The 72,089-nt window shown below is 42.7% G+C and overlaps 1 protein-coding gene across 1 annotated transcript; it reads right to left on the reverse strand.

The window, feature by feature from the left end:
- Window positions 1-4,326: 4,326 nt before the first annotated feature.
- On the reverse strand, window positions 4,327-33,828 carry LOC142075035 (myotubularin-related protein 12-like). The gene is given in 11 exon segments (XM_075136032.1): window positions 4,327-4,902; window positions 6,613-6,774; window positions 7,707-7,789; window positions 7,792-7,870; window positions 8,623-8,795; window positions 9,580-9,650; window positions 11,318-11,396; window positions 28,498-28,622; window positions 30,829-30,935; window positions 32,662-32,737; window positions 33,803-33,828. Coding segments are annotated over 11 exon segments (1,557 nt in total).
- Between the last annotated feature and the right edge of the window lie 38,261 nt (window positions 33,829-72,089).

Raw genomic sequence — 72,089 nt, forward strand, 5'->3', positions numbered from 1 at the left:
GTGAGACCTAGGCATGACGTAAATGGTATGGAATAAGGGGTGGATACTGTCCTGGTTTTGGCTGGGATAGAGTTAAATTTCTTCCTAGTGCTGTGTTTTGGATTTAGGATGAGAAGAATGTTGTTAACACACTGATGTTTTCAGTTGTTGCTAAGTACCCTCCTAGTCAAGGACTCTTCAGAGGCTGGGAGGAAGCATAGCTGGGATAGGTTGGACAGCTGGCCCAGCTGTCCAACAGGGTATTCCATACCATGTGACGTCTTGCTCAGTATATGAATGGTAGGCGTGATCCAGGAAGTAGCGATCACTACTTGGTTATTGGTCAGCGCGGGTGGTGAGCAATTGCATTGTGCATCACTCATTTTGTATATTCTATCATTATCATTATTATTTTCCCTTTTTCTGTTCTATTAAACTGTCTTTATCTCAACCCACGAGTTTTTCTCACTCTTACCCTTCCGATTCTCTCCCCATCTCACTACGCTGGGGGGAGAGTGAGCGAACAGCTGCGTGGTATTTGGCTGCCTGCCAGGTTAAACCACAACACGTCATCCACCGTTGGTGCTTCTTCCTCTTTCCAGGACAGTACTGCCAATGACCTGGCATACGACGCTGGTGTGCTCCATACCAACTTCTGCCACGTGGGTCGGGTGCACTGTACTTCATCTGGATCTTTGGGTACTTGCTCGTTGTCCAGGTCACTATAAACCACCTCCAGCACGCCTAGTTCTCTCAGGTACTGGATACCTCTCTCCATAGTGGTCCATTTGCCTAGGCGATATATAACATCTTCCTTGAAGGGATACCTTTCCTTCACGCCTGACAGCAGTCACCTCCAGAGGCTGAGGGCCTGTGTCCCTTTTCCAATTGCTTTGTCAATGCCCCCTTCCCTAGAAAGGGATCCCAGCTGTTTGGCTTCCCTACCCTCTAATTCCAGGCTACTGGCCCCATTATCCCAGCATCGGAGCAGCCAGGTGACGATGTGCTCGCCTGGACGACAGCTGAAATCTTTCTGCATATCTCGCAACTCATTCAGGGATAGGGATCGGGTGGTTTCCATCTCGTTTATGAGTTCTTCCTCTTCCTCCTCCTCTCCTCGTGATGGCCCTGCTTTTCCATCATCCCTTTCTAAATGACTTGACTTTCGCCTCCAAGATTTACTCTTATGTACAGGGGCGACTGATAAAAGCATGGGTTGGTCCTCTGGTTCAGCTGTAGTACCTGTTGCAGGGGTTGGAGTAGCCGCAGTGCCCGTCGCAGGGGTTGGAGTACCTGAAGCACCTGTCATTTTGTCATCAGATCCGGAGACCTTCTCTCCCCCTTGAGGGTTCTGAATAGTGTTGAACAGGGCTCGGTAGGCATGGGCCAGGCCCCAGCACATCGCAGTGATCTGGGTCTCTCTGGAATTGCCAGGGTGACAGCATGCTTTCTGCAAATATTTTAGTAGTTTTTCAGGATTCTGCACTTGTTCAGGGGTGAAGTTCCAAAACATTGGAGGTGACCACTGTCCTAGGCACTTGCCCATACTATCCCACACACCCTGCCACTCATAACTATCCAGCCTCGGGGCAGATCTCTGGGTGGTATTCTTAAATAGTTGTTTAACCTTAAACAAGACCTGAAACACATTCAGGAGACATAGCAATAGGAACACGCTGGTTTGAACATGCCAAGGATATACAGTAGCTGTTGAGGATTTTGAAATCAGCCTGGAGGAGAAGGGGAAGGTGAAGGAAGCTGTCTCCCCCATAAATTGGCTCTCCGAGGAGAAGGGGTAAAAAGTGTAATTATTAATAGTTTCCAAAAGATAGCTCCCAAAGAACAGGAATGATGGTAGTGCTGAGTACAGTCTCCTGATCAATAATTTTATCATACCATAAGCCAGTGTTACACAGTATAGCAAAGCAATGACCTTAATCCATTTCCCAGAGATGATAAACCCCACATAAATACTGACAATCAGCAGTATAGACAGCCAGTAAGGTGCTACATACCACAACTCCAAGAACAGATCCAACAACTCTGAGAGCAAATAAACCAACATTGTGAACAGCGGCTACTACACTGATATAATGAATGCTTATAACAATTTGTTTTAACCCGTTCGGGTCAGATGTGTCGTTATCTCAACCCTTTGTGCCCACGTTGGGCGCCAAAAAGGACTGTTGTGGTTTAACCTGGCAGGCAGCTAAACACCACACAGCCACTTGCTCACTCCCCTCCACCACAGTGGGATGGGGGGAGAATCGGGAGGAAAAAAAAGTAAAACTCGTAGATTGAGATAAAGACAGTTTAATAGAACAGAAAAATAAATAAATAAATAAATAAATAAATAATAATAATGATAGAATATACAAAATGAGTGATGCACAATGCAATTGCTCACCACCCGCGCTGACCGATAACCAAGTAGCGATCGCTACTTCCTGGAACACGCCTACCATTCATATACTGAGCATGATGTCACATGGTATGGAATACCCTGTTGGCCAGCTGGGCTGGCTGTCCTGGCTATGTTCCCTCCCATCTTGTGCACCTGGCAGAGCATGGGAGCTGTCCTTGGACTAGGAGGGCACTTAGCAACAAGTGAAAACATCAGTGTGTTATCAACATTCTCCTCATACTAAATCCAAAACACAGCACTAGGAAGAAACTTAACTCTATCCCAGCCAAAACCAGGACAGTATCACAGAAGAAAGTATAAGTACTAGTGCATTTTTAAATAAAATGCTACAAACTGAAGTATTGTCTTCGCACTACTAAGACTTAAGGCAATCAAGAGTCAAGAAGCTTCAGTTTGGTATAGAGTTGCATTAAGCTCTCCCCCTTGCCCCATTAATACATTTATTTTAACATATTAATTTATTTTGAGATCTGCTTATAAATTTTTGCTATACATATTAACTACAATTCAGTGTGAAGTGACCCATTTTAATATACCTGACTACACTGAGCTGATCCAATTTAAGCAATAGTTTCTCCACCATCTGAATTTTCCAGCATGGATTTCTAAATTGGTATGATAATATAGTAAATATTCAATTTCCACCCTCTCTCTGTAACCTATCTTATGACTTGCATCCATTCTTGCGGTATTCTAGAGTTTAAGGGTTCAAAATAGATTTGACATTCAAATAATGTTTAACTTTACAAAGGACAATTATTTGCAGTCAGAATACTTTATATATAAACATACACACAGTAGATCAAAGTCAACAAGCATTTTTTTTATGTCTTTTTTCACTGAGGTACTGTTATAACATCCAGCAACAGGATACAAGTGTTCATATGATATGAACGCCACATTCATAAGCTGTACCACAAACTCAAGACAAGTGGCAACAGACTGCAAATCCAGTTTCACTGTAGGATTACAGAAAAAAGAGTCTTCCCTTCTATGTGGAGGGTTTCAGTGCAAGCTACAGAAAGCTTCAAAGGCAACTGGCATAAATGGGGAAGTCGGAATGAAAATCTCACTCTATTAAAAGGAGAAAAAAAATACTCATGGCAAATTAGAGTCTCAGTCAGGCCATTTCTTACAATTAACAGCAAACGTTTGGGACTTAATATTCCAAGGCAGCAAGGGCATATAGCACAGCAGCCACACAATAAGACTTGAAATGTGTAGTTAAGCTCTTGCATCTGATCCTTAAGCTAAGCACATGCACAGGCTTAAAGCAGCCAAGCTGCTATTATAATACCACACAAGGTGAAGTTTTGCAAGCCAAAAGATGAACACTGTCAGAAAAGATGAGTTTGACAAGCACATAACTTCAGTTGATGCCACAGTAGACAGAAAACCCCCGGTGACCACAAGTTTATTCCTCAGCTGTAAAAAGCTTATTTTTAAATGCACATTTAGTTGCACCTTCCCCTGTTTATTTTACATGGCGGGGGGGGGGGAATGCAGATGCATTAACAGTTCCTAGTCACAATACTTCCAATCCTAGTATTAACATAAGGGGAAGAGGGTTTATGTTAAAATAGCGATTGTTGCTGTATGTATTTAGTATTCCACTTTCACATCAGAAAATAATATTTTTTTTTTAACAAAGTTTCCATATGACTACTGCAGTCTAGACTTCCGTTTTTATTACACCTATGCTAAAAATGTGTTTCTGCAATAAATACTGTTGAGTGAAATGGAAGTTCAAAATATGCTCAGTTAATCATGGCAAATAGTTCTTTCCAACCAAGTTTTTTTTTAACCTCACAAACCCATTAAACAGGCTGCAGATACTTGAGCGAGTTTCTTATATTAGGATACAGCACAACATTTAAAACTCAGCTTAGCCACATACAATTCATACTTTAATTTATATACACTTATGACATATCACCACTTAGATCAACAAATTCATCATCCCTCTTGACCAAGTCATCTTCATCTTCCAAGTCTTTCCAGGTGCTAGTGGGTAAAGCTGGTTTGATAGACTGTCTCTGAGGTAAAGCAAATGGAAACAAGGATGACAAACGGGCAGAATTTCTCAGCATTGGAACAGCATGTACATCTCTGGAAATAGCTTGACTACGTTCTTCCTCCATTTTCACCTGCAAGCTTTGCACTTCCTCCATCAAGTCCAAAATCCTGGCAGCTGTGGCTATTGTACCACCACCATGAAGCTGGGCCTCAGGAATCCATCGAAAATACCATTGTGCCCAGACTTTGATTTCAGGGCCATCGATGCGAGGTAACAGAAGACCGTGATAGTCAACAGGTTTACTATGACAGCTATCATAAAATTCCCTGAAGCTATTAGGAGGTTCATCCGAATAATTTATGAACTTGCCAATTCTTTTACCCAGAATGTTTTTAATTAAATGATCTGTTTCCTCCCTGAAAAATCCTCTCTTCAGGGAAGATTTTGTTTGTGTCAATGGCAAAGAAAGTTGCCGTTGATGCTTTAAGAAGAAAGAAAAGAAAAATATACTGAGATAAATATTGTTGGGACTTTAGAAAACAACTTAAAAGAAGAAAACCAAACATAACTTGTATTCAGAAAATACAAGCAAAGTCACTTAAACACAGCCACTACTTTGCTATATAGTCTAAAACTGTTACTCTTCAATGGCTAATACACCAAATACTTCACACAGCATAATTAGTATTCCAAGATACCTTCCCTGCACTGTAACTATAACAATGAAGTAACAACAAATAAAGCATTTTTCTTTGAAAAAGGAGAATTCTTTGCATGCATTCAAGTATTACAGACTTCCATGTTTAGTTTAAGCTAGCCACACAAATCAAGGAGCACTTGATTTAGAAGTTTTTATCCAATGGTTCCTCATTGCTTTCTACCACATAAGAGTTCCCTGATTAATGCTGTAGATCATACTGACAGTATCTCACCTGAGAATGCTTTGTACAGAACAGAATTTAACCAACAAAACAGGGAGATTACAATCATAGAATAGTTTGGATTGGAAGGGACCTTTAAAAATCATCTAGTCCAACCCCCCTGCCATGGGCAGGGACATCTTCAAATGGATCAGGTTGCTCAGAGCCCCGTCCAACCTGACCCTGAATGTTTCCAGGGATGGGGGAAAATGGAAAAAGGCTACCCCAAACAAGACTTTTATTACTGAATTTGTGCTACTTTCCAGTAATGAGGTGGTCCACTCATAATCCTCCATACCCTGGACAGTGGTCTTTTTTTTTTTTTTTTTTTTGTTGGTTCCCTCTCCACCCACCCCTCAGTACAGGAAAGACATGGACCTGTTGGAGCGGGTCCAGAGGAGGGCCACAAAAATGATCAGGGGGATGGAACGCCTCTCCTATGAAGAAAGGCTGAGAGAGTTGGGGTTATTCAGCTTGGAGAAGAGAAGGCTTCGGGGAGACCTTATGGCAGCCTTTCAGTACTTAAAGGGGGCTTATAAGAAAGATGGGGACAGACTTTTTAGCAGGGCCTGTTGCGACAGGACAAGGGGGAATGGTTTTAAACTAAAAGAGGGTAGATTCAGACTAGATGTAAGGAAGAAATTTTTTACAATGAGGGTGGTGAAACACTGGAACAGGTTGCCCAGAGAGGTGGTAGATGCCCCATCCCTGGAAACATTCAAGGTCAGGTTGGACGGGGCTCTGAGCAACCTGATCTAGTTGAAGATGTCCCTGCTCATTGCAGCAGGGGTTGGACTAGATGACCTTTAAAGGTCCCTTCCAACCCAAACCATTCAATGATTCTGATTCGAAAATGCATGCACACACCCCAATTACACTCAATACAAAATTAGGGAGGCAATTATACGCCTGCTATGTATTTCAGTTAGGTACTCCGTAGAACAACAAAATAAGCTCATTTCAAACATGTCAGTGCAACTCACCTGTATGGTAAGTCCCATGAGGAAGTTATCACTACACTTGCACAAAAGTACGAAGAAAAAAAAACCCAAAAAACTTAAGTTCACAGCTACGCACAGTAACTGTAAAACAGTGATTTATAACTGAGGTGGGTGTAAACTGCATTCTTAAGACCCAGGTGAGTCTGAGGTATACATGTATTTTGTCAAACTGCACCAATGCTTCCACTGTAAGCACATTTGAAGTATGACTGAGTTGTGCAAAATATATTTATCATTTCAAAAATACAAGTTAAGCAACACATATCTTACTTTGAATCGTGCAGTTTTCTGTTGACTTTTATCTGGTTTTGGCTTCTCTGCATAAAGAGGGTTGTTCAGGAAATCCTGGGCCTTGGGGTCAAACTGCACAGACCAGTCCCACACAGTAAGAAATCTGAAAGGACCGCTTTGTGTCTTGAGGCTTTCACCAGTCTGCCAAAACAAACAGGTCACAATTAAGACTGCTAGAAAGGAATTTTGACCAAGTCAAGGTGAAATTAAGAAACTGGCTTTTCATAGAAGAGGCCGCAGAGTTGCAACGATACTCATGATTTCTATGTATTCAATAGCTGAACAACATTATTAGATGCAAGCGAGTACAGACATGAAGGCTATCTATATAGTACTCTCTGTAACTTCAGACTATTTTATTTCAATGGTGCAATTAGCACCAAGAATGCCTTTCACAGTTGAAAATGAGATTAAATAATCTGAGGAAAAAAACAAAGTTTTGAAAATTGGGTAGTAGACACACACTTGAATTCTTCAAACGCAGGGGGCAGGATTGTGGAATAAACCTCTCCAAACTTCAAAAGTTAACTGCAGCTATGCAGTGCTACCAGTTTAAATTTTATGATCAGCACTTTATTTATATGCAAGACCATGATCTTCACTTTTTTTTTAGTCTCTGTGCAGTCTTGCAGAGGATACTCCCATTGCTTCCAGCTTCTTAGGCTAGAGAAAAGCATGAACCAAATGTAAATCAACATTCAGGAAATGTTGATTTTGGAATAAACAGAATATACTATACAAGAATTTTGTAGATAACTTATTATGCAGGACAGCAGAATATTCTTAAGTTAAGGAGTTCCATTTTCATTGAAGAGCAATAAACACGAACCTATAGCCACACATTAGAAGTAATATATTCCTGAGTTATTTTCCTTTTGTCATCAAAACCTCCGAAGTCCTGAACTTGACTCCTTATACCCAAAGTTGCACTTATTCACCCTTCAAGGCATCGTCCTTCAAATAAGCATGGAAAAACGTGCTGCTAGGGCATTTTTTTTTTTTTTGAGTGTTCCTTACTTGTTGGTCAAACCTGTTCTCCAACACGTTGCATCTACAAAATAATAAACCCTTACCATATTAGTGTCTTTTTGATGTTGCGAGTTGAAGAAGAAAGTGCTAAAAATAGGCACATAGAGGCTGTCTGACAAGACAGTTAAGTTTCTGTGAACTCAAATGCTGAAGGATACTGTTGTACCAACTGCCAAACACAATTTAGCAACAGCAGAAAAACAGGAGCCTAAATAAATAAAATATAGCATCAGTTTCAGAAAAAAATATGTTCCGCGATGCCGACTATTTATTTTATAGTATTTAGCATCTCCAAATACAAATCTTAAGGACAGCAAATCTGGTGAACTACAGAACTGCTACATATAACTTTGGCTGAACTCTGAAGTATCATCTGAGCTACCCTTGGCCAATTGTTGACAGAAGAGATGAACACTTTCTAACCTGAATTTGCACACATTAACTTGCAGTGAAAGTTGCTGCTATGCAGCTTTTTAAAGTTGGCAAAGCAAAACTAGTTTATAGCAATTCTTGATCAGAACTAATCAGTTTACACTTATGATTTCCATTCTGCATAGCAATGTGTTCCCAAAATACAAACAAAATTGGAGAAGTGAGACTGCAACATTTAGCAAGACAGTATAAAGTTAAACTCTAGATGTGACAAGAATATGCAATTCACTTGAGTTATTTTTATGGACACTACCATTTAACACAGTTTAAAAGGATACAAGATACATATCTTTCAAAAGACTCCAAGATTGAATGGGAAATTTTACATCTATTCTTTTTAGTTATAAAGACATTGCTGAACTCTAAACAGCAAAAATAGTGACACTGTACAAAACATCAACCCATAAAACAAAACAAAATTAAAGATCTTCAGAGTAATTAGAATTTCTGGACTGACATCTAAATTGCTCCTTATGCTGAGTAAGATTTTAAATAGTATGTAAGGAAAGCAATAAAAATCAATCATACCTCCTCTCTGTCATTTTTATGTAAGTGGTTACAACGATCCAAAAAGCTATGTCCTCCAATTACCCACTCCTTCTGAATAAGGCTCTGAAACCCTGACTTTGTTCTGCTGTATGAATCCATCATCACTTGAACAAGACTGGAGATTACACAGCACAGATCAGTAGCACTCTCTTCTACAGAAGAGAACAGAAACCACATTGTCTAAGCCATTCCTAAAACTTTGGGTAAGAAAGCAAAGTATTGCTAGCTTCATATAAACAAAATTGTATTTCAAGCTCAGAGAAGCTCACAATTTCTTACAAGTGTTACACCATCAGAGAGAACTTAATCCATGTTTCTGATACTTCTTTTTGTGAAAACTTCAGGTTTCTTGTATGCTTATACTAGGATAACACTTTGGCAACAAAACTGCAAAAAGCAAACTTTTACTATGACAACTTTGATACCTACGCCCTTCAGTCTCCCACAGTCTGCCCCTCCTGCCTCATGCTACCAGGCCAGTTAACCACCCTTACCCTTCCTATCCTGCATGCATCTTTTCACAAGGTGTGAAACTGCCTCCTCATGCAACATGCATTCTTCACCCTTCAGGTGCCTTCTAGAAAAATCTCCTCCCCATGCTAAGTTTCTCAAATGGCAGTGTGTGTGAGGAAAAAGAAAAAAAAACAAACCTAAATCACCTAAATCAATTCAAAAATAGCTTAATGGTTAACATTAAGTTTGGTTTTCCATGTGATTACTTAATCTAGGAAAATAAACTGCTCTGTGTGTACAATAAGCATATTCTTTCATGTATTTTTAATAAAGAGACTTCATAGTATTCAGTGTGTATCTAGAACATTAAAAAATATCCTTTCAGAAAGTTTTCATGCTCCATGTTCTGCAGCTTAAGCTACATCTAAAGAAATTAAGAAAAAAATAAATTAAAAAAAAAGGATAATCTCATGAAATTCTTACCTATAAGGAGAACATTTGTATGCTGTCTTTCCAGACACTCAGCAATTTCTATTGCTTTCTTCAAGACTCGCCTGTTGTGGTACAGGAAAAGATAAGTGAACATTTTCATAGCATTTTTACAGTTAAGTTTCTTACATTAGTATCCCCTAAAATGGGTTAGAACTTCAGACTATTAAAACTTGCCTAGTCCTTTAAAACAACAAAAATCATGCTCAACTTCTGTAAAATGAAGAACTGTTTAGCTTCAAGAGCAAACTTTCAAGAGGTATCTTTATTTGGCCATTAGTCATGCATTTCCATTTGTTATCTTCGTACATTTGTAATACAATACTTTATTCTGGATCAATACCAGCCATCAGACACACTAAAGTATTACAGTTGCTAAGAGCCAGATCTTTATCCTGGAAAGAGTCAACATCACCACACTTATGTTCTAATCTACTACATGGTATATTTCTCCCATAATCTGGTTTTGAGAGGCAGAGGAAAGGATCAGCAATCAGATCTTGTAAACATGCAAACAAAATTTATTTAGAGATTATCATTACACAAGGAAGACTGAGTGGAATTAAAGATCACAAACCCAGATGTAACACTGTTGGTTTCCAGACCTAACTCTACATAAAGTTTGTATTTTCAGCAAAAGTTTGCATACAAACTAGGATTCTTGCAACTGCTTAGGTCACTAATAGAAGCTGACAGTTTATTTCTAAGTGTGGAGTTGTCAGATTCTTTGTTCTAGCATCTAGAATAGCTGAGAAGGCATTCCCACTGACTGCAAGAGCCAAGAACAGGCTGATCCAGGAAGCAACTGGATCCAAGCATGGAAGTGACCAGTCTCAAAACAACGTAAGGCTAGGAACTTGGGTTGGCATTTACTTTAAACTACTTGTAATCTTGGTTATGTCAATGCATTTCTCAACATATGATCTTCACTAGAACCTCTCATTCAACATACATTTAAATTCTGGAATAAGGAATGAATAACTATCAATATTAATTGATTGTTATTCAGACTAGAAAAAATTGAAGTTGACTGCAGAAAACTGCAGCAGCACTTCATGGTAACAAGCTGATCACGGAATAAACTGGCAGACAACAGAGCTAGCACAAAGTAACACTGAAAACAAATAAAACCCCTCAACATTCCACTATAACAAGCCTTAAGTTAGCCAACACCATTCCATCACTTACTCACTGTGGACTACTGGGATAAGAAAATAAGAACTCGAGGAACAATCAGGAGAGGAAGGGCACAAAACTGAGAACAACTGTCATTTTCTAAGTCTTTGGTAGGCTAACATCTCGAATACTGCAGTTCATCCCATCCTAAAGGATACTGCAGAAGTACAGAGAAGAACAGCAAGGCTAGTCAGAGACACGGAATAGGTTTCATGCAAGAAACAAAGAAGATTCTTCAGTTTGGAAAGAAGGTGACTAAGTGTAGGAGGGAAATTACTGGATCTATAGTTTTAAGAGGTTTGCTGGAAGAGTTGTAGTTGGAATGATCTGCTGCTGCTCACATCCTTTAATGCGGGAGGCTTAACACAATTCTGCATTGTAAAAATACTGCCCCAAGTTGTAGAAATAAGAGATACAAATGGGACCATAAGTCTGTCAATTTTCTTTCCTACCGGAGGTGAAGAATGTCTTCATATTTCAAGAAACTAGCTAGAAAACCCACTACAAATGCATTTAACAGCAATTTGAAACCCAGAAAGTTACAGATATAGCAAACCTGATTATCTCTAGCCAGTTCATGCTCTCCAGTAATGAAAACCATTTCACATCAGTTGCCCAGAAGTCTGTACTATTATCTGCAAAAAAAAAAAAACAACCCAAAAACACCAAACCCAACAAAACCAAAAATTGGTTTACTCACATATATATAGTGCTAATTACCAGTCATCCATTGTATTACCCTTCAGTTATCAAGGGTTATAAAACAGCCGATACCAAGGAGTCAGTAAATCCTAATCACTGTTAAAGTCAACAACCTATAACTAAACGAGGAAGTAAAGTAGTCCTACAAACACCAGTAAAGTTTTGTAGCACCATAGACTTTTAGAAAAAGTATGCTGTAGGTTCATAGCAACCAAACCAAGTAAAAAAATCTGCTGACAAAATGAGAAAGTGTGGTGTATGATTGCACGGACTCTCACATAAGCATGCGCAGAATCATTTATTGTTACAATACAGGAGAATATATCCTTTACCATAACGGGGAGGTCCCGCTGTCTCCCCCAATCATCACCCAATTCGTATCCCTTATTAACTAAGAAAAACAGTCTCTCTTCCTTTTGGCAATGATCCACACGACCGCTCTCAGATCCGCTTATTCTCACGGTTAACCAGTTACATAATTCTCTTGATGTTTTCAGTTTCCTTACAGAGGAGACAACTAAGCCAGGTGTTCAGGTCTTATCTCAGGCGTATGTGTGCGTCTGCTAGTTCTCAGCGCACAGGCTGAATTCCTGTCTTATCTTGGCCGAAACTCCCAACTCCGCAATTCTTCTCCACATCTCCCCCTTTTTTGTTTATCACCACCCCATTGGTAAGTAGGGTCACCATGACGCGAGCTTCTATTTTGCGCACGTTGCGGATCGCAGACCGAAGGACCTGCAGGAACACTAGGAACAAAATAAACATTCCTGCCCCTATGCCAATAAACACCCACATGCGTAGATTGAGGCCATTAAACCAATTTTTTGGATTTATCCAAGACAAGTCTTGCTGTAACCTGTCAAACACACTTTGGCTAGTCAATTCCTGTAATCTGTGAATCTGATCCTGCAGCTGATCGTGTAAAGATTGAATATTTCGCTGCAATGACAAATCGAATGCTCCCATCAAATGTCGCTTAATAAAAGTCCAATCATGTTGTGATGAATTCCATGGTAAGGGGGTTACACATAAAGATTTGTGTACGTGTTTCCAATTACACGGCAGACTAACTCTCGTTTTTAACGCTTCCTGCCGATCCCCCAACCACATCACAGTAGCCTCTAGGGCTTGTAGCCAAGATAATACCTCCTCATCAACTTTCTCTTGGATTTGGAATTCTTTAGTAACATTGGTTAATGCCTCACTTACCTCATGTGCAGTTTTTACAGATTGTGTCAAGGAAGCGATAGCTGCAGTGGCACTTGCTAAAATAACAACAGCAGAAATAATTGCAAAAATTAACCAACCTAAGAATCGTTTTGCTCTTTTCTTAGACTTATCTATATCTTCTACTAGAATTCTAAGAAATCTACCCAAACCATCCTCCCCTTCCCACTGTCTGGTTAAATTAACTGGTATCCATAGTTCTGCCCGACGTCGAAGGGGAAAAATATAAGCAGTTTCATTAAAATCATGTTTAGATATACAACTTCTAAAAGAAGGAGAATAAAGCTGAATACAAAAGGAGTGATTACATCGAGTAATGTTTACACGCGAAGTCATAGCAAAAAGATAAGGATGAGTAGTACATATCGTCACGTTAATTTCATGTATTATACTCAGATTAGCTTGTGTTTTGTTGACAATCCATACTTGAGACAGTTGCCTCATAAAAAAGGGCAAAGCTAAACGCCACACATTCGGTTGTGGAGGGGAAAATGAACCATTATACTCCATCTGCAGGATGGGTCCTGCGGACCCACCATTGTGCCAGACTATTGAATGATTGGCTTTCTGAAAAGGCAAAACAGATTGATTCAAAGATGGATCCCAAAATGACCCATAAGGGCCCCAATCTATAATACGACCAACGGTTAAATTTTGTTCTCGAGGCCGTTCTCCCAAGCATGGCTTCCAGCCAAATTGTGTGATCGATGAGAGTTTGTGCAGAATGCATTGCGGAAAATCAGGAACAAAGTCACCAATTAACATATCATTATCAATAGTATTTTTCGATGCCAACCCAGGAATGGTGACCACTGTAAGGTTCGCCCGTTTTCCATGTGACACTGCTACTAAGTGTTGCTGTTTTTCAATGATCACACAATACTCTGACTTATTATCTACGGTAAGACATAATGGAGGAAAATCAGAAACAAACATTGTGTCATTAGCATAATATGTATCATTTTTCCCATCTAGAGATGGGGGAACCCAAATGCCACCTGACCATAAAGTATCACTATTGCTAATCGGTAACGATGCGTCCCACCATGTCAAAGGTTGGAAAAAAGGAGGGTCCACCACATGTGCCCAATAAACGTGAGCTTCCACAGGCTGAAACATCATGGTAGTGCCAATTCCCCATAGCATTATCGTGGGACAAGATTGAACAGAAAACAGCACTGTAGACCATATTACTGATGTTGACCTGATTGCATTACCGAACCGTCGTAGGAGCAGCATCCTCTCGTTGTTTTTCCTCGGGTCCTTTTTCTGGGCCATCTGCCAACACTTGCGCTGGCTTGACATTCTTCGCAGGGACCCAATATGGGCCTGTAGGAAGAGAAACACAAGCGTATCCCCGTCCCCAGGTAAGCAAGGGAACCGGACCTTTCCATAGACCAGATTCTAAGTGTTTATAAAATACCTTCGGATACACTTCAGTAACCTCTCCTGTTCGAAAATGCCGGTCAGCAGCCGAATGATATTGCTGCTTTGACCCTGACAAATTTAAAAAATTTAATACATAAGTGGCTTTATCTAACATCTCCTGAGGCGTAGTTCCCAGCGGATTCCCCCTTTTTTGTTTTTCAAGAATCAGCTTTAAGGAAGAGTGAGCACGTTCCACAATTGCTTGACCTGTGGGGGAATGCGGAATACCTGTAACATGATACACGCCCCATGCCTGTAGGAATAATAACAACATAGGCAGGTCCATTATCTGTTTTGAGTTTACGGGGGACCCCCAATACTGCAAAGCATCGAAGAAGATGTTTGATAACATCATGAACACGTTCACCCGTATGAGCCGTTGCGACCAAAAACCCAGAAAAGGTATCAACAGACACATGAACAAAGCGCAAACGACCAAAGGAGGAAACATGAGTAACATCCATCTGCCATAGTTCATTGGAAGTCAGTCCCCTGGGATTCACAGCAGATAATACTGGCATTGGCGTGAGCCGCTGACAATCTGGGCAAGCACGAACGATGTCCTGGGCCTGTTCAGCTGTAAGAGAAAACTGCTTCTGTAAGGAGCGAGCATTCTGATGAAAAAATTCATGGGATAATTTTGCTTGTTCCAAACGGTGAGGTAGGACTGCCATCAGAGTGAGTGCATCCGCAGTAGCATTACCGGAAATGAGCGGTCCTGGTAAATTAGTATGAGATCGGATATGCATAAAAAAATATGGAAATCGTCTAACACGCAGCAGCTGTGCTAACTGTATTAGCAAAGAAAATAGCTGCTTATTATCTACTTCTCGAATAAATGCAGTCTCTATGCGCTGTACTATGCCTGTGACATAAGCTGAGTCTGCCACTACATTAAGTGGTATTTGAGAAAACAATTCAAAAGCACGAACAGCAGCTGCTAATTCAACTACCTGCGTAGATCCGGGTAGACAAGTGACATCCGAAGACCAGGAGGCCTGATCTGCTTCCTCCACTTGGTGTTCAGACGTTTTCCGTCCTCCCGGCGTCTTCCACACCACTACAGCTTTACCTGTTTTTCCAGATCCATCAATGAAAACAGTTTGCGCCTGTGGAATAGGCACAGAACTTAATAGTATGTGTGGCTGTAGTGGTAGAGACTGCAAGGAATTCAAAAGTCGATGGCGTGGTAAGTTGTGTTCTATGGAATTAACGTAATCCGCCATTGCAATCTGAAAACTCAGGCTGTTTTGTAATAATGTCCAAAATTCATCTCCTGTGAAAGGCAAACGCATAGCATCTGGATCTCGACCTGTCAATTGTTGACATCGTAGTCGACCTTGTGATATCAAACGAGAGATCATTTCAATTGCAGTGGTCAATGTCTTACTAAAGGAGTGAGGTAAAAACAGCCATTCCAGAATGCATAAGGCATCCTTTTCAGTTTGTACCCTAGCATCCCATTGTCCCAGTAAGGCAAACGGCTGAAGAGAGTGGTAAATAAGGAACAATCGAACTGGCAACGATAGCCGGATTCGATGTGCGAAGGTATCATTAATTTTATCCATTACCTGTTGCAATGCTTCTTGGCCTGGTTCCGAAAGAGATCTGGGGGATGCCAAATCAGGATCCCCTTTCAGCAACGAGAACAAGGGTGACAGTTCATGGGTGGTAATTCCCAATAGAGGTCGCACCCAATTGATTGTGCCCAACAACTTCTGTAGATCGTTCAGAGTACTTACAGTAGTAGCAAGCCGCAAGGCTTGTGGACACACATGTGACTCGAAGAGTTTCCAGCCTAGGTATTTCCAAGGAGAAACTGACTGTACCTTCTCTGCTGCTATCTGAAATCCATATCGATGCAATCCTGTGGACAAACACTCAAAAATTTGAGAGAGAGATGATTCTGTCTCAGCTGCCAACAAGATATCATCCATATAATGATACAATACAATATTTTTATACCGTTGACGAATTGACAAAAGTGCCTCTCCCACCACTATTTGACAAATGGTAGGACTATTCTTCATGCCTTGAGGTAAAACAACCCAATGGAACCGTTGCATAGGTCGATCATTGTTAATTGTAGGAACAGAAAAAGCAAACCGAATACAATCCTCTGGGTGTAGATAAATTGTAAAAAAGCAGTCTTTGAGATCAATAACTTTTAAATGCCAATCAACAGGGATCATGGTAGGATTTGGGGTCCCGGGCTGTAAGGCCCCCATGGATACCATAACGGCATTAATAGCTCGCAAATCCTGTAACAATCTCCATTTTCCTGATCTTTTAGGTATGACAAAAATAGGCATGTTCCAAGGACTGGTGGATGGCACTATGTGTCCTAATTGTAATTGCTTCTGTACAAATTCCCAAGCTTTTTCTAGCCGCTCACCTTTCAAAGGCCACTGATCAACCCACACTGGCTTGTCTGTAAGCCAAGTCAGTTTCAGGCGCGGCTGTACTTCAGTGGCCTTCATTAAAAATGTGTCATAAGTGCTACATTCCATTGTTGCAACAGATCACGTCCCCATAAGGTACATGGGACATTTAAAACATAGGGTTTCAGCATGGCATGTTTATTTTCCGGACCTTCCACCAGTAAAGAATGCAAGCTCTGCCATGGTATTTGGGTACCACCAACTCCGGTAACGGCAGCAAAAACTTGTACTAATGGCCAATCAGAGGGCCATTCAGATCTCTGAATTATCAAGACATCCGCCCCTGTATCCACCAGTCCAGTAAAAGCACGGCCATTTACTTTACACATCAACATAGGCTGACCCATAGTTATCTTTTGAGTCCAGAATATTTGAGGCAAACCTGTGCTTCCAAATCCTGCTGACCCCCTCTGCTGGCCTAATATAGGATCTCCCTTCTCCCTTTGAACATTAGGTAACAAAATTAGCTGAGCAATGCGCTCCCCTGCGGGAATAGTACACGGAGGAGTAGGAGTCCAAGCCATAATTTTAATTTCCCCAGTATAATCAGTATCAATCACCCCAGGAAGGACAAAAAGTCCTGCCTTGGAGGTTGAGGAACGTCCTATCAATAAGGCACAAAACCCTGCTGGTAAAGGACCATACACTCCGGTGGGGAGTATGTTAACAGATTGATCTCGTATTACTGTTGATTGGCTGGTGGCCAGATCCAACCCGGCGCTTCCGAACGTAGCTGGCTTAAGGGCATGGACGGTTGGCAATTGTTCACATTTACTTCGTGCGAATTCACCCCCCAGGTTGAGGCTTGAGCCACCGGCCCTGAAATCGGGGTCCTGTTGAAGGTTCTCGGGGCACCGGACCTCGCGCCCCTCCTCCCGTTTTCCCGCATCAGTCCTGGGAGCAGGTTACCATCCTTATCAAATTTGGATCGACATTAGTTACCCCAGTGATATCCCTTCTGACAACGAGGACACAGCTGAGCGGGACCTTTAATTTGGCCCTTTGTTCCTCGTCTTGCTCTGGGGCAATCTTTTTTAATATGACCTTCCTGGCCACATACAAAACACTTAGTCGCTGCTTGAGCCACCGTTAGTTGTTGAGCCAACGCCGCTGCCAATATCTCCACTTTAAACTGTTCTGACCCCACATTTTGACAAGCTCTGATCAAATCAGTTCAAGTCTTTGCCCGATTCCGAATGGGATCTATAGCTTTTCTACAATCAGAATTAGCATTCTCAATTGCAAGCTGAAAAAGCAACAACTCGGCGGCTTCAGGAGACTCTATCTGACGTTGTATAGCAGTTTGTAATCGATCTAAAAATTGCACATAGGGTTCTTGCGCCCCTTGCCGGATCGTAGCAAATGATGATTCCGGCTTGCCAGAATCCGGCACTCGCCTTAATGCTTTCATAGCCAAATCAACCGCCTGTGTAAGCAGTTCACGGGGCAAGGCGGCTTGTGCAGCAGGTGACGCCCAATTCCCTTCACCTAACATTTCATCTCGCCCATAGGGTAGTTGCAAATTGTCCAAATTGTCCTTTACCTTCGCAATTACAAGTTCACGATACTCAAAAAACCACACAGAATACTGCACCGCTGACAAAACAAGGTGTAATATAGACTTCCAATCTAAAGGAGTCATCGTATACGATTCCCCTATTGCTTCCAATAAGTTTATAGTAAATGAAGCCTGTAACCCGTACTCCTTTATCGATTTGTGCACCTCCTTAATCACCTCATATGGTAAATGAGCATACTCTGGCGCTCTGCCAGGTCGATAAATTACAGGCATTGCCTGGAGAAGCGTTACATCCCCCTTTTTTAATGCCTCCGTATGACATTCATCAAAGGACAGCCTTACCGTACATAAAGGCTGATATGTGGGGGGGGTGCGCGGATCCCCGCAGAGGATCTCCACGGGGGGGAGGCGCAAATGGTGGTGGTTTCATGACGGACAACCGAGAAAGTGTCTTTTGTCTCTGTCGCTGTAAAATTTCATCTGCCATTGGCGCAGATGCACCCATTGCTTTAACTGGCGTGAGTGGAGGTGTGGTGGTGCATTCATACCCCCCTTCTTCCCTGGGCCACTTGTTGATCTGGGCCGCTTGTCGATCTCAGAAATTTCCATGAAACCTCGGCCTTGGTGTATTGAGTCTGGCAGTTGAGCACTCCTTGACTGTATCAGAAACTCTGCATAGCTGAGGATGGGAACATCCTCCTACTGTCTGGCCCAGGTGTCCAGCAGAACAACACCGAAACCTTGAGAATTAAAATTTTCTTTTTTTTTAAACAGGAGAAGATGAACCTATACCGATGGCAACAACAACAGCAGCATCTCCCCAACCCAATTTTATTCTTCCTTTTAGTCGAGATAAGTATAATCCTTTTAGTTCAGACACAAGATCCCTGGGACCATGCACTACTAAATTACACTGGAAATATGGGAACCCTACCAACAGAAAAGACAAACCTGAACCTTGCTATTTTAGTTATACATGGGAATGAGACATATTCAAAAGATGAATGGAGATGGGAGACACTACACCAGAAAGAAATTAAGATATCTCACAATAATAATAACATTCATCAAATTTTATCACTTCAAGCCACACCAGGGGAAGAAATAAAAATAGGGTGCTGTATAATCAATGGATCTACCCACAAAAAAAACGCACTGAAATTAAAATATACTACACTGATTTTTCTAAACGTAAAGACAATGAGAAATCTTGCTATAAGACACCAGAACCAGATTGTTGGTACAATTTCACTTTCACGCAACCTGTACTCACTTTTTGCTTCTGAAGTAATTGTGGTGTAGAACTATTGTTTGATTTTATGATTAGTGAACGAAAAATTTGGAATTTGTGTACGACGGGGTGGCCATGGGTTGATGCATATGTGTCTTTTAACATACCTACATCTAATCTAAATTTATCTGCAATAGTACTACACAATAACATCACCTTTCATAGGCAGGAATGGATTATTAAAGACGAAAATGAAAACCAACAAATTCCATCCTTAAAAGGAACCAAAGGAGACACCATTTTGATAAGATGCCGAATTGAAAATCATACTAAATGTATGACAACAACCTTACACATTGTTGTAAACAACATTGAAGGAAAAGACAACATACATACCTGTCCTTTTCAACAAGAATGTTGGTATACTTTTACTATATCCCATTCAGTACTCGTAAGGTGTCTTTGGACAAACCCTAACTCTCATTCCAGCTTAGGTTTTCAATTCAGGATTGATACCGCACAGCCACATTCACCAACTCAGCCTCCTATCAAACTGTCTCCTTACATTTATAACATTGGTCCCTATATAATCAAGAACATAGGACAACAGCAAGTGCTATTTAATCCATCGTGGTCTCTAAAACGAGTGGAGCTATCAATGCAAGTTGATATCTCTACAATTAAACCTGCTTGCTCATCATTCCTGAATACATCTTTTACAGGATGGTTAGCGTGGCTACATGGACAAACCCTCACCTCTCCAAAACGATCAAGGAGAGATGTAACTGGCATCCTGGGAACGGGACTAGGAATATTGAACAGCATGGATGCTGAAGTTTTAGCAAACAAAATAAATTTGGCAACAAGTGATTTACATAAATTAGAACACCCATTACAATCATCTTTGACAGCATTAGGAACGAGCCAGTGGCTTTTGGCTAATATATTGCCTACATGGGAAAGAATTAATGAAAAGGACCACCAACTAATCACAAACGCATTTGGCACAATTCAAAATAATATTTCCCTAGCTCTTAGCTGCATCCAGGCTCAATTATGGATACAATCTACCGTGGCAGCTATTATAAGGGAAGGTGATGAGGGCACCTTGCCCACTGAAATCCGAAAGGTAGTTTGGGATAATGCAACTAAATTTGAAAAAGAATTTCAAGCTTGGTGGCGTCTAGTCAATTTTACTTACGACTCCACTGACAGCAAAGTCACAGCCTTTGTTTTGACAATACGCAGTGCTTCGGTATATATCATATACCCAATCATTGCGCTAGGATTAAATCACAATGGAACGGTACTCTACCCGTTAGAACATAGAGTATGGGCCCAACAAAATGGGAATAAATGGCAAACTATTGATGTTGATGCATGTGTTTTGTGAGAACAACAGGGATTTATTTGTGAAAGCAATACCATCAAAGCTCAAGACATTTGTCTTGACACTGAACAAAATGTTTGTAATTTTGAAATACATCCTGATGAAACCCCTGAAACTGTACTTATATATGTCGGAAATGCATGTGTTTGCATGAGAACTCTTTGTGATTCTATATTTACAGATAACGTAATTGTGGAAACATCTAACCACTCAAATATCTGTATTTGTAATTTTACTAAGATTATGGGATGCGACTTCAACTATTCAGCTCCCGTTACAACCCATCAGTTGCTACAATCAAGCTATGCATCTTATCAAGATCTACTACCTACCCCCATTGGAATGAATCTTACATTAGTACGAAAACTGTTACAACATGATGACCTGAGCCAATTGCTAAACCAGATTCGAAACAATGGACAAAGAACTCTGGTTACGGTCCATCATGATGCAGAGAAGATACATCATGTCCTAGAAAAGGTGAAGAAGGATGGAGAACATCACTAGTGGGATGTTTTATTTAGATGGTCACCAACAGGAACTTTGAATTGGGTTTTACATCCCATAACAATTTTATTAATTTCTATTCTGCTATGCTTATTGTTGAACATTATTCTATGTGTTAAAGTGTGGAAAATAACTAAACAAATGGCACTAATACCAAAACCTCCTCGCATATATAACCTTGCTTAATTGTACTTAATAAAACCTTAATAGTTAAGTATATTAATAATTAAGTATACCAACCAAAAATTTCCCTCAAATTACAATTGGAATATGACATTGATCTGTTTATAGGCACAGAGGCAAGAGGCGACCACACCGCCACTCTGTGATCAAGATGGATTGACTTTAGTCACGGGGTGGATTGTGGTGGTGCATTCATACCCCCCCTTTCTTCCCTGGGCCACTTGTTGATCTGGGCCGCTTGTTGATCTCAGAAATTTCCATGAAACCTCGGCCTTGGTGTATTGAGTCTGGCAGTTGAGCACTCCTTGACTGTATCAGAAACTCTGCATAGCTGAGGATGGGAACATCCTCCTACTGTCTGGCCCGGGTGTCCAGCAGAACAACACCGAAACCTTGAGAATTCTTTAGTAATTACCACTTGGGACTGTAGCCAGGATGGAAATTTACGGATGACTAAAGCCAATCATCTTGCGAACCTATAAACGGTGGTCCTAAGTGAGGCCCTTTGAGCTCTCCTGGACCGCAGCGGGCTGCACCCAGCATCTCCCTCTGAGTGGGACGCCTCTCAGAGCTTGCGATCTTTCAGGCCTGCGATATTCGGAGGACCGCTGGGTCCTGGGTGAGTCCCTTTCGAAGCTCAACCCTTCGCCCGTTGAGAGGGAATGCCTAGACATTCGACGTGAATATTTCTTCACTGAAATCGAGGGGAATTTTTAACAGGTATACCTTCTGTATATTTTTATATATATATATATATTTCTCTGTGTGTGTGAACTAATAGTAAGCATAATCTGTAATTAAGTTGTGATTGTAGTAGACGTACTAACCTATTTTGCAAATATTGAATAGTTAATGATTAGGCGTTACTAAAGTTTGTTAATGATTAGTTGATAACTAAGTGTTGCTAAATTGTGAATGAAACCTAGACTGTCCCTGAAATATAAACCCTTAGATGATTTTCCCTTGTATGTTTCACCCATGTAATAAGTAATAGAGTGAACCTTGCCATCGAATTCTATTAGGTTGCACCTTTATAAATCTCTATTAAAATCACTTTCTGCTAATTTCTTTGACGGTGATTCTTTAAGCGGCCTCTAAACCACTCTCTCGCGACAGGAGGGTATAAATCAGGCTCTCGTTCGGGGTCTATCGAGCCCATGTCAAAGGGATCGTCTGGCTCCGAATCATCCTTCAGAGGCGGGGGCTCTGCCTGAGGCATTACAGTTTCATCAGGAGCCAACAGTTCAAACGAATCTTCCCCATCTTTTGATTCTCCCCCTGGTATTGCTGGATCAGTCACATTTTGCAACACCTGTTCGGCAGGGCGTAACTTTTGCAGAGCCGTATACACAACTCGCCAGGTAATCAATATTCCCTCTGGAACTTCTAGTTGCAAAATCTGTTTAGTCTGTAATTCCTCACCCACTTTTTGCCATTGCTTTAAATCATAACACCCGGCTGTTCCTACAGAAGGGAACCAAGGGCAGTGATCCCAGACCCACGCAAGGAGTCTCACCAATTGTATTGGAGCGACCTTAAAACCTTGTTCCTTTAAAATACGTTGAAATATTTCAAGTTGAAGCTTCTGTGACTGAGATGCCGACTGCCCCATGACTAATGTATAAAGTTCGTATAACTTCCCCGCGGCTGCTCACCTGAATCGTCCTGCGACCGGTGATGAATCAAGCTCGATATGTTGATCCTCCGTTTATCCTCCGTCCAGCTCAACAGGGGTACACCACCGGATATTTCTATTTCCTTTCTTCAAGACGTTCTTTCTTTCTTCAGGTCGTCGTCTTTTTGTTTTTTTTTTCTTCAATCGTGCCCCACGTTGGGCGCCATTTGTGGTTTTTGATTGCACGGACTCTCACATAAGCATGCGCAGAATCATTTATTGTTACAATACAGGAGAATATATCCTTTACCATAACGGGGAGGTCCCGCTGTCTCCCCCAATCATCACCCAATTCGTATCCCTTATTAACTAAGAAAAACAGTCTCTCTTCCTTTTGGCAATGATCCACACGACCGCTCTCAGATCCGCTTATTCTCACGGTTAACCAGTTACATAATTCTCTTGATGTTTTCAGTTTCCTTACAGAGGAGACAACTAAGCCAGGTGTTCAGGTCTTATCTCAGGCGTATGTGCGCGTCTGCTAGTTCTCAGCGCACAGGCCAAATTCCTGTCTTATCTTGGCCGAAACTCCCAACTACACAATTCTTCTCCACAAGAAAGGAAAAAGAAAAGTTTAATCAGAGGAGATTAAATTCTTACTTCCAAGTTCCAGTTGCCTTGACTCTAAAGCATGATCTAAAGCTTGACATAAGAAGGAGGCTGGATTTTGAAAGTCATTACTATTAGAGCCAGAAACACAAAAGGGTTTTAGAAGGGGGTTACACAAATTTATGGGATGTAAGACTACCTGGAAGAGTTTTAAAGAGTGTTCACTGCAAATGAATAGAGGCATTAAAATACATCAAAAAAGGGAATAACTAAGATAAACCAGGAGGCCGGTGCAATACCACAGAGTCATTAAACTCTTATAAATTTCACTAGGATTTTTGTAGCTGGTTAAATGCAACCTATATCTCTATTGCTTTTATTTCTATCAAAGCCAGTATTCAGAAACTGGAAAGCTCTCACAAGCTGATATGGTCAATTAAAACGAGAACAGATCACCTTTCCTGCATAAGACTTAAACCTAAAGCCCAAGGTCTATAACAGTTCTACTACTGAGAAACAACTGAGATACACCATCATAGAATCATAGAATCATTAAGGTTGGAAAAGACCTCTAAGATCATCCAGTCCAACCATGAACCCAACACCAACCATGCCCACTAAACCATGTTCCTAAGTGCCTCATCTACACGTCTTTTAAATACTTCCAGGGATGGTGACTCCACCACTTCCCTGGGCAGCCTGTTCCAAGGCCTCACCACTCTTTCAGTAAAGAAATTTCTCCTAATGTCCAGTCTAAACCTCCCTTGGCGCAACTTGAGGCCATTTCCTCTCGTCCTATCGCTAGTTACTTGGCAGAAGAGACCAACACCCACCTCGCTACAACCTCCTTTCAGGTAGTTGTAGAGCGCAATGAGGTCTCCCCTGAGCCTCCTCTTCTCCAGGCTAAACAGTCCCAGTTCCCTCAGCCGCTCCTCATAAGACTTGTGCTCCAGGCCCTTCACCAGCTTCGTTGCCCTTCTCTGGACACACTCCAGCACCTCCATGTCCTTCTTGTAGTGAGGGGCCCAAAACAGAACACAGTATTCGAGGTGCGGCCTCACCAGTGCCGAGTACAGGGGCACGATCACCTCCCTGCTCCTGCTGGCCACACTATTTCTGATACAGGCCAGGATACCGTTGGCCTTCTTGGCTACCTGAGCACACTGCGGGCTCATGTTCAGCCGGCTGTCAACCAGCACCCCCAGGTCCTTTTCCTCTGGGCAGCTTTCCAGCCACTCTTCCCCAAGCCTGTAGCGTTGCCTGGGGTTGTTGTGGCCGAAGTGCAGGACCCGGCACTTGGCCTTGTTGAATCTCATACAGTTGGCCTCGGCCCATCGATCCAGCCTGTCCAGGTCCCTCTGCAGAGCCTTCCTACCCTCGAGCAGATCAACAAACACTCCCGCCCAACTTGGTGTCGTCTGCAAACTTACTGAGGGTGCACTCGATCCCCTCATCCAGATCATTGATAAAGATATTGAACAAGACCGGCCCCAGTACTGAGCCCTGGGGAACACAGCTTGTGACCGGATGCCGACTGGATTTAACTCCGTTCACCACAACTCTCTGGGCTTCGTCGCCCAGCCAGTTTTTTACCCAGCAAAGAGTGTACCTGTCTAAGCCATGAGCTTCCTCCCTTCCCTACCCTACAGCTTGCATCTATGATCCTCAAGTGCACAAGCATATATGTATTGATTTTGTTCCTGTAGCTGTTCTGCCTCCATGCCTGCTTGTGCCCCTCATTCTGTTCATTACACGTTTTTTATAAAAAAAAAAAAAAAACAAAAAAAAAACAACTCTTTCCCTGATTCATTTCACCCTGGCCACAGAAACAAGTTCTCCACAACTTAAGCATTAGAATGCATCTTCAAAGCTCCCTAGTCAGTTCTGTTTACATTAGATGTAGTTTTCTCCAATCTTTTCTGATTAACATATTCAAATTCACTTCCAACCTTTAAGTATGATAACCTTTAAAGTACATACATTACAGCACTTCTAGTAAGATACCCTTTACTCCCCAGTTCACCCTCTTTCCATATGAGTTTTAGAATATTCCCTTGTACCCAAATCTCATGTTTCATTTAGCCTGCCATCACTATTTGAAAGACCTCTGTCCATTCTGAACCAAGGCAAAATTATAGTACCAATTTCTAGTCCTTTAAAACCACCCAAAAACCACGATACCAAAGAAAAGGGATTTCTGTCTTTTTTTTTCCTGTAGAAATAACAGGCTTTCACCCATAGCGATGACATTTATATTCCATACTGAAGTGTTCTTCAGTTCTCTTACATTACGGACAGCATAGAATTCAGTTTTACTCCAAAAAGTTGAGTAGCCACATTAAGTGTGGCTGTTGGTTTGTTTTGTTCAATTGTGCTGATTAGACTAAACCACTTATATGCAGGCCTCTATAAACAATTGCTTGGTCTAGCAGTTCTCCCCCAGCCAAAGTAATCTTCAAGTCAAAACAGGAACTTCTTTTTAAAGGTACAACAAAACACTTCAAGCTTGTTTTACCCCTTAATCAAGGTACTATGCTTAATAACATCACAACAGAGAGAAAGCTTTCCCTTCCTCCCTACCTTGTAGGACGATGAAGAAATACTCCACTAGGATTTGAGAACTGAAATGTTTATAGTCTCATTTAGGTGCGTGGGGAAATGGCAAACACTGAGACTTGTGAGCAGTCTAGTTGTCGAGGTTTAAACTGGCAGGCAGCCAAATACCACGCAGCCGCTCGCTCACTTTCCCCCCCACCACAATGGGATGGGAAGAGAATCGGAAGGGTAAGAGTGAGAAAAACTCGTGGGTTGAGATAAAGACAGTTTAATAGAACAGAAAAAGGGAAAATAATAATGATAATGATAGAATATACAAAATGAGTGATGCACAATGCAATTGCTCACCACCCGTGCTGACCGATAACCAAGTAGCGATCGCTACTTCCTGGATCACACCTACCATTCATATACTGCGCATGATGTCACATGGTATGGAATACCCCGTTGGCCAGCTGGGCTGGCTGTCCTGATTATGTTCCCTCCCATCTTGTGCACCTGGCAGAGCATGGGAGCTGTCCTTGGACTAGCAGGGTACTTAGCAACAACTGAAAACATCAGTGTGTTATCAACATTCTTCTCATACTAAATCCAAAACACAGCACTAGGAAGAAATTTAACTCTATCCCAGCCAAAACCAGGACACTAGCAAAACCAGCATCTGCCTTTGTAACGTTTCAAGAAAGAGGAACAATTTAAGAGGATCCATGCTTTCCCTATCAAAATCCTCTTTCAAGCAGGTACCTACTGTTGTGGTTTCTGCTTTTCTTAATGAGGATTTTTATAACTGAAACTTCTTTTCAGTTTGGCCATGTATTCAGGAAATTTAAGTTACACTCAAAGTTACTCAAATCAAAATATCTAGGCATGTATAGAACAAAAAATAATGGTTTATGTGTTCAGACTTTGAAAAATAGTTGTAAGGTAGTCAATTCCTGTAAGATCTCAATACTTCTGCAAGAAGTTACCCGAATGGTTTTCTCAGACTGCTAGTGCATAGTGCTATATTCAGTGAGCTATAGTCTACTAACACAGATTATTTAAAACGCTGTAAGACAAAAACACTTACTGGAATGCAGTTTTAACATATTCCCTTTTGTTTCAAGTAATGACAGACAGTAATACAATTACTCCATTGAAATACACAATATTTCCTGAGAGATGTTAAATGACTTAAATTCAAGCTTTGACCTTTTTCCTATAGGAGGGTAAGTTACCAGAATCTACATGAAAATACAGGTAATTATTTTTAATTCCTAAGTAGTATGAAAGATTCACTGTGGATTTGACAGTGTATTCTAGAAAAAAAATCCTCAATGTTAAACTGCCAAATACTTCATACATCCTAGACTTCTCTTCAGAGTGTCACCGAAATCTTTACTGCATATTTACCAGAAGCCATTCATACTAATTTGCAATCAATATCAACTTACCAGCTAAATTCCAAGTATAAAACTAATATGACTTAGATACTGTCTGTAGGCTACACTGCAAATATACAGTTCCTCAGTGATTATCAGTTCTGTTATGTCCAATGTCAATAGCCGTAGGTGAACCGCCCCAGTGTTCAGCATGCCACCAGAGGTTATTGCAACCTTTACCCTCATTATCTTGTAGAAGACCCACTGTCCAAAATGGCCCAATGGCACATTGCACAGTTGCAAGGTGGTGTGGAGCCTTTTTTCTGCCAAGAGGTGAGGTCAAAGTACTGTTTCATTACAGCAAAATAGTTAAGGATTCCCAGAAAAGAGCTTGAAAGCCTAGATTATACTTTCACATGGCTCCCATTTTTATTCCTTTTAAGTGGACTTGGTATTTACAGTAGTTATGTTTAGCTCTACAGCCAGAGTGACAGAATTTTAAGCAAGCTCACGCTTCATGTTTTGAGATGACAAGTTTGTAACAAAAGCTAGGGCAAAAATTAATTAGCATTTAGTCTCAACTCTTGACATAGCCCAAAGGCTTAAAAAACAATGTTCAATTTCAATGGACAAGAGAAGATTGAAAAAATCTCTCACATAAGTTTCAATCCAGTTAATGTATTCCAGCTAACATTTAAACTCCAATCATAGTCACTCTCTTTAAAAGTCATTTTCAGATACTGTGATTGCTTAGCAAGAGGTAGTATGTCTAAGAACTACAAATCTCCATTAACATGCCAGTCATAAGCACAGTCTTCAGTTACATATTTAAAAATCTGCTTTTAACCACAGTCAAAAGCAAGACACCAATCAAGACAAGGACTGCATTCATGAGACAAAACAGCATTGTTATGCTTTGCATCTCAGTCACTTTAGAGATGAAAGACTACTTTAAAGTTTGACTTACCTATCAAAAACAGCTATTTAAATCTTTTGTATGCAGTCTGGATATCTTGCAGAGATAGAAGGCTGCTTGACAAGTCATCCGTCTTCAGGAGTTCATAGGGAGGTTTGCTAATTGTCTTATAGATTCTAAATCAAATCATCAAGAGATTAAAGCCTTCTGCTTCACAAGTCAAATAATGCACCAACTATTATCTCTGAAGACAAAGTTAATAGGCATGGTTTGGAAAACAGCTATAAGACCAAAAGATATATACCCTGGAAAGTTAATGACCTCCGTGCTTTTTGAAATACTGGCCGGAAGCTTGCCTACAAGCTTATGACAAGTTTTGCTGCTCTTAACTGTTATACCGATAAAGTTATATTCATGCATATTTGTGCAGTTATATTACAAGCATTACTTGATTTTTACTACTGCTTCTTTAGTAAGTATTGTCTTCACTAGACACACCAAAATTACTTTACTAGCAAGCTATTTAGAAATGAACCCAGAAAGAGGAGATGGGTAGAAACACCCAAACCTCCCAGCAGACACTTATCATTTTTCTTGACTTTTACCAACTGAATTACATTCTGATACCTAACTACCGGGTTTGCTCATGAAACACGTGAGTAAAAGAAAAAAGAAACAATTTGGACTCAAAGACGACAGTATACCTGCCTTATACTTCTCTAAATATCTGCTAATTTTTTCCCTAGGAGGGGAGAAAAAAAAAATACCAGGCCAGATGAAGCTTTGGTTTGGACCCAGAATGTCCCCCCTCATTCAGGCTCCAGAGCTCAGATGAACATCAGCTTAGTAAATACCTCTTCTGTCATGTTGGCTTTTTATTGTCAAGATTTGGGAAAAGCTGTTCTAGCTCATACTTCAGAAGTGAAACCTTGCAGGCACTTGCCCAGTACATGACTAAGTATTTTGTTTCCTGTATGTTGTAGCACAGAAGCCTGCTTTAAGTGAGAACTACAGGAGTCCACAGCAGAAATGCAGATCACTAGACCAACTGAAGGATGTGTCAGATAAGAGAATTGAGGGAAAGCAATCATTTGTTGATTACGATACTTCTTCCAAATTGAAGTAAACAGTTTGTGCTAGGAGATCTGGCTCTAAACAAGCCTTTTCAATAAAAGAAGCTGTTAATTGTAAACATCTGCTGTGTGGTTGAGTTCAGACTACTATTACAATGGCACGTTAACACACCCTTACAGACAATTTGTAGCTATATTTTTAAATATTAGTGGTTAACCACCAGTACTCCATAGCAAAGAAAACCACCAATACTGCAAGTTCAGATGGCCACAGACAAGGGATCAGAATATCAGTTGATACCTTGTTACAACTTACTGCTAGTTTTACTTACTTTCACATTATGAAATAGCATTAAGAGCTACAAATCATGTAAACTTCCACATTTCAGGGGGAAACATTAGAGAATCTGCAGGAAGGGTCAAAAGCCTTTCCCATGCAAGTATAATTCATTAAAAAAAAAAAAAGAGGTTTTTAAGAGCCTAATCAAGTTATCACCTGTTAGCTCTGTGCGATTAACAGGCTCTCCATCTATGAGGAACAAGGAGCTAACTGTGAAGCAGTATAAACTGTACATACTGGCCTGATCTAATAGCTTGCTGCTAAGAGAGAAGTTCTCTCCAGGACACCCAATTGGTTAAAAAGCCAGGGGGAAGAAAAAAAAAAGGCAACAAGTCATTTTGCCTTAACTCCCTGCCAAGCAGCTGAGCTCTTCCCCTTATGTTAACTTTGGCATTTTCCAGACTGCTGAGCTAATTCAGCTCACTAACTCAGCTGAAACAAAGTGCTGTCTGCCATTGCATCTGAAAGTGGCAGTAGTGAACTGCTAGACTGTCTGAGCCATTTTAGGTCACTTTATCTGAAGTTATTGAAGAACACAAATCTAGTTCTGAGAAGACAGCAGACTACCAAGATTTAAAACTCAGCTTGCAAATTCATGTTTAGAGATGAAGAGTCTGGACTTCACCTACGTGCAAACACAATTGAGCCCATCAGTTAACGATACTTTAACTGTACTTAAGACCTACAGGGTTTGGTGCTGCTTTACTTAATAATATGCCACAGTTTGTACAGAGATATCAAATATATATATATTTCCGCAAATAAGCCTTCAGTGATGTTATAGTCCTGCACAATTGGCCAATGATGCTATTAGGCCAAGGGCTTAAACCCATTCCACTACAGAAAACTACTTTTAGATCTAGAACTTGTTTCCTGATGCATGCAAGCTTAAAGATACACCGTATATGGAAAAAGAGAAGCAAGGTCCATACCAAGCAAAGTGTTGTGGACAGAATAGCTATTACTGACCTATCCAAGAAGGCTTTTTGCATTTGTGAAGTGCTGTCATCCTGTTCTTTCGGAAATGCAGACATTTTGAGAAGAACAGCACCATTATGGCAAGACCAACACCAAATCTGCAGAAAGACATTTACCAGGTGATAAAAGTTGGTAAACTGTTCCATACGAAGTATTTGCTTAAGTGACTGAGTGACTACAAGAAATTTCTCTGTGCTGTGCTTTATTGAATTTTTGGTGTATTCAGCAAAGCCATCAGTAGAAGCAAACTTCTACATCTGCACTAAAACTACATGCCTCAGTACACTGTGTTATCACTTGCAAGTTTTAAGTTAAGCTTTATACAGGCACGGTGAAACATAAAATGTCAGATTATAATCACAACATTACTTTCTCAACTGTGCTCATAGGTGAAAAAAAATTGATCAAAATGTCTATGGCCAAATTATGTTGGAAGATATGCCACAGCAAAATGGCTCTTGTAACTCACTCATATATTAGCCATCAGTTTCTCCACACAGATATAGCAGTGTTTTTCTTATAGTTCAGCCTTGAGATAACTCACAATAGATACAGTCATGCCTTTCCACATGAGCTATGCGTAAAGGATCATCTAGGCATATGAAATAAGATATTAAAAAAAGAACTCCATAAATAAATCAGGTTGCGTAGTTGCAGGTATTCCTTGTAGCAAGTCAGTCCTCAAAGCTTCTTACTTCCCTTACACAATTTCTTGAGTCACACCTACTGCTTGAAGCTCTCAAGCTGATCTTTAAACCCGCAGAAACCTCACAATCATCAAGGGTGGAAAAACTGACTATATTGTCCTTTCACTGCCATCTCAAACAGATTTAATATGGCCAAGCTATTTTGACACTAGCTTCCCAAAAAGGATTTGGAAATAATTAGAAGAGTTCTACAAGGCCTCTGAACAATGCAAGATGCAATAAAAAAAAAACAAAAAAACCCAAAAAATCCAAACACTTCTGTTTCTGTGTAACAGCCACTGTAATTTGTCTTGTTGTCTATCTGAGAACAAGTGAACCAAACTGTTTTGAACTTCACTATCTGAAAGGACAGATTAGGCAGGACAGTACAGCACTATCTTCTCCATAGATTGATTAATTTAAGAGCACGAAGTGAACATGTTTTTCCTTGGCAAATTTGATGGACACACAGCAACTAAGGTAAGATCTCATAAGTGAGGTTACTTTGTTCCTTGTTTCTACTCTGTCTTACAGGTTCTTAAACTCTGGTACAAGGTAGAAAGCCAAAGCCAGCTTGCTACAGGAAGCAAAACAGTATATTTAACTTAATTTTCTGTTGAGACTGGTAGAACTAGTTTTTCAGTCAGGCTACTTGGCTTTGTAAAAATGCTGCATCATCACAGACATACTACTTACCAGTACCCAAGCTAGGTAACTGGAGATATTCAACTATATCTGCACATGCATGGTCTTCACCTCAATATCCAAACAGCATTTCAAGCCCTATATCCTGCCCCAGCTAGATGCCAGTCAGTACTCAGTGTCATGAAAAACAGGCTGATTGATAGACAGACTAGTAGTATATGTAGACTATAGGACATTAGACATCTGATATAAGTAAGCGGGGGCTGTGAACCATATATATTTATTTTGCTTTACACTGTTTAGGGGAATACAGAATACTTTGAGCACCTCTCCTACCAACATCTATTTCCCCTTCTATAGATGACTGGGTATACGTGTGAGCCGTTAAAAACAAGTTCTGAAAATAATATGCAATAACATCTGAAATGCTAGTTGAAATTTTGTCTTCGCAATAAGACTTCTTACCCTCAGCCATGTGCATATATATACTTACAGGAATGCCTCTGCCTTCATACTTCAAGATACTCTCCTCAGAAATGCATATGGGAACAACAAAATACAAAGGCAGCCTAAGAAAACAAAACAAAACAAAACAAAAAAAGAGTTTCTTGCACTTAAATACCAAACAAAGAACAAGCTCCAAGCTCCTTTTAATGATGGTGAGTGTTCTAGCCCACATGCTAATTATATATTCACTCTTATAGCTACAATAATCTTTCCTACTAGATAATTATATTGTCCTCAACACCATACCCTTTATTTTCAGCTGGATGAGGTATTTTCTTCCAATCTTGAGCTGTTCATTATTTTCACTGCAACATTCCCCTGCCTTTCCAAGGCTGCAATTAAGTTCTACATTTAATTGTAACATCCAAGACTGACTGTTAAGATCGCCTAGCTTCTCTCACTCTTTGTTGTTTCAAAGATACCCTTGTACTATTAGATAACTAGTTCTGTTTCCATGCCTTGTAAGCAGTTCACATCACAATTCAAAGATGTCATTTAATATATCATGAATTTCCAGTATCAGTGTCGTGGTTTAACCTGGCAGGCAGCCAAATACCACGCAGCCGCTCACTCACTCCCCCCACCTCCCCAGCAGGACGGGGAGAGAATTGGAAGGGTAAGAGTGAGAAAAACTCGTGGGTTGAGATAAAGACAGTTTAATAGAACAGAAAAAGGGAAAATAATAATGATAATGATAGAATATACAAAATGATTGATGCACAATGCAATTGCTCACCACCCGCGCTGACCGATAACCAAGTAGCGATCGGTACTTCCTGGATCACGCCTACCCTTCATATACTGAGCATGACGTCACATGGTATGGAATACCCCATTAGCCAGCTGGGCTGGCTGTCCTGATTATGTTCCCTCCCATCTTGTGTACCTAGCTCAGTCAGTAGGCACGGGAGCTGTCCTTGGACTAGGAGGGCACTTAGCAACAACTGAAAACATCAGTGTGTTATCAACATTCTCCTCATACTAAATCCAAAACACAGCACTAGGAAGAAATTTAACCCTATCCCAGCCGAAACCAGGACAGCAGATTACACAGGCATAGTTTATAAACTGCAGATCCAGTTTGATTTAAGTCTCAGCCATGCTTGAAATGTAGATAAAGTTTTTACTTTTCAAATAGCTTCAAAGCATGCATTCCTATTGAGGGACACTTTTCAAACTAGAATCATTGCAGTAAACAGGAAATACAGTAACCTGATGTAATCCAAGCCCTTTTATGACAAGTTTCCTTGCTATGGGAACCTGGCAGGAAATAGAGTCTCTTAAAAGAACAAGTATCACAAGAATATTCCAATATGACAGACAGATTTATCACTGGGCAAAATGAATACACACAACCCAGTTCTCTTATCTACTGTTTTGCCAAACTTAAAGTGATTTGGGGCTCCCTTCACTTTTATCATTCCATGAATTCAGAGTTAAAAAAGGACATTTGAATGATACCACAATTAAACACAGTTATGTTAAACGTTACTACCATAAGGCTGACGTACACTACATCAGCAAATTACATTTTACATGAAGACAGTTGCAGAGTTAACCCCATCCAGGTTATTTCCAGGTCTGCACTACTCTGAATCAGGTGACTAATATTGAACTTTTGTTAAAAAAAAATATGGTTTACTTGGGATGCTATAAACCTAAGATTTATAAATTAGTAATGGAACAGAAATTAGCAAGGTCACTACCAACTTTAGCATAAATCTCACGTGATCTGTGGAAAGGGCTCTGCAGCTTTGTCCCAATTAATTCCAGAAGGTCCAAAAATCCATATTTGGCTGCAGAAGCCTTAGTTTTTAACATTTAAACTCCCTGAAGTTTTACTCCAATAAACTTCCAACTACAATTGTGTGTCAAATCGTATTCCTCTTCACTGTCAAGATCACCTTGCACTTGGGAGCCATATACTAGGCTCTCCTTCACTTTTATCACTTAAATGGACCAGACTGTTTCAGATGCTTAAGCACATCTATAAAGGTATGGCATTACCACTCCCCTTTGATAGCTCAATTTGAGCACCTAAAACAACAGAAAGAAGATTCAGCTTATTTCTAAGAATTGGGGACTTTTTAGCTTTTTAAATGTTTGCCAGCTCAATAGTACCAGGTTTTTAAGTCTTTGCAGTTAACACCTGACTTTGAATGGAATAATGCAGAGCTTTACTGAACCACACAAACAATTATCTAGAGCATTTCCACCGAATACCAGCTTACTCTTGTCTTGTGCAACCCTGAAATGGTTCTGCAGATGTAGCCCAAAGTCGTCAGACAGATGTTATACAACATTAGAAGTATGTTTGATATTCACACTTTTGCAATTGCTACTAGATAAGCAGTCAGAAGTCAGGTTTAAACAAACTGCTGATTTAATTTTCAAACCAATTCATTCTTTTAACTTAAGCTTCACAAAATTACCAACTCACAAGTTATAAAGAGTTATAAACTATGTCTAATGTAAGTGTCCACATACAGGCTTGCACCATTTTTACTTAAATAGTCATTAGAGCTTGAGGAAGAATCTGTATAGACCAAGCAGATGCAGACTGATTAAAATGAGTCTGCAGCCATTAAAACTTTTTATAAATCTATATTCATTCTGTATCCTTACATAAGGGAAAGATATGATTGTTTAGTCAGAGAGACACTATACGTCTTCAGAGCCTGTTTGGTCATAATTAGAAGACTTGTCTTCCTACATTATCATCTGAAGCAGAGTCATCATCAAGGAAAGCAATCTTGAAGTTTGTGCATACAAGTTTCCCATAGGTGCCACGATTTGACACATCTTGTATGTACTTGAATACTGTGCTTGCCTCGCAAAGCAGCAGTTCACCTGTATAAAAGAAACACTAACTTGCAACATAACTGACATTTATCATTGAATTATTTCAACTGTTGTTATCTTAAACTCAGCATTAACTTCCTGACAGCTTCTCATAACTGTATGCCTGAAGATATTTCATCACTATTACACAAAAAGACTAAGAGGCAGCTCCTGGAATCAGTACATTGAGAACATTCCAGGTTATTAACATTACTCAAGGTAAACTGAACACTGTTCAACTGCACATGTTTAACAGTTCTGTAGCCAGAAGTATCTGTATCATGGCATACTCTAACCAGTAGGAGAACAACGTGTGGAGTTGCAAAGAGCAACCATACGAGTGTGTACTCGGGGGGGGGGGGGAGGAACCAAAGCTCACTGAAGAGTAGTTAATACAGTCAGTGAACAAGTTGAAAACTGTTTCAATTTTCCTTACTGCTAAACTCTTAAGAATGCTGAAACATTTGAGTTGTTTATTACAAGTTCATCATAGTTAATTTTTCATAGCTTTGACTGGAGATGTTGCTTATTTTACAGGTCCCAGGGCTATTTTAAAGTTCTCAAACAGAAGTTTGCATGGTCAACAAAGTTCTAATCTTAAAATTAGCAGGAACTGAACTTCAAGTTTAAGAAAGTAAAAACAGGTTTTAATAGGTGTAATCAGCCAGACTCTTGGTCTTTCCTATAAAGTACAGAAACCCCAACAGAACAATACTAGTTTATTCTAAGCTTTTACTTGTATTTTATCTTAGTAACCTCATCTTTCCTGATCTTGGAAAACACTTTTTTTAAAAGAAAGAATTGTAAATTTAAAAAAAAAAAAAAAATCATCTTAACAGGCACTGAAAGGCCTAAATAACTCAAAGTAGAAGCAAAGCAACTAGAAAGTAAGTTTCCACACTAGTTCTTGGTCTTCAGTTCCAGAAAAAAACAAAAACAAACAAAAAAAAACAAAACAAAACAAAAAAATCAAAACCAATTTTATCTTTTAAGAAACAGGGCAAACTGAAGTATAGACAGTTTTCCACATGCAGCTTACCTGAAGATACAGTACTCTTAAAAAAACAAAAAAAAAATCAATTTTTATAATTTTTTCAACAATCCATGCAGATACAGATATTTAAAACATTTCAACCTGTGTGGGTGATTACACCAAAACCTCTATTTTACTACTTGGGACACTGATGTCACTTGAGTGTCTGCTGCACAGACATGAGAATATTTAAATATAGTTTACGTGATTAATTTTTTGTTATTTAATTCTAAATATACAAGTTACCTGGTAATAAGCAAGGATTTACTTCCTTTTCTTTGGGTTCCTTTATGTGTATTTCCTAAAGAGAGAAAGAATAATTATTACTTTGCAAAGATCATACCTTCAATACATGCTGTAAATAACAGCACCCTCCCCTCTTAAATTCCTCACATTCTAGCAAATAGGCAGATTAAAATTAAGGAAAATATTTCCTCTCCTAAATTAAGGAGAATAAGTTTGCCATGTGCTCCTTCCGCTTAAAGTCAGTAGTCTACTAGCTAAATAATTAAGTTAGTGGTTTGACACCCACAGTATCAGTTACATGCAGTTGTGAACACAAAAAAGGAAATGGGCTATTTGCATAAGTAACAGACAGAAATAAAGCATTACCAATACTATTTAAGTTTTTTCAATACATGTAAACGGATAAGTGTAAACTTAGCATTACATTACCATCTCCCAGAGTTCATTCACAAGCTTTTCCAGATATGACTTAATATTTGTTTCTAATGCACCCTTCACAATTTTTCAAGCTGTATCCTTCATTATCTGTTTCTCATTTTCTGATATGTATTATTGCAATCAAAGTATGCAAGTTACTTACCAGTACTACAAAGACTATAAGGAAAAGGATTTCAGAATCTCAGAGCCAAGAGGCAAAACAAGCCACAGGATATCCTTTAGTTTAGACCCAAATTGCACAAAACAAACCTATTAAACTCTCAGTATCAGTTATTCTAGCCTTGAGGCACTGGTAGTTGGGCTAAAATCTCCAGATGACAGACTATTAAACTAGAGAACATGTTACACCCTTCCTGCTCAGCCAGTTCAGAACTTCCTCCCCCGAGTCAGAATCATTTCACATGCACTGGAATCTTTCTGGAAAGCTATTAGTTAACAGGACACACACACACACCCCCGGGGCCACAGCAGTAAGCAAACTAATTTTAGTTTGCGACCAGCGTCCAAAGTCAGATATTGCAAATCAAGGCAAGCAATCAAAAGGAGACATAAGCAATAGCAGTTTTTCTGGATTAAATACAGAGAAACAAAAGCCCCTGAGAGCATAAAAATAATCCCCCTTTGCCATTCATATAAATACTTGCTCTCAACACTCAGAAGACCCAAAACAAAGCTTGAAGACTGCATAGCAAAACTAAAACCACCAGGAAACCATGTCATGAGAACAGCAGAGACTTTCAAGACAGGTTGAAAAGAAGCAAAGGTTATAAAATGAAAGTAGTGGTGTCGTGAAGAAAGAAATCTGTAACTACAGTTGGCAGCTAACACAGAAAACAAAACACAGTTTGCTGCCTTTGACTTCTAAGTCTGGATCTTGTACAAGTAATTTTAATCAAAGTTCATGCTTGTCAGCTAAATAAGTTACTATGCAAACATGGCTCAAGCTGAACACTGCTGCATTCAGAGAAGAAACACATACAAGTTTTCCCAATGTTGTCTCTTCACCACTGGTAGCTCTAAGCTAAACTTTGGGTTTACTAGTGCTTTTATAGCTATACCTTCTACTATCACTATTTGTGTGCAACTAAATGCACCACTGTTCGCTCACAAACTATATGCCAACAATCACTGCTACAGAACAGTGAAGTAGTATACTAACTAGGTGTCTTCCCAGTAACTTTTACTTTGGGAGATATCATAAGGCATTTAATAACTACTGTGTGTATATATATATACACACACACTGCTTAAGTTTTCGCACTTATGGATACGAGTACCAGTTTATGCTAGTGCTGGCGGATAAGGCTAGAGCAAAATAGTTGATCCCCCAAAGAAGTTCTTTGACCTTACATCCATTTGTTAAAATGCAATGAAGCTTTTATAACAGGTATCATAGAGACAAATAATTTTGAACAAGTGATTTGGGTTCTGGTTATAAGTTAAATTGGTTATCTTCAGAAAGGAGTTAGAATTTTAATAGCATCACAGCAGAATAGAGACCTCAGTCAAACACTGAGATCAGCTTGTAAAATCCAATTTCACTCTTTGTTGACAAAAACCCACAGAAACTGAAGTGCTTACTATAGGCAGAATTCCTATAACATACAACAGCTTCCAACAGCTGAGCCTCCAGAAGTAAGAGTTCTGTTTGAAAGTCAACCTTTAAATTCCCATAATAAAATCATAAATATTTGTCCTGGTTTCAGCTGGGATAGAGTTAAATTTCTTCCTAGTGCTGTGTTTTGGATTTAGTATGAGAAGAATGTTGATAACACACTGATGTTTTCACTTGTTGCTAAGTACCCTGCCAAGGACAGCTCTCATACCACCACGCAGAGGATGGGAGAGAGCATCATCGGGACAGATAGCCCAGCTGGCCAACGGGGTATTCCATACCATGTGACATCATGCTCAGTATATGAATGGTAGGCACGTTCCAGGAAGTAGCAATCACTACTTGGTTATCAGTCAGCACGGGTGGTGAGCAATTGCATTGTGCATCACTCATTTTGTATATTCTATCATTATCATTATTATTTCCCCTTTTCTATTCTATTAAACTGTCTTTATCTCAACCCACGAGTTTTTCTCACTCTTACCCTTCCAATTCTCTCCCCTTCCCACTGTGGTGGTGGGGGGGAGTGAGCAAGCGGCTGCATGGTATTTGGCTGCCTGCCAGGTTAAACCGCAACAGTCCTTTTTGGCGCCCAACATGGGGCTCAAAGGGTTGAGATAACGACACATCTGACCCGAACGGGTTAAAACAAATTTGTTATAAGCATTCATTATATCAGTTTAGTACTCACTGGTCACAATGTTGGTTTATTTGCTCTCAGAGTGGTTGGATCTGTTCTTGGAGTTTTGGTATGTAGCACCTTACTTGGCTGTCTATACTGCTGATTATCAGTATTTATGTGGGGTTGGTCATCTCTGGGAAATGGATTAAGGTCATCGCTTTGCTATACTGTGCGACACTGGTTTATGTTATGATAAAATTAGTGGTCACGAGCCTGTATTCAGCACTGCTGTCATTCCTGTTCTTCGGGAGCTATCTTTTGGAAACTATTAATAATTTGTCGCGAATGAGTGGTTTAGAGGCCGCTTAAAGAATCACCGTCAAAGAAATTAGCAGAAAGTGATTTTAATAGAGATTTATAAAGGTGCGACCTAATAGAATTCGATGGCAAGGTTCACTCTATTACTTATTACACGGGTGAAACATATAAAGGAAAATCATCTAAGGGTTTATATTTCAGGGACAGTCTAGGTTTCATTCACAATTTAGCAACATTTAGTTATCAACTAATCATTAACAAACTTTAGTAACGCCTAATCATTAACTATTCAATATTTGCAAAGTAGGTTAGTAAGTCTACTACAATCACAACTTAATTACAGATTATGCTTACTATTAGTTCACACACACAGAGAAACATATATAAAAATATACAGAAGGTATACCTGTTAAAAATTCCCCTCGATTTCAGTGAAGAAATATTCACGTCGAATGTCTAGGCATTCCCTCTCAACGGGCGAAGGGTTGAGCTTCGAAAGGGACTCACCCAGGACCCAGTGGTCCTCCGAATATCGCAGGCCTGAAAGATCGCAAGCTCTGAGAGGCGTCCCACTCAGAGGGAGATGCTGGGTGCAGCCCGCTGCGGTCCAGGAGAGCTCAAAGGGCCTCACTTAGGACCACCGTTTATAGGTTCGCAAGATGGTTGGCTTTAGTCATCCGTAAATTTCCATCCTGGCTACAGTCCAAAGTGGTAATTGCTAAAGAATTCTCAAGGTTTCGGTGTTGTTCTACTGGACACCCGGGCCAGGCAGTAGGAGGATGTTCCCATCCTCAGCTATGCAGAGTTTCTGATACAGTCAAGGAGTGCTCAACTGCCAGACTCAATACACCAAGGCCGAGGTTTCATGGAAATTTCTGAGATCAACAGGCGGCCCAGATCAACAAGTGGCCCAGGGAAGAAAGGGGGGGTATGAATGCACCACCACAATCCACCCCGTGACTAAAGTCAATCCATCTTGATCACAGAGTGGCGGTGTGGTCGCCTCTTGCCTCTGTGCCTATAAACAGATCAATGTCATATTCCAATTGTAATTTGAGGGAAATTTTTGGTTGGTATACTTAATTATTAATATACTTAACTATTAAGGTTTTATTAAGTACAATTAAGCAAGGTTATATATGCGAGGAGGTTTTGGTATTAGTGCCATTTGTTTAGTTATTTTCCACACTTTAACACATAGAATAATGTTCAACAATAAGCATAGCAGAATAGAAATTAATAAAATTGTTATGGGATGTAAAACCCAATTCAAAGTTCCTGTTGCTGTTGGTGACCATCTAAATAAAACATCCCACCAGTGATGTTCTCCATCCTTCTTCACCTTTTCTAGGACATGATGTATCTTCTCTGCATCATGATGGACCGTAACCAGAGTTCTTTGTCCATTGTTTCGAATCTGGTTTAGCAATTGACTCAGGTCATCATGTTGTAACAGTTTTCGTACTAATGTAAGATTCATTCCAATGGGGGTAGGCAGTAGATCTTGACAAGATGCATAGCTTGATTGTAGCAACTGATGGGTTGTAACAGGAGCTGAATAGTTGAAGTCGCATCCCATAATCTTAGTAAAATTACAAATACAGATATTTGAGTGGTTAGATGTTTCCACAATTACGTTATCTGTAAATATAGAATCACAAAGAGTTCTCATGCAAACACACCCATTTCCAACATATATAAGTACAGTTTCAGGGGTTTCATCAGGATGTATTTCAAAATTACAAACATTTTGTTCAGTGTCAAGACAAATGTCTTGAGCTTTGATGGTATTGCTTTCACAAATAAATCCCTGTTGTTCTCACAAAACACATGCATCAACATCAATAGTTTGCCATTTATTCCCATTTTGTTGGGCCCATACTCTATGTTCTAACGGGTAGAGTACCGTTCCATTGTGATTTAATCCTAGCGCAATGATTGGGTATATGATATATACCGAAGCACTGCGTATTGTCAAAACAAAGGCTGTGACTTTGCTGTCAGTGGAGTCGTAAGTAAAATTGACTAGACGCCACCAAGCTTGAAATTCTTTTTCAAATTTAGTTGCAATATCCCAAACTACCTTTCGGATTTCAGTGGGCAAGGTGCCCTCATCACCTTCCCTTATAATAGCTGCCACGGTAGATTGTATCCATAATTGAGCCTGGATGCAGCTAAGAGCTAGGGAAATATTATTTTGAATTGTGCCAAATGCGTTTGTGATTAGTTGGTGGTCCTTTTCATTAATTCTTTCCCATGTAGGCAATATATTAGCCAAAAGCCACTGGCTCGTTCCTAATGCTGTCAAAGATGATTGTAATGGGTGTTCTAATTTATGTAAATCACTTGTTGCCAAATTTATTTTGTTTGCTAAAACTTCAGCATCCATGCTGTTCAATATTCCTAGTCCCGTTCCCAGGATGCCAGTTACATCTCTCCTTGATCGTTTTGGAGAGGTGAGGGTTTGTCCATGTAGCCACGCTAACCATCCTGTAAAAGACGTATTCAGGAATGGTGAGCAAGCAGGTTTAATTGTAGAGATATCAACTTGCATTGATAGCTCCACTCGTTTTAGAGACCACGATGGATTAAATAGCACTTGCTGTTGTCCTATGTTCTTGATTATATAGGGACCAATGTTATAAATGTAAGGAGACAGTTTGATAGGAGGCTGAGTTGGTGAATGTGGCTGTGCGGTATCAATCCTGAATTGAAAACCTAAGCTGGAATGAGAGTTAGGGTTTGTCCAAAGACACCTTACAAGTACTGAATGGGATATAGTAAAAGTATACCAGCATTCTTGTTGAAAAGGACAGGTATGTATGTTGTCTTTTCCTTCAATGTTGTTTATAACAATGTGTAAGGTTGCTGTCACACATTTAGTATGATTTTCAATTCGGCATCCTATCGAAATGGTGTCTCCTTTGGTCCCCTTTAAGGATGGAATTTGTTGGTTTTCATTTTCATCTGTAATAATCCATTCCTGCCTATGAAAGGTGATGTTATTGTGTAGTGCTATTGCAGATAAATTTAGATCAGATGTAGGTATGTTAAAAGGCACATATGCATCAATCCACGGCCATCCTGTCGTACACAAATTCCAAATTTTTCGTTCACTAATCATAAAATCAAACAATAGTTCTACACCACGATTACTCCAGAAGCAAAATATGAGTACAGGTTGTGTGAAAGTGAAATTGTACCAACAATCTGGTTCTGGTGTCTTATAGCAAGACTGCTCATTGTTTTTAGGTTTAGAGAAATTGGTGTAGTATATTTTAATTTTAGTGGATTTTCTGTGGGTAGATCCATTGATTACATGGCACCCTATTTTTATTTCTTCCCCTGGTGTGGCTTGAAGTGATAAAATTTGATGAATGTTATTGTTATTGTGAGATATCTTAATTTCTTTCTGGTGTAGTGTCTCCCATCTCCATTCATCTTTTGAATGTGTCTCGTTCCCATGTATAACTAAAATAGCAAGGTTCAAGTTTGCCTTCTCTGTTGGTAGGGTTCCCATACTTCCAGTGTAATTTAGTAGTGCATGGTCCCAGGGATCTTGTGTCTGAACTAAAAGGATTATACTTATCTCGACTAAAAGGAAAAATAAAATTGGGTTGGGGAGATGCTGCTGCTGTTGTTGTTGCCATCGGTATAGGTTCATCTTCTCCTGTTTTAAAAAAAAAAAGAAAGAAGACGTTTCGGTGGGGAAGGCCGAACGGGTTACCCCTTTTAGAAAGAAGGAAAAATCCATCTAGTACTGATTCTATGTTTTGCACCACTGCTATCAGTAGCTTCCCAATCAAGTGGGCCACGGGGTTTAGTTAAAGTCATAGGCACAGTTCCAATTTGTGGTAAATTTACCATAACGGGTTGTCCTGGCTGTAATGTTAGCGGACATTTTCTTTCATCAGTAGGGGGGGTATTAGATTTAGCTTTTACAAAGAATGCTCAGCTCACAGGGCTTCCAGTGGGTCCGTATCGATTGTTTAATTGATGGAGTACTTCGAAAAGTCGTGTATCCCACCGGACTTCATGTGGCTTAAGGCTCTTTTTTAATAAGCCATTAGCTCGTTCTATCATCCCATTTGATTGGGGGTAGTAAGGGGTGTGGAATACCCATTGAATTTCTTTCTGTTTTGCCCATTCTTGCACTTCCCTATTTGTGAAATGTGTGCCATTATCACTTTGGATAGCATCAGGAGTAGGTAGACTAGAGAACCAAGAAGATAGTCCTCGTACTGTGTTTTTCCCATCAGCTTTTTGGCATTTAGTTGCCATAAGCAAGCCGGAGACTACTTCTACCCCTGTGAGGATATATCGATATCCTGCAGAAGATTTTAGTGGCCCAATGTAATCAATTTGCCATGTAGACCACGGAGTCTTTCCCTGACTGATATGTAAGGGGGGTGCTTTAGCAGGGTGATTCGTTTCTAATTTTAATCTACATTGAGGACATTCTGTAAGAATAATTTCACAGGTTTTCCTGTCTAGGGGCCAACCCCTACTTTGTGCAGCAAAATAAAGTGCTTCATTACCTGTATGACCTAATTTTTGATGTAGCCATTCTCCCAATCGATACCACTCAGAATTTAAGGAATTTCCTATTTTTATTTTTCTAATTTTTGCCAATTCATCTACCTTTTGATTCCAGTTTGTGGCTGGTTCATTATTTTTGGCATGAGCTTTCACCCATCCCATCTTGAATGGAGTGTCTCTGGCTACTTTAAGCAATAATTGCCAATCTTGAGATCTCCAAACTGGAGATCTATTTACTTCCCAGTTCAGGACTTCCCACTGACAAAGCCACTGCGTGGCACCTGCCCACACGGCATAGGAGTCAACATAGATAACTTTTGCTCCATTTTGTGCTGCTAGAACAACTGCCCTTAATTCTCCTACTTGTGCACTACCTTCACCTTCTTCTATGATTTGTTTGCCAGTGTTGATGTTTAATGCAGCAGCCTTGTATTGCCATCTGCCATTTATTCTCCTTGCTGAGGCATCAGTAAACCAAATATCTTCTGTTGGTGTTCCCTCGGTAAAGGGAGGTGCATTTAAAATAGGTGATGGTTTAAAAGGTTGTTGTAATGCTAATGGGTCTGCATTTATAGGCATTTGTAATTTAGAGAGTTTAGTGTGTCCTTCAGTTAATCTCATTTCTTCTGCAATTCCTGTCAAATAAGTATACCATTTCCTAATTGTAAGCTTTTGTGCAATTCCTTCTGGGGGGGCAGTCCCCTTTAGAACTGCTTCTAATAAATTAAATGGACCTCTGGTTTGTACAGGTTGTTCCTGGTGTATTTTCTCAGCTTGTTTCACTGCTCGGACTAAAGACAAAAGTCCCTTTTCCCACTCGGAATATATCTGTTCTATCTCTTTAAATGCAGTCGAACTGAACATCAAAGGTCTTTTTGGTCCATCTGGGCCAGTTTGGAACAGGTTACAGTAAGTACCGTGTTCAGCAAAACCCCATTCTGCTCTAATAGGGGGGAACTACAGGCCAGTCAGCCTGACCTCGGTACCGGGGAAGATCATGGAGCGGTTCAGCTTGAGGGCGCTCACAAGCCATGTGTGGGACAACCAGGGGATCAGGCCCAGCCAGAACGGGTTCATGGAAGGCAGGTCCTGCTTGACCAACCTGATCTCCTTCTATGACCAGGTGACCCGCCTAGTGGATGAGGGAAAGGCTGTGGATGTGGTCTACCTGGGCTTCAGTAAAGCCTTTGACACTGTCTCCCACGGCATTCTCCTAGAGAAGCTGGCGGCTCACGGCCTAGACAGGTACACTCTTCGCTGGGTAAAAAACTGGCTGGACGGCCGAGCCCAGAGAGTTGTGGTGAACGGAGTTATATCCAGTTGGCGGCCGGTCACGAGCGGTGTTCCCCAGGGCTCAGTTTTGGGGCCGGTCTTGTTCAATATCTTTATCAATGATCTGGACGAGGGGATCGAGTGCTCCCTCAGTAAGTTTGCAGACGACACCAAGTTGGGCGGGAGTGTTGATCTGCTCGAGGGTAGGAAGGCTCTGCAGAGGGACCTGGACAGGCTGGATCGATGGGCCGAGGCCAACTGTATGAGGTTCAAAAAGGCCAAGTGCCGGGTCCTGCACTTGGGCCACAACAACCCCAGGCAACGCTACAGGCTTGGGGAAGAGTGGCTGGAAAGCTGCCCAGAGGAAAAGGACCTGGGGGTGCTGGTTGACAGCCGGCTGAACATGAGCTGGCAGTGTGCCCAGGTGGCCAAGAAGGCCAACGGCATCCTGGCCTGCATCAGAAATAGTGTGGCCAGCAGGACTAGGGAGGTGATCGTGCCCCTGTACTCGGCACTGGTGAGGCCACACCTCGAATACTGTGTTCCGTTTTGGGCCCCTCACTACAAGAAGGACATGGAGGTGCTGGAGTGTGTCCAGAGGAGGGCAACGAAGCTGGTGAAGGGCCTGGAGCACAAGTCTTATGAGGAGCGGCTGAGGGAACTGGGGTTGTTTAGCCTGGAGAAGAGGAGGCTGAGGGGAGACCTCATCGCGCTCTACAACTACCTGAAAGGAGGTTGTAGCGAGGTGGGGGGTCGGTCTCTTCTCCCAAGTAACTAGCGATAAGACGAGAGGAAATGGCCTCAAGTTGCGCCAAGGGAGGTTTAGACTGGACATTAGGAGAAATTTCTTTACTGAAAGAGTGGTCAGGCCTTGGAACAGGCTGCCCAGGGAAGTGGTGGAGTCACCATCCCTGGAAGTATTTAAAAGACGTGTAGATGAGGCGCTTAGGGACATGGTTTAGTGGGCATGGTGGTGTTGGGTTGACAGTTGGACTGGATGATCTTAGAGGTCTTTTCCAACCTTAATGATTCTATATGTATGTGTGTGTATATATATATAGACAACAAAGGTGGTGGTGATTAATTGGAATGTATTGAAAAATGTGAGACCTGGGCATGATGTAAATTGTATAGAATAAGGGGTGGATCCTGTCCTGGTTTTGGCTGGGATAGAGTGAAATTTCTTCCCAGTGCTGTGTTTTGGATTTAGTATGAGAAGAATGTTGATAACACACTGATCTTTTCAGTTGTTGCTAAGTAGCCTGGCTAGCAGGGCTAGTCAAGGACATTCAGTTTCCATGCTCTGGAAGAAGCTGGGAGGGAGCATAGCCAGGACAGCTAGCCCAGCTGGCCAATGGGGTATTCCATACCATGTGATGTCATGCTCAGTATATGAATGGTAGGTGTGATCCAGGAAGTAGCGATTGCTACTTGGTTATCGGTCAGCGCGGGTGGTGAGCAACTGCATTGCGCATCACTCATTTTGTATATTCTATCGTTATCATCATTATTATTATTTTCCCTTTTCTGTTCTATTAAACTGTCTTTATCTCAACCCACGAGTTTTTCTCACTCTTACCCTTCCGATTCTCTCCCTGTCCCACTGTGGTGGGGGGGGGTGGGGTGGGGGATTGAGCAAGCAGCTGCGTGGTGTTTGGCTGCCTGCTGGGTTAAACCACAACAGCGCCACAATACAGGGTCGCCGCCACAGAACAGGGTCATGTTTTAAGTTGGACAGCTGACTTAATCCATAATAACTCTGCATCAATATTTCAGATCCAGTTAAAAATAAAAGCAGCAGATTCTCCAAGGTCCTATCAGTGACAAACTCTGTACTAATTAACAAGGTAGAGAAAAATCTCTTCCTTAAGAATATATCAAGAGAATTGAACAGTTAAGAAGAACCAGTTTGACGCAGACTACAAAGAACTATGGATGGGAAAAAAATGAAGCACAAATGGCTAGCTTTCATCAAGATTGATCTTCCTAGGAAAGAGTTGTTTACCGGGAGTAAGAATGAAGGAATACTGAATAACAATACTGAACTAATACTATCCACTAACAACATGACCTCAGTAAATTGAGTCTAAAGCCACTTCAATCAAACTACCAACAGAAGTTTCAATAAATAAGCAAAAGGACAACAGGAAGAACAATATGAAAGATACACACGCTCACAAGTTCAACACTGAGCTGTTAAGGAAAGAGACCAAGGGCTTTACAGCAACAGAACTGAAAATAAGGAGCTTGTAAAGACAGAGCACACATTGAGAGTGATGTTAAGGCACATTAAGAAAAGAAGCAGGTTCGGAAAGTCCTATCTTACAAGCTGAATATTCACGATGACAGTCTGATATCTGTTCACTGCTCACAAAAAAACAATTCAAGTTAAGTTCCAGAAAAATAATCAGCTTAGAATTAACTAGCCAACTACTTTTTTTTTTTAAGCTTTCTTGAGAAACAAGAAGCAAGATGCTTCCCCCTCGTTCTCAGGGAAGCATCCTCGACGCACCAGACATGCAATCCCCGAAACAGCACACCTAACAACACTCGCACTAGCTCTTCTCCAGCCAAATTCCCGTCCCCGCCCCAAAAGCGCGCCACGAAACTCTTCAAAACTCCCCGCGGAAAACTCCCATAGCAAAACCCGAGAGAGGGGCGAGCACGGAATCGAAGGGAACGGCAGCACAGGAGGAGCCCGCGCAGCGCCAGTCCAGCGGACAGGCTGGGCCAGCGCTCCCCGCCCGCCCGCCACTCCCGCTCGGCCGCGCACGACGGCTACCCGCAGCCCTGACAAGACCCCCATCCGGGTCCGCGCCGGGGCGCGGAGGGCTCCCCGCCGCCCAGCGGGCCAGGGCTGCGGCAGCCTGACAACTCCCCCGCCTTCCTCTCCACAGCCCACACCTCCCGCGGCCCCTTCCCTCGCAGCGCCCCGCCGCAGCCCCCTCAGGGGCCGCCATGTGAGAGGGGGCGGTGGCGGCCCCTCCCGCCCCGCACCTCCGGGCTGATGTAGGACACGAAGAAGGGCTTGGCCGCCTTGGCCCCACTGCCCAACATGACTCCAGCCGCCTCCCGTCTGCCCTAGGAGCCCGCGGCGGCACCGCTTCCCAACGGTCCTCCTCAGGAGGATCGCGTCGGAGGGGAACCCGCAGCAACACAGGCAGCAGTATCCGGCGGACCTAATTAACCCCACCCATGCCCAACGCCGGCCATTTCTGGGGCACCGCCTCCCCGCCGCGCCTGTCCTCACTGGGGATAACCACTATCAATCACAAGCGTGCCCTCCTTCTATTGGCCGCGAGGGGCGTGCCTGGAGGAGGCGGGGCGGTGGCCGGAGGAGGGGGCGCGGCGGCGCGGTCCCGGCCGCCGGGAGGCGCTGTTCCCCTTGCCCCCGCAGGCGGGCGAGCGGCGCGTCCCTCCCAGCAGGGGCAATCAGGGTCTGGAGCCCGCGCTGGCCCGGTGCGGCTGCCACAGGGCCGTGGCGCTGGGAGCAATGCCCCAGAGCATCGGGTGCTATTGAAGCACCTGTGTCTGTGCAGGTGATGAGCACCCACTTTTCGGCTCTTCGTACCCGCGCAGGGTGGCAGCAGCACATGAGCAGCAGCGGGGATGCGTCCGCTGGTGGCTGTAGCCACGTCCTTGGGTTTCTCCCACGGGGTATCACCACCGCTTTGCATACTGCCGGCTGCCTGTGTGTGACCGGAGTATTTCCTGCGCGGCTTTTCCTTTGGCATGTGATGAGTGGCTCGAGCTGAGAGCCACTAACTGGGTTCCCACTGAATTTTTTCATTTTGGGGTAACGGCATCTTTTTTGCGTCACTGCCCCCTCTGCCTGTTCTTTGGTCGAGTTGTCACTTTGTTTAAATTGTCCATTGCACTGTTTCTTACTCAGCTGCAAAATGCCCACATTGTATCCATGCACACTCATAAGAAAACTCAGTGTTAAGTAAAATCTAAACAAAGCATTGAGATGATGAGTTTTACTTATGGCAGGAGACATGCAAGGAAAATGAGATAAAACGGGCTCTCCATTGAAATAATCCTCTAAAAATCCTCTAAATTAAAATCCTCTAAATTTAGAGGATTTTTTGCAATCCTTTAAAATCTGACTGCTGATACACCCCAAGAAGTCCTCTGCCCCATGTCAATTAAAGTATTACAGCTGTGGCCTCCCTGGAATGTCGTCTTTGGACACTGTATAATCAGAGCTGTAAGTAAACACCAGGTTTACCAGGTATCTAGGTTACTTTTAAAGGCTTAACTTTTATGCGTATACAGAACAATGCAAATATTGTGAACTGCCTGTGGCAATGCAGCAGGACTACCCAGCAATTTAAATGACAAATGGTAACCCAGGCGACAATTTGCATACACCGCAGACTTTATGGAAATATTTTTGCCAAAAATAAAACATACTTTACAAACTTCAATAGACCAGAGGACATGAAAATCAATAGCTCCTTCAAATATTAATGATAAACACTTTTCATATCCCCCCCTCCCTCTTTTTGTTATAATACTTCACTTTATTTACCTTGCTTCAAACCGAGAGCTAGGAAAACTAAAGGAAAAAGAAAAAGAGGTACATGGAGTCATAAGACAGCATTTATAAAAATAAAACGGAGTGACTGTTTTAATTCAGAAATAAATTAATTTCCCTAGTTTCATAGTTTCAGTCTCAAACTCAAGGAATGAGCTGTCTTTTGGATTCAATCACCTTCTGCCTGAAAAAAAGAAAACTCAGAGATTAGGTTTCATTAGTAGTTTCACTACAAAGGCTATTCTGGTGTGGGATCCCATGCAGAAGAGCTCTCATGTTTTACTCCACAGCTGCTTCCACATCATTCCTTTACATTGCATCTGATCTCAGCTGCATAGGTCAAAAGTACAGCCCACAAGATTACATTGGTGTAAATCTAGGGTGAGAGGAAAATTGGGACAGCACCTCCATGCTCTCTAGTGTATTAAAATACACCGAGAAAGAGAATAGCACTATAAAAAAATCTTTTTAAGTATCTGAATTTACAGTGGCAATAGCAGGATTACCTCCAAGCACACCCTGAAGTTTACAGTAGACTAAAGCAAAAAGCAGCTACTTAGTGGCATAGCATGTATCAAAGAGGAAGGGATGTTTTGACACCAGGCCAGAGTCTTAACTCCGATGGAAAGTGCAAAAGGAGCTTTAATTCCCACATAGCACATGGGAATTCATCCTTCAACAGCTCATCAAAAAAGCCCTACATCCAAAAAATCGGAATGTAACTGCTATTCTGCATCAGCAAAATATCCACACGGCCCCATGTCCTGTCCCTGGTAATGAACAGTAGCTGATGCTTAGGAAAAGAGGACAAGAGCGGGGAGCAGGGAGTGCTCCTTCCTGGGGTTTGCTCCCCAGGCTGACAAATGTGCTGGGCTGAACCCATTGCAGAAGAGATTTAAAGCCCTTTTCCAGGAATTTGAGGGCTGGATTTGGATCCCCACCTCATCAGTCAGTGTTTTCATTTTTTCTAGAATGGAAGAAACAAAGCTATCACACATGCAAGTTAACTTACCTCAGAAAAGTACATTTGCATCTGAAAAAGCTGGCTGCAACTCAAAGACACTGTGCCCCAACAGATTACAGAGCACGGAGGGCTTTGGTTATCTTCCATTTCCCCAGAAAGACCTTTGTGTAGTCTTCTCCCTTTCTCTTTTAAAATCTTGAGTGTCTGTGAGGAGTATTCACAAAAGCCAACTTCAGCCTAGCAACCTAATCTCCTTAGATTCCCTCTACAGACAGTGGAGGGAAATAGGCTCCTTCTGAAGGTAATCAGGGTAACCAAATAAACTCCTTGTTCAGGTGGTCAGGGCACCTTGGGAAATCAGCTTGGCCAGGCTGAAGTTGGCCTTTCTGAATGTCCTCCTTCCCCGCCTCATCTTTATGCTCCCCCTGTGGTCATCTACTGCCTCTCATTTATGTATTTATATATTAACTTTTCTGTTATTTTTATGTGTCCCCTCCCTCCAGCATTTTTACTCTGTAGTGTTTTTCTTAATCGCACCCTCCCTGTGAGGGAATAAGACAGTTCAGTGTTGTATCATTTGGGATTGTTCTCATCACTAAGGAAGACTTTTAAAAAAATAATTTCTGCAACAGATTAAACTTCTTGGGATGGTGTATTAGCATGAGCTGTCTTCCCATGTTACTTCTAAATGGGAAGTCTTGTTCCATGCTTCCAATGACTTTCTGTCCATTTAATAAAAAAAATAAAGGTGAGCTTATAAAATCCTGTCATTTAATTTTGTTCAATTTTAGATGTATGTCAATGACAGTCATGCAAATGAAGAGTAAAACTTTTTTAAAAGTCAAATTCTGGTTTTTCTGTGGTGAGTGAAGAACATATGGCATTTTACTGCCCTGATTTTATCCTGATATTTTGCATTCTTTCTAAAAATATAATCACAGTATTTACCTCTAAAGCTGTCTGCAGGAGGGAAACTCACAGACCAACTCTACTCTTCCCGTGAACAGAGATTGCTTTGTTTAAAAAACTTACATGATGTTAATTTGAGTAATTCTTTGGGCTGAATTCTCAGCTGTGCCCAGGCTCAGTGGGAACAGCTGATGGAGGGGAGCCACAAAGGAGCCATTTGCAGCTTTCCTATCAGTTTTCTTTCAGGGATCCTCTTAACTGCAACAAGTTGTATCTCATATTTTCTTTTGTGGCAGTCCTCCTCGTCAGGGTTGCCTTGGCTCTGGGAAATGAGTAGCCTGGATAAGGCATTATCCTAGTGTCCTGGTTTTGGCTGGGACAGAGTTAATTTTCTTCCTAGTAGCTGGTATAGTACTGTGTTTTGGATTTAGTATGAGAATAATGTTGATAACACACTGATGTTTTAGTTGTTGCTAAGTAGTGCTTACACAGAGTCAAGGCCTTCTCAGCTTCTCATGCTCTACCAACTGAGAAGGCCTGAGATGCACAAGAAGCTGGGAGGGGGCACAGCCAGGACAGCTGACCCAAACTGGCTAAAGGGATATTCCATACCATATGACATCATGCTCAGTATATATAAACTAGGGGAAAGCTGGCCAGGGGGCCGCTGCTTGGGAACTGGCTGGGCATCGGTCAGGTGAGCAATTGCATTGTGCATCACTTATTTTGTATATTCTTTTATCATCATCATTATTATTATTGTTATTTTCCCTTCTTTTTCTGTCCTATTAAACTGTCTTTATCTCAACCCACAAATCTTACTTTTTTTTTTTTTCCCCGATTCTCTCCCCCATCCCACTTTGTGGGGGGGAGTGAGCAACACCTAGGCTGGGTATCCTAGGTATTATCCTATCTGGAGCGCAGTTGGCAAAGATCACTGAATACATCTTTATACCACATTTCAGCTTTTCTGAGCCTGGGGCCATTCATTAACTGAGCCAATCTGCAGCCTGAGTTAGTAGCCTCTAGGTTGTTAAAACTGGTGTTGTGGCAACACTTCTGCTGGGGAGACACAGACTCCCTCGGGAAGGATCTCAATGTTTGTCTCCTGCCAAATAAGATCTGAAGTCAAAGATCTATTAATTCAATTGCTTGTGATGGCAGAAATACCTTCCCATAACTTTTCAGGACTCCAAGGAAGGAGGTTCAGAGAAGAGCCTGCTCTGATATTGTCTACTGCTGAGCCCGGCTTGGGATCAGCTGTTCACACACGTTCACAGAGACACAGATTTCCTCTCTGCTCCCGTACGCTTCCCTTAGACTTTGTAAACCTCGGTGCCTTTGAGAGTCCCAAGGGTGCTCGGATGGGCAGGGGTGCAGGTCACTGTGTGTTGTGGGCACTTTGGTGTAGGTCAGGCAGGTGTAACAAAGTAAGTGTTAAAAACCATTCCTGAGCGTTGAGCAAACTTGAATGACAACATTTGAATTTCTACTCCCTATTTCCTCATTTTGAAGAAAATAAAGGAAGGCTTTGCCCTGCCATAGACCTGCAAAGGCACAGATGCATGCAGAGCTTCTGTTCCAGGGTGGTAAATCACCGGCAGGGCTCGGCAGGACTCTGTGGCTGTGCTCCCCTTTTGACCTCTCATCATGGCTGGATCCAGGTCTAGAGACTGCTTTTAGTAAATGCACTTCCAATGGTGACACAGGTAAAGATTTTGAAGTAGCAGCTGGAAAGAGAATCCCACAAAGACAAAGTTACCATTTGTCAAGGTTTCCTGATCTTCTTTTTCTATCTGGAAAAGCTACCTGGGTAGAATTTGAAGATTTTTCTTTTTTTAACACTTGCCTGGGCATTACCAGAACAATTGCCCTTAGGTGTAGAAATCTGGATATTTCTATAGTATATGCATAATTAGTCTGACACTTCCCAGAGCATCACAGATGGCCATACATGCTCAGGAGGTAGGAGGTGTCCCAAAAGTGTTGGATTTACTCTGATTATACAGAGATCGGCCATGCATGCTGGGTCTGATACTCCCTATTTGTATTGTTCAATTAAATAACTCAGTTTAGGGCTTAGTATATTAAACAGTATGAGACCACATTAAAGTAACTGAAATCAGTATGCAAGAAAGGTAGAAGACTTAAGACTAAGTTGGAAGTCAGATTACTGGAAACTATCAAAGAAAAAAATGGAAATGAGGAATGTACTGTGATGTCCTTTGGGGAAAGGTCAGCAAATTGGTCTGCCTATTAACAGCCAGCAGCTCTCTCTGCTTTACACAGGTTAAGATAATTTCCTACTAAAAGTCATATATGTTAACTTTATGCAAATTAAGACAATTTTATAAAAACAAGAAGATAAAAGGGCTCTACTCTAAGACGATGCTTTTAGTACTGGATTCACATTGACATTTTCATCTGCAGGTATTTTCAGGTGTCCTTTGGGAGTTAGTTTCCAAACTTGGTTGAGATTTCATCCTTCACAGTCTGGCACCTTCATAGTGAACTCCAAGGTAACATCTAGAGCTCTGGAATATAACCATTTGTTTTCATTCTCATTTACTAAGTATATGGTCAGAGATTGTGTAATGCTGTCCTCTATGAATTCTTTATGTTTTATCTTTGTTGCAGTGTTCTTTCTTTACTGACTGTATTGTGTGTTTTAGTTTTTAAGCAGAGTTTTCTATTCATTGTTGTGAGAACCTAATTTCTTTGGGGAGGGTTGTGTGAATCTCCCCCAGTAAAGGGAAAGCAGCTCTATACCAGCTTTCCTCAGCTGAAACCTCCTGCTCTGACTCCTGCACCATCCTGTGACTCAGTCCTGGGACACGGTGTGCCCAGTTCCTCCCTGAAGGTGGTTGAAGAGGTGCATTTTACTTCTTGAGTAAAACTGTCTGGGAGGTCCCACATGGCCAGTCATCATGACTCACATAGCAAACAGCGGTTCCTTCAGCCATAGCAACACAGACTATTGCAATTTTGTGTCCATCCCCTAATTACTGAATGTTTTTGTTTTACAAGGGCCTTCCAGAGCTAATGAGCAAACTGAAATTTTAAGTCTTGGTCAAGTGATAATCTAGATATTAAAAGGCTCTAAAGAGGGTTTATGGGGGCATCCCACCACTTACCAGGAAGGTTCATCTGCCATTTGGGGCATATAGTGCCAAAACATGAATGCAGAAGAGTGCAAGACTAAATTAACAAGCACATAATGAAGAGTAGGACGGAGGCATTAACTGCTGAGAACACACCCTGAACCAGAGTGTTTACTTTAGTCATAGAGATGTAGCTGGGAATTACATGTGTTAAACTTGAGAATGGAAAACAAAATATTGCTATGAGAGCTGTGAAAATTGAGGGAACAAAGCACCTCACATCTAATAGCAAAACTACCTCCTTTTCTTAGCTACAAGTGGGAGAGGAGGAAGTGAGTAACTAATAACTCTAGTCACCCAAGGAAGCATGGGTATCAGAAACAAAAACACAAGAACTAGGGAAGTTCCCCACCTTTTTTTAGCTCTCTTGAAAGCAAACACAATTATTTGTTCATCGGCACACAGACTTCTTTGTTGTGTGGCGAACCTCTTCTTTTTATTCTCCAAAAGGCTGTGAATCCAAATTACTTCAGGCTGGAGACTTCTCCTTAACAGTACCCAAAGGGTGAGCCAAAGCCCATCCATATCAGGAGTAAGCCTATGCCATGGCTGGATGTGAGGCAGAGTTAAATCAGGGCTCACCTCTCACCCTCAGTTCTTCTCATCCTGCAGTCCAAAGGGAGGTGCTAAGGATCATGAGTTCTTAGAAAACAAGATAGATAAATGGATATATGGTCCTCCCAACATCAAGAGCTTGAATTGACTCTTCTGTCTTGGAATGAACCCCAGGAAAGAAAAGAGCAACATTCAGCTCCCAATTTGGATGCCAGTCCCTGAGCTGGGTGGTGGAAAAAGCTGCCAAGGGGTCCTTGCTGGAGTTACTGGGCGGCCCTGATTCTTTCTGCCCAAGTAACTTCTCTAAATGTAATGCAGATGGAAAGTCCTTGAGGAAGATTTCCAGCTATCCATCACCAGCTGGGAATCTGGTCCATCTAGCTAAATAGCTGTTCCTTGTAGGGACTCTTCCTACTGGCCATGAGGACTCCTGCTCTGGGAGGAGAGAAGCCAGTGAGAACCGTCCAGCATCTGAGTCACAAAGTACAGGACAGGCAGGTTCCAGTGTATCCATAGGGAGAAATACTTGGTATTAGGCCTAGACAGTAGCTTCTTCTCTTTGTAAAGTACATATAGAGACTTGAAGCTTTTGCTAGCGACGTCCTGTCTCTTCTGTTCTTTCCTTTAGCAGTGAAAACTGTATCTAGCATATGACTGAAGTAAAACACGTTTGTTTTACTTTGCCTACCAGGCCCTTGACATACTCTTGGCTTTGATTTCCTAATGAAAAACACGTGTGACTCACTAATCATGTATCTGGGGTATTGACAGAAGCCACCCAGCTAAATCATAGAATCATAGAATGGTTTGGGTTGGAAGGGTCCTTTAAGGGTCATCTAGTCCAACCCCCCTGCCATGGGCAGGGACATCTTCAACTAGATCAGGTTGCTCGGAGCCCTGTCCAACCTGACCTTGAATGTTTCCAGGGATGGGGCATCTACCACCTCTCTGGGCAACCTGTTCCAGTGTTTCACCACCCTCAAATGCTTATGCTGTCATCCCCAGTTCCCATACAGTTGCTGTAACTAAAAATTCCAGCCCAGATACTTTAAGAAACAGGCACAAACCCACCCATTAAGGAAAGCTACGTGCTCTTTAGTAGAAACTAATGGTAAAACACAAATGTGAGTCTAGAGGCTGGCTCTAGCTTCCCATTTTTGTCCCTGACTCCAAAAAGACCTTTGTCTAAGCAAGGTAAACCTTTATTTGGCTAAGCCAAATGAACCTTTGAAGCAGCAAACTTTCTAGAAACAGCAAATCTTGTAAAAGAAATCTCATAAAACCATGTATTCTTCCCTGTTAGCAACTGTCTGTGATTTGCTAGAACATTTTTCTTGAGAATTATTGTGGTTTTTGGCTCCGGGCCTTTGGAAAGTTTCTTGATCAAACTTTCTAGAATTAAAACATGTTCATGCTGATGCCTGCACAGGAGTTTGGCACACCTGAATGTCGGATGGGTATTTGGAAACGTTTGTCTTGGGGACTCCAGAATCCACCTGCGCTTCCAGAACTCCAGAACATTTTTCCAGGGAAATAAGTTATTTTAAATCTTCTGTTCTTGTCTGATGTGTGGGTGACATTTGTAGAGGGACTGTTCCTCGGGGAGAATATATAAAACAGCAGAGGGTTGGTAGAAGTTTCTTGTGTGGACTTTGTTCCAAGCCCTTAGCTTTCAAGTCTATTTTCTCTCACTCTGCTTCATTGCTCCTTGGGAAACACTTCAGCCCTGGCTACTCCTGTAATACAAGCTCTGAATTGGTCACACAGCTTGTAAATTAGCACATCTTATGCCTTTGGATATGCTGGAGAACATGCTGGGGACATTAGTTAAAGCATCCAGGATCCTGGTTTATGATTTACCACTGCCATATAAGGAATGCTTATCCTGAATCTATTACCCTGAAATCATCCCTGGCAGCAGGAGAGGCAAATAACACAGCTGCAAGAACTTTCATAAGAAATGGATGCAAGAAAGCAAAAATGCGCACTATCTCCTCACAGAAGAATTATATCTGAAAAGTCTGTCTTCCCCTGTTCCAAATGATTTGCCAGATATACTCTTCTGACACATTTTCTCAAGTCTTCCTTTATAACCTCTTCCTCAGGTGGCCTTCCTTAGCAGGAATCGTTACCTGGGAGAACTTCTAAAGCTTATTTCTTCTTTGCAGCTCAACAGTGATCCTGGACAAATTGAATCTCTCTTCTCCCTTCTCCTATACCTAGTCTCTGAAACGTTTCATTTCTTTACCCCAAAAAGTATTTACTTCTAATTTATTCATTAAATAATCCTAATTGTGTTTCTAACCACTGTTCTCTTCTTATGCAGTAGCAGAGATTTTATATTGGATTTTGCTGCCATGGAAACTTTACTGCATGTCGTGGTTTAACCTGGCAGGCAGCCAAATACCACGCAGCCGCTCACTCACTCCCCCCACCCCCAGCGGGACGGGGAGAGAATCGGAAGGGTAAGAGTGAGAAAAACTCGTGGGTTGAGATAAAGACAGTTTAATAGAACAGGGAAGAAAAAAAAGGGAAAATAATAATGATAATGATAAAATATACAAAATGAGTGATACACAATGCAATTGCTCACCACCCGCGCTGACCGATAACCAAGTAGCGATCGGTACTTCCTGGATCACGCCTACCCTTCATATACTGAGCATGACGTCACATGGTATGGAATACCCCATTGGCCAGCTGGGCTGGCTGTCCTGATTATGTTCCCTCCCATCTTGTGTACCTAGCTCAGTCAGTAGGCGCGGGAGCTGTCCTTGGACTAGGAGGGCACTTAGCAACAACTGAAAACATCAGTGTGTTATCAACATTCTCCTCATACTAAATCCAAAACACAGCACTAGGAAGAAATTTAACCCTATCCCAGCCGAAACCAGGACAGTATCCACCCCTTATTCCATACCATTTACGTCGTGCTTAGGTCTCACATCTTTTTTTTTTTTAATACATTTCAATTAACCACCACTATCTTTCTTTATATATACACACACATATATATATGCATGCACAGATATCATTCCCTCGGTCTATGGACTATCCCTCTAAAATGTCCACTGAGTTCATTTAGTCCATGACTTTGGGCTCCATCTGTTATAACAGTCTTTCAGGGCCGAAGAGATGGTGTGCGGTGTTGGGCCATTGCATCCTGAAGCCAGTTCTCATTTCGGTACTGCTGCGCTCGTCCAATTCTGTCATCGTTGCACTTCGCTCGGTTTCATCGGAGTTAGTTCATTCTTCACTAATTTGGGTGATTTTCACTGCTATACCACTGCTATATCATAGAAATAATGATATACAATATCATGTAATAGTTGACATCAAAATTCAGTTCATTGGCTATTTTCACCCAAAATCAAATCACCTTGAGGTACACACCGGACCTCCCCATCCTTTCGCATCACCCACCAAGTGTACCCAGGTCCTTGAGCAAAAGCAATCCCACGGATGGGTTTTCCCTTGCCAGAGGCAGGAGTAACCCAGACTGTCTTCCCCAGCATATTTCTTATGTGCACGACAGGGACTTTATCTCCATCTACAGTACGTAAGAGTCTTGATTGGGCAGGGCCAGCTCGATTGGCAGATCCCCTGGTATTGACTAACCAGGTGGCCTTTGCTAAATGTGTGTCCCAATGTTTGAATGTCCCACCACCCATTGCTCTCAGCGTAGTCTTGAGCAGTCCATTGTATCGTTCGATTTTCCCGGAGGCTGGTGCATGGTAGGGGATGTGATATACCCACTCAATGCCGTGCTCTTTGGCCCAGGTGTCTATGAGAGTGTTTCGGAAGTGAGTCCCGTTGTCTGACTCAATTCTTTCTGGGGTGCCATGTCGCCATAGGACTTGCTTTTCTAGGCCCAGGATGGTGTTCCGGGCAGTGGCATGGGGCACAGGGTATGTTTCCAGCCATCCTGTGGTTACTTCCACCATGGTGAGCACATAGCGCTTGCCGTGCCGGGTTTGTGGGAGCGTGATATAATCAATCTGCCAGGCCTCCCCATATTTATACTTCAACCATCGTCCTCCATACCAAAGAGGCTTTACTCGCTTGGCTTGTTTGATTGCAGCGCACGTTTCACATTCGTGGATAACCTGTGCAATAGTGTCCATGGTTAAGTCCACCCCTCGATCACGAGCCCATCTATATGTTGCATCTCTTCCTTGATGGCCTGACGCGTCATGGGCCCACCGAGCTATAAATAATTCACCCTTATGTTGCCAGTCCAAATCCACCTGGGCCACTTCAATCTTAGCAGCCTGGTCCACCTGCTGGTTATTTTGATGTTCCTCAGTGGCCCGACTCTTGGGCACGTGAGCATCTACGTGACGTACTTTTACAGCCAGGTTCTCTACCCGGGCAGCAATATCTTGCCACAATGCGGCAGCCCAGATGGGTTTACCTCTGCGCTGCCAGTTGTTCTGCTTCCACTGCTGCAGCCACCCCCACAGGGCATTTGCCACCATCCATGAGTCAGTATAGAGATAAAGTACTGGCCATTTTTCTCGTTCAGCAATGTCCAAGGCCAGCTGGATGGCTTTCACCTCTGCAAACTGGCTCGATTCACCTTCTCCTTCAGCAGTTTCTGCAACTTGGCGTATAGGACTCCATACAGCAGCTTTCCACCTCCGATGCTTTCCCACAAGGCGACAGGACCCATCAGTGAACAGGGCATATTGCTTCTCGTTTTCTGGTAGTTTATTATACAGTGGGGCCTCTTCAGCACGTGTCACCTCCTCCTCTGTGGATATGCCAAAATCTTTGCCTTCTGGCCAGTTCGTGATCACCTCCAAGATTCCTGGGCGACTGGGGTTTCCTATTTGGGCCCGTTGTGTGATCAGCGCGACCCACTTACTCCACGTAGCATCAGTTGCATGATGTGTAGAGGGGACGCTCCCTTTGAACATCCAGCCCAGCACCGGCAGTCGGGGTGCCAGGAGGAGCTGTGCTTCAGTACCAACCACTTCCGAAGCAGCTCGGATCCCTTCATATGCTGCCAATATCTCCTTCTCAGTTGGAGTGTAGCGGGCCTCGGATCCTCTGTATCCCCGACTCCAGAACCCTAAGGGTCGACCTCGAGTCTCCCCTGGTGCTTTCTGCCAGAGGCTCCAGGTAGGGCCATTCTCCCCGGCTGCGGTGTAGAGCACATTCTTCACATCTTGTCCTGCCCGGACTGGCCCAAGGGCTACTGCCTGAACTATCTCCTGTTTAATTTGTTCAAAGGCTTGTCGTTGCTCAGGGCCCCATTTGAAGTCGTTCTTCTTCCTGGTCACGTGATAGAGAGGGCTTACGATCTGACTGTAATTCGGAATATGCATTCTCCAAAAACCCACAACGCCTAAGAAAGCTTGTGTTTCCTTTTTGCTAGTTGGTGGGGACATGGCTGTTATTTTGTTGATCACATCCGTTGGGATCTGATGACGTCCATCTTGCCATTTTATTCCTAAAAACTGGATCTCCTGTGCAGGTCCCTTGACCTTACTTTGTTTTATGGCAAAACCAGATTTCAGAAGGATTTGAATTATTTTCTTCCCTTTCTCAAAAACTTCTTCTGCTGTGTTGCCCCACACAATGATGTCGTCAATGTATTGCAGGTGTTCTGGAGCCTCACCCTGTTCCAGTGCGGTGTGGATCAGTCCATGGCAAATGGTAGGGCTGTGTTTCCACCCCTGGGGCAGTCGGTTCCAGGTGTACTGGACGCCCCTCCAAGTGAAAGCAAACTGTGGCCTGCACTCTGCCGCCAAAGGGATGGAGAAGAAGGCATTAGCAATGTCAATTGTGGCGTACCACTTGGCTGCCTTCGACTCCAGTTCGTATTGAAGTTCTAGCATGTCCGGCACGGCAGCACTCAGTGGCGGCGTGACTTCGTTCAGGCCACGGTAGTCTACTGTTAGTCTCCACTCTCCATTAGACTTTCGCACTGGCCATATGGGACTGTTAAAGGGTGAGCGAGTCTTGCTGATCACTCCTTGGCTCTCCAGTCGACGAATCAGCTCATGGATGGGGATCAGAGAGTCTCGGTTGGTGCGGTATTGTCGCCGGTGCACTGTTGTGGTAGCGATTGGTACCTGTTGTTCTTCAACCCTCAGCAACCCCACAACAGAAGGGTCCTCCGAGAGACCAGGCAAGGTGGACAGCTGTTTAATTTCCTCCGTCTCCAGGGCAGCTATACCAAAAGCCCACCGGTACCCTTTTGGGTCCTTGAAATACCCTCTCCTGAGGTAGTCTATGCCAAGGATGCACGGAGCCTCTGGGCCAGTCACAATGGGGTGCTTCTGCCACTCATTCCCGGTCAGGCTCACTTCGGCCTCCAATACAGTTAACTCTTGGGATCCCCCTGTCACTCCAGAAATACAAATGGGTTCTGCCCCTTTATAGTTTGATGGCATCAGGGTGCACTGTGCACCGGTGTCTACTAGAGCCTTATACTCCTGTGGGTCTGATGTGCCAGGCCATCGAATCCACACAGTCCAGTAAACCCGGTTGTCCCTTTCCCCCACCTGGCTGGAGGCAGGGCCCCTCTAGTTCTGGTCATAGTATCCATCTCTCACTTCTTGCAAACGTGAGTCAAGAATTTCTTCATTGCAATTACAATCCAAAGTAAGATCAGCCCTTCTACTCTGTCTGGGGAACTGTTCACTGGAAACTGGACCGTCATGAGACAGGTTTTTCCTGACAACTGGAGCAGCATTTTTCCTGGGAGAACCCCCTTGTGTGATTGTTTTTCCTTGCAACTCACGTACACGTGCCTCTAGGATGAAGGTAGGTTTTCCATCCCACTGCCTCATGTCCTCTCCGTGGTCACGCAGGTAAAACCACAGGGTGCCCCGTGGTGTGTACTTTCAATATCCTCTCTCTTGAGGAGAAAAACGCTGACTCCTAATGGCTGAGATACTGGTCCGTACAGGTGGAGAATAGGACATATCCTCTTTGAGTTGCTGGACCTCCCGGGACAGTTTCTCCACAGCCGAGACAAGGGAGGAGGAGATAGTTTCTTCGAAATCCCGAAGTCTGCTAACCACCTCATCCACCGTTGGTGCTTCTTCCTCTTTCCAGCACAGTACTGCCAACGAACTGGCATACGATGCTGGTGCGCTCCGTACCAACTTCCGCCACATGGGTCGGGTGCACTGGACGTCATCTGGATCTTTGGGTGTTCGGGGGTCATCCAGGTCACTATAAACCACCTCCAGCACGCCTAGTTCTCTCAGGTACTGGATACCTCTCTCCATAGTGGTCCATTTGCCTAGGCGATATATAACATCTTCCTTGAAGGGATACCTTTCCTTTACGCCTGACAGCAGTCGCCTCCAGAGGCTGAGGACCTGTGTCCCTTTTCCGATTGCTTTGTCAATACCCGCTTCCCTAGCAAGGGATCCCAGCTGTTTGGCCTCCTTCCCCTCTAATTCCAGGCTACTGGCCCCATTATCCCAGCATCGGAGCAGCCAGGTAACAATATGCTCGCCTGGACGACGGCCGAAATCTTTCCGCATATCTCGCAACTCATTCAGGGATAAGGATCGGGTGGTTTCCGTCTCATTTATGAGTTCTTCCTCTTCCTCCTCCCCTCCTCGTGATGGCCCTGCTTTTCCATCATCCTTTTCTAAACGACCTTACTTCCGCTTCAAAGATTTCTTCTTCTGTACAGGGGCGACGGATACCAGCGACGGTTGGTCTTCTGGTTCAGCTGTAGTACCCGTCGCGAGGGTTTGGGTAGCTGCAGTGTCTGTCGCGGGGGTTGGAGTACTTGTAGTGGCTGTTGCCGGGGTTTGAGTGGCTGCAGTGCTTGTCGCACTGGTTGGAGTAACTGCAGTGACTGTTGGCGGAGTTTGAGTAGCTGCAGTGCCTGTTGCGGGGGTTGGAGTAACGGTAGTGACTGTTGCCGGGGTCTGAGTAGCCATAGTGTTTGTTGTGGGGGTTGAAGTAGCCACGGTGGTTGTCGTGCGGGTTGAAGTAGCTACAGTGCCTGTCGTGGGGGTTTGAGTAGTCACCGTGTCTGTTGCTGGGGTTGATCTCTGGACAGTATTCCTGAATAGTTGTTTAACTCTAAACAAGGCCTGAACCACATTCAGGAGACATAGCAATATGATCGTGCTTGTTTGAGCATCCCAAGGATATTCAAAATTCTCAGGGAATATTGTGGACGTCTTCATGAAGAGGACAGAAGAAAAAGGAGTTTCTGAAGATATGGAGGGGAAGGTGAACAAGTGGGAGAAAGTGTCCCATCCTGTCTCCCCACTAAATTCATCCTCTGAGGTGAAGACGTAAGAAGTGTAATTATTAATAGTTTCCAAAAGATAGCTCCCTCAGAACAGGAATGATGGCAGTGCTGAGTACAGGCTCGTGACCAATAATTTTATCATAACATAAAGCCAGGTCACACAGTATAGCAGAGCAATGACCTTAATCCATTTCCCAGAGATGACCAACCCCACATACAAACTGATAATCAGCAGTATAGACAGCCAGTAAGGTGCTACATACCAAAACTGCAAGAACAGATCCAAAAACTCTGAGAGCAAATAAATCAACATTGTGAACATCGAGTACTAAACTGATATAATGAATGCTTATAACAAATTTGTTTTAACCCGTTCGGGTCAGATGTGTCGTTATCTCAACCCTTCGTGCCCCACGTTGGGCGCCAAAAAGGACTGTCGTGGTTTAACCTGGCAGGCAGCCAAATACCACGCAGCCGCTCACTCACTCCCCCCACCCCCAGCGGGACGGGGAGAGAATCGGAAGGGTAAGAGTGAGAAAAACTCGTGGGTTGAGATAAAGACAGTTTAATAGAACAGGGAAGAAAAAAAAGGGAAAATAATAATGATAATGATAAAATATACAAATGAGTGATACACAATGCAATTGCTCACCACCCGCGCTGACCGATAACCAAGTAGCGATCGGTACTTCCTGGATCACGCCTACCCTTCATATACTGAGCATGACGTCACATGGTATGGAATACCCCATTGGCCAGCTGGGCTGGCTGTCCTGATTATGTTCCCTCCCATCTCGTGTACCTAGCTCAGTCAGTAGGCGCGGGAGCTGTCCTTGGACTAGGAGGGCACTTAGCAACAACTGAAAACATCAGTGTGTTATCAACATTCTCCTCATACTAAATCCAAAACACAGCACTAGGAAGAAATTTAACCCTATCCCAGCCGAAACCAGGACACTGCATCAGGGTTATTTTTTTTTGTGTTGTTCATTTGGGTTTTTTGTTTGTTTTTTTTTTTTTTAAGTGCATCCTTTGGCAATAGAGAGTGTCATGGTTTAACCTCAGCCAGCAACTAAACACCACACAGCCGCTCGCTCACCCCCTGCCTCCGGTAGGATGGGGAGAGAATTGGGAGGGCACAAGTAGGAAAACTCCTGGGTTGAGATAAAAACAGATGAATAATTGAAATCAAACAAAGTAGAACAGTAATAATAACAATGAGAACAACAACAATAATAGAATATACAAAGCAGGCAATGCACAATGCAACTGCTCACCACCCGCCAACCGACACCCTGCCTGTCCAGAACCACGAGAGCCCCCCACCCCAGTTTTTATACTGAACATGACGTCACATGGTATGGTATACCCCATTGGCCAGCTGGGTCAGCTGCCCCAGCTATGCTCCCCCAACCAGCTTCCCATGCACCTGGCAAAGCATGGGAGGCCAAAAAGTCCCCCATGCAAGCACCACCCAGCAACAACCAAAGCATCAATGGGCCATCAACGTTCCTCTCATACCAAACACAGAACACAGCACACAGCACCCCAACCCAGCCACCAGAAATAAAGATAACTCTATCCCAGCTGGAACCAGGACAGCATCCACCCCTTATTCTATACCATCTACGTCATGCCCAGGTCTCACATTTTCCAATACATTCCAATTAATCATCACCACTTTTCCTGCCTTTTGATATATACGCACACAGAGATCTCGTTCCCTTAGTCCATGGGCCATCCCTCTAAAATGTCCACTGAGTTCATTTAGTCCATGACTTTGGGCTCCATCTCTCATAACACTCTCAGGGCAGGAGAGATGGTGTGTGGTGCTGGACTGTTGCATGCTGAGGCCAGTTCTGGTTCCATTATCGCTGCTCTCGTCCGGTTCTATCATTGCTGCACCTTGCTCAGTTTCATCGGAGTTCATCCTACATTAATCTGGGTGATTCTTACTGTAATACTGTTAATATGGCATATAGTAACCATAGAAGTGATGACATACAGTATTATATAGTAACTACCATCACACAATCCAGTTCATTGGCTATTTTCACCCAAAATCAAATCCCCTGAGGTACACACCGGACCTCCCCATCCTTTCGCATCACCCACCAAGTGCACCCAGGTCCTTGAGCAAAAGCAATCCCACGGATGGGTTTTCCCTTGCCAGAGGCAGGAGTAACCCAGACTGTCTTCCCCAGCATATTTCTCATATGCACGACAGGGACTTTATCCCCCTCTACAGTACGTAAGGGTTTAGATTGGGCAGGGCCAGCTCGAGTGACAGATCCCCTAGTGTTGACTAACCAGGTGGCTTTTGCTAAATGTGTGTCCCAATGCTTGAATGTCCCACCACCCATTGCTCTCAGCGTAGTCTTTAGCAGTCCATTGTATCGTTCGATTTTCCCGGAGGCTGGTGCATGATAGGGGATGTGATAGACCCACTCAATGCCATGCTCTTTGGCCCAGGTGTCTATGAGGGTGTTTCGGAAATGAGTCCCATTGTCTGACTCAATTCTTCCTGGGGTGCCATGTCGCCACAGGACTTGCTTTTCAAGGCCCAGGATGGTGTTCCGGGCAGTGGCATGGGGCACAGGATATGTTTCCAGCCATCCGGTGGTTGCTTCCACCATGGTGAGCACATAGTGCTCGCCTTGTCGGGTTTGTGGGAGTGTGATATAATCAATCTGCCAGGCCTCCCCATATTTATATTTCAACCATCATCCTCCATACCAGAGAGGCTTTACTCGCTTGGCTTGTTTGATTGCAGCACATGTTTCACATTCATGGATAACCTGTGCAATAGCATCCATGGTCAAGTCCACCCCTCGATCACGAGCCCATCTATATGTTGCATCTCTTCCTTGATGGCCTGAGGTGTCATGGGCCCACCAAGCTATAAACAGTTCACCCTTATGTTACCACTCCAGAAACAGCTGATCCACTTCAATCTTAGCAGCCTGGTCCACCAGCTGGTTGTTTTGGTGTTCCTCAGTGGCCCGACTCCTGGGTACACGAGCATCTACGTGATGTACTTTGACAACCAGGTTCTCTACCCGGGCAGCAATATCTTGCCCCAATGCGGCAGCCCAGATGGGTTTACCTCTGCGCTGCCAGTTGTTCTGCTTCCACTGCTGTAACCACCCCCACAGGGCATTTGCCACCATCCATGAGTCAGTACAGATATAGTCACATAGGACTCCATACAGCAGCCTTCCACCTCTGATGCTTTCCCACAAGGAGACAGGACCCATCAGTGAACAGGGCATATCGCTTCTCATTTTCTGGTAGTTTATTATACAGTGGGGCCTCTTCAGCACGTGTCACCTCCTCCTCTGGGGATATTCCAAAATCTTTGCCTTTTGGCCAGTTCGTGATCACCTCCAAGAATCCTGGGCAACTGGGGTTTCTATTCGGGCTCGTTGTGTGATCAATGCGACCCACTTACTCCACGTAGCATCAGTTGCATGATGTGTAGAGGGGACCCTCCCTTTGAACATCCAGCCCAGCACCGGCAGTCGGGGTGCCAGGAGGAGCTGTGCTTCAGTACCAACCACTTCCGAAGCAGCTCGAATCCCTTCATATGCTGCCAATATCTCCTTCTCAGTTGGAGTGTAGCGGGCCTCGGATCCTCTGTATCCCCGACTCCAGAACCCTAAGGGTCGACCTCGAGTCTCCCCTGGTGCTTTCTGCCAGAGGCTCCAGGTAGGGCCATTCTCCCCGGCTGCGGTGTAGACCACATTCTTCACATCTTGTCCTGCCCGGAGTGGCCCAAGGGCTACTGCATGAACTATCTCCTGTTTAATTTGTTCAAAGGCTTGTCGTTGCTCAGGGCCCCATTTGAAGTCGTTCTTCTTCCTGGTCACGTGATAGAGAGGGCTTACGATCTGACTGTAATTTGGAATATGCATTCTCCAAAAACCCACAACGCCTAAGAAAGCTTGCGTTTCCTTTTTGTTAGTTGGTGGAGACATGGCTGTTATTTTATTGATCACATCCGTTGGGATCTGACGACGTCCATCTTGCCACTTTATTCCTAAAAACTGGATCTCCTGTGCAGGTCCCTTGACCTTATTTTGTTTTATGGCAAAGCCGGCCTTCAGAAGGATTTGGACTATTCTCTCCCCTTTCTCGAAAACTTCCTCTGCTGTGTTGCCCCATACAATGATGTCATCAATGTACTGCAGGTGTTCTGGAGCCTCACCCTGTTCCAGTGCGGTGTGGATCAGTCCATGGCAAATGGTAGGGCTGTGTTTCCACCCCTGGGGCAGTCGGTTTCAGGTGTACTGGACGCCCCTCCAAGTAAAAGCAAACTGTGGCCTGCACTCTGCCGCCAAAGGGATGGAGAAGAAGGCATTAGCGATATCGATTGTGGCGTACCACTTGGCTGCCTTTGACTCCAGTTCGTATTGGAGTTCCAGCATGTCCGGCACGGCAGCACTCAGTGGCGGCGTGACTTTGTTCAGGCCACGGTAGTCTACTGTTAGCCTCTACTCTCCATTGGACTTTCGCACTGGCCATATGGGACTGTTGAAGGGTGAGCGAGTCTTGCTGATCACTCCTTGGCTCTCCAGTCGAAGAATCAGCTTATGGATGGGGATCAGGGAGTCTCGGTTGGTGCGGTATTGCCGCCGGTGCACTGTTGTGGTAGCAATTGGCACCTGTTGTTCTTGGACCTTCAACAACCCCACAACAGAAGGATCCTCCAAGAGACCAGGCAAGGTAGACAGCTGTTTGATTTCCTCCGTCTCCAGGTCATTACTGCCAATGAGTTTGCATGTGATGCTGGTGCGCTCCATGCAAACTTCCGCCACATGGGTCGGGTGCATTTGACTTCATCTGGGTCTTTGGATAACTGCTCGTTGTTCAGGTCATCGTAAATCACTTCCAGCACGGCCAATTCCCTCAGGTACTGGATACCTCTCTCCATGGTGGTCCACTTGCCTGGGTGGCATATAACATCTTCCTTGAAGGGATACCTTTCCTTCACACCTGACAGGAGTCGCCTCCAGAGGCTGAGGACTTGTGCCCCTTGTCCAATTGCTTTGTCAATGCCCCCTTCCCTAGAAAGGGATCCCAGCTGCTTGGCTTCCCTACCCTCTAATTCCAGGCTACTGGCCCCGTTATCCCAGCATCGGAGCAGCCAGGTGACAATGTGCTCGCCTGGACGAGGATTGAAGTCTTTTCGCATATCTCGCAGCTCACCCAGAGACAGGGATCGGGTGGTTACCATGTCATTTACGTGTTCTGCCTCCTCCTCCTCCTGTTCTCGTGATGGCCCTGGTTCATCTTCATCCCTTACTAGACGAGCTGATTTTCTTGTGCATTTTCTTTTTTGTATAGGGGTGACTGATACCGGCATGGGTTGGTTCTCTGTCGCAGGGGGCGGAGTAGCTGCCGTGCCTGCCCTGGGGGCGAGGGAGCCGCTGTGCTTGCCGTGGGGGGTGGAGTAGCCACAGGGCCTGTTGCTTTGTCATCAGCTGCAGAGACATTTCCTTCCCCTTGGGGGTTCTGAGTGGTGTTAAACAGGGCTTGATAGGCATGGGCCAGGCCCCAGCACATTGCAGTGATTTGTGTCTCCCTAGAATGGCCAGGGTGACAGCATACTTCTTCCAAATATTCTACTAATTTTTCAGGGTTCTGCACTTGTTCAGGGGTAAAGTTCCAGAACACTGGGGGTGCCCATTGCCCTAGGCATTTGCCCATGCTATCCCACTCGCCCTGCCACTCATAACTATCCAGCCTTGGGGCAGATCTCTGGATGACATTCTTAAATTGCTTACTAACCTTGGATAAAACCGCAACAATATTCCCAAGGAGTACCAATAGATGTATCTTAACTTCCCAGGGATGTTCAAGGTACTGGCAAGTTATTTTAACAAAGGAGATGACATCATAGACAAAAATAGCGAGGGTGCCGTTCTCTATTTCCTCCATAAAAACTCTCTCAGAGGAAAAGGTATAATTGCTAATGGTCTCCATGAGGTGGTACCCGAAATGCAGAAACGGCTTCATTACGAATCCCAAATACCAAATAACCCCCAATGCCAGCGTTTTAGTAACAAATCTCCCAGGCAAAACATCATTAATCACGGCAGAGCACAACAGACTACAAAACCCAACTCCAATCTTTAACAGGTACAGTAAAAACAAGAGCATGGTGCAGAACAAATTAATATGTTACCAGATATAAATTCCTTAATATGCTCTAAATAATCTGTCGTTATCTCAACCCTTCGCTGCCCCACGTTGGGCGCCAAAAAGGACTGTCGTGGTTTAACCCCAGCCAGCAAAAATAAACGCCACGCAGCCGCTCGATCACCCCCCACTCCGGTGGGATGGGGGAGAGAATCGGGAGGGCACAAGTAGGAAAGCTCCCGGGTTGAGATAAAAACAGTTTAATAATTGAAATAAAACTAAGTAGAACAGTAATAATAACAATGAGAACAACAACAATAACAGAATACACAAAGCAGGCAATGCACAACGCAACTGCTCACCGACCGCCGACCGCGTGTCACGAACGGGGGGGCGAGCCCCCCCACACCCCTGGTTTTTATACTGAGCATGATGTCACATGGTATAGAATACCCCATTGGCCAGCTGGGTCCACCACCCCGGCTGTGCTCCCCCCTCCCGGTGCAAGCATCACCCAGCAACAGCCAAAGCATCAATGGGCCATCAACGCTCCTTTCACACCGAACCCAAAACACAGCACACCCCCCAAGCTACTGGGAAGAAAGTTAACCCTGTCCCAGCTGGAACCAGGACACCCGGCCATTCCCTAAAAGTTTAGGAGGCTGACAGTCTTTTCTTTGCAGATCTCAATAGTATCTGCTCCCAATAGGATGTCATCAACATATTGAAGGAGGGTGATTTGATCTTCCTTACCGGACCACTGTTCCAGTTCCTTATTCAGAGCTGCTCCAAAGATGGTTGGGCTATCTTTAAACCCTTGTGGCAGCACGGTCCAGCAGAGCTGAGTTCTCCTCCCAGTCGACGGATCTTCCCATTCTAAAGCAAAAATCTTTTGGCTGTTTTCTTCCAGAGGTATACAAAAGAAAGCATCTTTCAAATCTATAACAGAGAAATATGCATTTGATTCATTGATAGTTGTTAGCAGCGTATATGGATTAGGGACTACTGGATGAATGTCCACCACTAACTGGTTTATTGCTCTTAGATCTTGAACCAGCCTATATCCTTGGTTATGTGGCTTTTTTTTCACTGGAAGGACAGGAGTATTATAATCAGATTGACATTCTCTTAAAAGTCCATATTTAAGAAAATTATTTATTATTGGTTCCAAACTTTTTCTGGCTTCTATACTCATAGGATATTGTTTCTTTCTTACCGGTCGAACTCCTGTTTTCAATTCAACTTTTACCGGTTCCACATTTTTTGCTCTTCCTGGTTTCTCTGTTGCCCAAGCAAAAAGGTAAACTGCATCTTTTATCTCTTCTGGAATTTCTTCAGATTCATCTGTGTTTGTCTGTAATAAATAAACTTGGGCTTGCCAGGCATTAGCTTCAGGAAAATGAACTTGGATTCTTTTTTTTTTAAAGTTAATTTGTGCTCCCAATTTATTCAATAAATCCTGTCCTAAGAGAGGCATGGTGCATTCCGGTATATATAAAAATTCATGCATCAATGTTTTTTCTCCAATTTTACATTTTAAAGGTTTCAAAAAAGGCCTTACCTCCTTCTTTCCCGTGACCCCAACAATAGATACATTACATTTACTCATTGGTCCTTTACATGTATTTATAACAGAATATTTTGCTCCAGTATCTACTAAAAAATCGACTACTTCATCTCCCAGCTTTACTGGAACTAGGGGCTCAGCTGGGAAAATATCATTTTCTACCCCCGGTCCCCATCATTCAGAATCTCCTCCCATCATAAGTAAATCAGCTTCAGGTGGTATCTGCTGTGACTGAGTCACGACTGCTTCTTTGTTCTCTGGACACTCACTCTTCCAGTGTCCCTGTTTCTTACATACAGCACATTGATTAAATCCTAATGGGGTATATTGTTTAAACATATCTCTACCTCCTCTACCTTTTCCTCTCAAATACCCTCTACCTCTACCTCTCAAATATCTTCTACCTCTTCCTCCAGCTGA

This window comes from Calonectris borealis, chromosome W (genome assembly GCF_964195595.1).
Source record: "Calonectris borealis chromosome W, bCalBor7.hap1.2, whole genome shotgun sequence".
NCBI classification, from domain to species: Eukaryota; Metazoa; Chordata; class Aves; order Procellariiformes; family Procellariidae; genus Calonectris; species Calonectris borealis.